Source organism: Mobula birostris, chromosome 13, assembly GCF_030028105.1.
Source record: "Mobula birostris isolate sMobBir1 chromosome 13, sMobBir1.hap1, whole genome shotgun sequence".
Lineage (NCBI taxonomy): Eukaryota > Metazoa > Chordata > Chondrichthyes > Myliobatiformes > Myliobatidae > Mobula > Mobula birostris.
In genome coordinates, this window is record NC_092382.1 from 34,598,213 (window position 1) to 34,659,891 (window position 61,679).

Below are 61,679 nucleotides of genomic sequence, written 5' to 3' on the forward strand. Positions count from 1 at the left end.
CAATATTTAACACTATACTCGTCTTCGTAGTGTTTGTTCGAGACTTGGACATAGCTACGCTTTGATATCTGTATTCCACCTTGGCTGAAACATTGGACTGTGGATTCAGCTGACTCTGAAGACTGGTGGTGTTCGTTTTATTCTCGGTTGTTCTTTTCAGCCGCAGTATTGGCTTCGTTTTCCATTTGAGCATTTTGGTCAACGGCCCTGTCTGGCCGAGCGGTTATTGTTTTCTTTTTCCCTTTAACACTGTTCGCATTAAGGTCTGTGAAATATCGACCCGCTCCAGTGTCTCTCACTCCGCACTTGGGTCATATCCGAACCGGGTGACGCTCTGCCCCTTCCGCGTCCCTCCTTCTCCTGCGCCCCTGCCTGTCTCAGTGACTCTCCCTCTTCCACACCGCTCTACGTCTCCGCTGACCTTTCGATGTGTCATTCACTCCTTCTCTGCCGCTCACTTTAACCAAGGCGTCACTAACTCCTCGGTGCCTCTGTCAACACAGCCGACGGGTTCTCTTTCAGCCAGCACACCTCTCCCTTTGCCTCGACAAAACTAACAGCAGTGACGGTCGTTTTCAATCGACGTCTTACTCCTTTCCTTCCAGGCGCTCTCTTTAACCAAGTGATCACTAACCCAAACAGCCCATCAGACACTTTACGTCGCTCCCTGTCGACCATTTTACATCGACCCATTAGCCCCTCTTCTCAATGTGGCATTTCATCTCGTTAAGCCATTTTTTTTTTTTTCTGCTGGGCCTCTCCTCTTTTTGCCCGTCACTCCCTCCTTGTCGGTCATAATAACAAAGGCGTCAGTGAACATTTCATGTAGACCCGCCACTCCCTTTGGATTTCAGTGTGTCCCCGCTTTCCTGACATCCATTTTCTGTCTGTGTATTTTCCCTCCCTGGAGACCATTGTCATCCTGCTTCCTAGTGACGATACTAAGTCGACGCTTCACTCTCTCCCTGGTGACAATTTTAAATTCTGACTTTATAACTCCGTCCCTAGCTCCTACTTTTAATCAGCACAAAACTTCCTCCCTGGTGTTAGCCAGAAGAAATTGCAGTCTAATCAAGGACAGGAAACGCAGGCAAACCAGTTGTCTTTGTTTCCCCCTATTTTGTAGACATGGAATTGATTCTTGCTTTTGGATAATCTAATCAGAGCAACTGAATGTGGATACAAGCAACAAGGTAATGACCTGATAAAACTGAGGTCGTTCGCATGGGATTAGCTACTTGTTATGCAAAATGCCGGACCTACCAAAGAAGCAATCTGTAAATTCTTGAGACTCTGTCTGGGTTGGCTCATTTTACTGGTTTGGACCAGTCAGAGTGTAAAGGCAGAAAGACACAAGGCTGGGGTGGGCAGAAGCACGGAACAATGTTGGTCGTAGCCCTCTACAATGACCAGTAAAGATCTGGGATTGGGTGGTTACCGGTTGCTCCCAGGATGAAGAATTCAGGAAATTCAGCAAGTCCAAAAGACTTGAATTGTTTTGAATGGAGGATGACTGGCAGAAAATTTAAACAATTACAAAAATCAGTACTAGTTGTTTGTTTAACGGAGGATTTGATTAAATTACGAGAAAGTGTTAAGGCAGAATGGCACAGATTAGAAGGGGAAAACGAATGTTAACATAAATCAGAAGCCGAGCGAGATAAGTTACAACAGGAAGTCCTGGAATATCTGCAAAGAGCTGACGCCGAGCGAGAGAGGTTGGAGGGAGAACACAAAAGGCTCCAAAAGGACATAGAAACGTACTATTTGAGATTACCTTGGAGCCCTTGGCAATCGCTCTTCGTGATTCACCCGATATATTTGGCATTATTGGTGGGAATGGGAAGCATAAGGTATCATTATATGCAGATGACCTGTTACTATATATCTCTAATCCAGAGAAATCCATCCCTGCAGTAATATTACTACTTGCTCAGTTTAGTAGTTTTTTTCTGGTTATAAATTGAATCTTAATAAGAGTGAACTTTTTCCATTAAATATGCAAGTTCCAATCTATCACCATTTGGACTGGTTACAGATTATTTTACTTATTTGGGTGTTAAAATTACTAAGAATCATAAGGATCTATTTAAAGTTAACTTTTTACCCCTCATTGATCATGTTAAGCAATTGCTTACTAAATGGTCCCCATTGTCCTGATCATTGATTGGTCAAATCAATGCTATTAAGACGACCATTATACCTAAATTTCTGTATCTATTTCAGGTGGTACCAATCCTCATCTCTAAATCCTTTTGATATTATTGATTCTAAAATTTCTTCATATATATGGCAGAATAAAACTCCTAGATTAAGTAAGAAATATTTACAGAAATCAAAAAAGGATGGCGGTTTGGCATTACCGAACTTTAGATTCTATTACTGGGCAATTAATATTCAATGTCTGTTGTTCTGGACACAAGATTTGGATGAAATTCAATGTCCACGATGGGTGAACCTCGAGTGTGAGTCTGTACAGGGGTTCTCATTGGCTTCTATTTTAGGGGCATGTCTTCCATTTGTACTTAATAAACTGAATAAATAAACGATTAATCCAATAATTAAACATACAATACGAATATGATTTCGATTTGGTAATTTTTTTAGATTGAATAAATTTGTCCTATCAAGTCCTATTATATCAAATTTTGTTTTCTTGCAACCATCCAGAAATGATCAAGATTTTCTTTTCTGGAAAACGAAAGGAATAATATGTTTTCGTGATTTATTCATGGATAATTGTCTCATGTCCTTTAAACAGTTGTCTAATAAATACAATTTGCCTAGATCACATTTTTTCAGATATTTACAGATTAGAAACTTTTTGAAGGTTATTTTACCTACTTTTGCGATATCACCTCAAACTGAAATTTCAGCAAATATTTCAGATTTAAACCTCTATCAGAAGAGTTTAATAGCAATTGTTTATGATTTAATTACGAAAATACCTTTAGGTATGACTGATAAAATTAAGAATGAATGGGAAAGAGAACTTCAGGCATCTTTACCGATTGAGAAATGGAAGAAAATTATCCAACTAGTTAACACTTCTTCAATGTGTGCCAGACACGCTTTGATGCAATTTAAGGTGATTCATAGAGCATATAAATCCTGTCTGTGACAGATGTAATTCTGAGGTAGCTCCCTTGACACATATCATATGGTTTTCCACGCTTTTGAAAAAATATTGGAAAGACATAGAAACCATAGAAACTACAGAACAGAAACAGGCCTTTTGGCCCTTCTTGGCTGTGCTGAACCATTTTCTGCCTAGTCCCACTGACCTGCGCATGGACCATATCCCTCCATACACCTCCCATCCATGTATCTGTCCAATTTATTCTTAAATGTTAATAAAGAACCCGCATGTACCACCTCATCTGGCAGCTCATTCCATACTCCCACCACTCTCTGTGTGAAGAAGCCCCTCCTAATGTTCCCTTTAAACTTTCCCCCCTCACCCTTCACACATGTCCTCTGTTTTTTCTCTCCCCTTGCCTCAGTGCAAAAAGCCTGCTTGCATTCACTCTATCTATACCCATCATAATGTTATATACCTCTATCAAATCTCCCCTCATTCTTCTACGCTCCAGGGAATAAAGTCCTAACCTATTCAACCTTTCTCTGTAACTGGGTTTCTCAAATCCCGGCAACATCCTTGTAAACCTTCTCTGCACTCTTTCAACCTTATTTATATCCTTCCTGTAATTTGGTGACCAAAACTGAACACAATACTCCAGATTCGGCCTCACCAATGCCTTATACAACCTCATCATAACATTCCAGCTCTTATACCCAATACTTTGATTAATAAAGTCCAATGTATCAAAAGCTCTCTTTACGACCCTATCTACTTGTGACGCCACTTTCAGGCAATTTTGTATCAGTATCCCAGATCCCTCTGTTCTACTGCACTCCTCAGTGCCTTACCATTAACCCTGTATGTTCTACCTTGATTTGTCCCTCCAACGTGCAATACCTCACGCTTGTCTGTATTAAACTCCATCTGCCATTTTTCAGCCCATTTTTGCAGCTGGTCCAAGTCCCTCTGCAGGCTCTGAAAACCTTCCTCACTGTCTACTACACCTCCAATCTTTGTATCATCAGCAAATTTGCTGATCCTATTTACCACATTATCATCCAGATCATTGATATAGATGACAAATAACAATGGACCCAGCACTGATCCCTGTGGCACACCACTAGTCACAGGCCTCCACTCAGAGAAGCAATTCTCTACCACCACTCTTTGGCTTCTTCCATTGAGCCAATGTCTAATCCAATTTACCACCTCTCCATGTATACCTAGCGACTGAATTTTCCTAACTAACCTCCCATGCGGGACCTTGTCAAAGGCCTTACTGAAATCCATGTAGACAATATCCACTGCCTTCCCTTCATCCACTTTCCTGGTAACCTCCTCGAAAAACTCCAATAGATTGGTCAAACATGACCTACCACGCACAAAGCCATGTTGACTCTCCCTAATAAGCCCCTGTCTATCCAAATGCTTGTAGATTCTGTCACTTAGTACTCCCTCCAATAATTTACCTACTACCGACGTTAAACTCACCGGCCTATAATTTCCCGGATTACTTTTCCATCCATTTTTAAACAACGGAACAACATGAGCCACTCTCCAATCCTCCGGCACCTCACCCGTAGACAGCAACATTTTAAATGTTTCTGCCAGGGCCCCCGCAATTTCAACACTAGTCTCCTTCAAGATCCGAGGGAACACCCTGTCAGGTCCCGGAGATTTATCCAGTTTAATTTTCCTCAGGAGAGCAAACACCTCCTCCTTTTCAATCTGTACAATTTCCGTGATCTCACTACTTGATTCCCTCAATTCCATAGACCTCATGCCAGTTTCCTTAGTAAATACAGACGCAAAAAACCTATTTAAGATCTCCCCCATTTCCTTTGGTTCCGCACATAGCCGACCACTCTGATCTTCAAGAGGACCATTTGTATCCCTTACAATCCTTTTGCTCTTAATATACCTGTGAAAGCTCTTTGGATTATCCTTCTCTTTGACTGCCAAGGCAACCTCATGTCTTCTTTTAGCCCTCCTGATTACTTTCTTAAGTATTTTCTTGCACTTCTTATACTCCTCAAGCACCTGATTTACTCCCTGTTTCCTATACATTTCATTTAACTCCCTCTTCTTCATCAGAGTTGCAATATCCCTTGAGAACCAAGGTTCCTTATTCCTATTCAATTTGCCTTTAATCCTGACAGGAACATACAAACTCTGCACTCTCAAAATTTCCCCTTTGAAGGCTTCCCACCTACCAATCACATCTTTGCCAGAGAACAACCTGTCCCAATCCAAGCTTCTTAGATCCTTTCTCATTTCTTCAAATTTTGCCTTCTTCCAGTTCAGAACCTCAACCCTGGGACCAGATCTATCCTTGTCCATGATGAAAATGAAACTAATGAAACATTTTTGATATTATTTCAGTATTTTTGCGGATTAATTTGCAACCTCATCGTATTACTGCAATTTTTTGTACTACCAGTGATGGACTCTAGTCATTTATCCCCTTCAGCTTGTCGTTTGATTGCATTTGTTACATTAATATCCAGAAGATCCGTTTTTTTCAATGGAAAGATTCTAATCCCCCTACTACATTTCAATGGTTTTCCCCTAACTATAACATGTTTAAATTTGTAAAAAAAAATAGGAGTGGTACTATCGATCCTCGGTTAAATCTGAAAACAAAAAAACTGGAGGGTATTTATTCAACATCTTCATATGATGTAAGCTTACCTTTTCCAAATCTTTTAAAATAACTTTTTGTTTGTGTATAGCAAAACGGAGTTAATGACAAATAATGATTTTAACCGATGAAATATGGCAGCCCACTCTTTTTTTTTGTTCAGTGTAGGGGGTAAAAACTTGTTTGAATTTTTTTTCATGTTCAGTTATTAAGAGATTGGGAGGTTTAAATTAAACATGTTACTCGGAGTCTGTGTCTGTATACGTTAACCGTTATCAATGTAATCCCGATCTATTTGTATTATTATCATTGTTATGTTTATCAATTTGAAAGTCAATATAAAAGATTGAAACAGAAAGAAAGGAGGTAGAAACCTTCAGAGAAAGGGTTACTGAGTTACAGTATCAGAGAGGTACGGGTTTGATGCATGTGAAACAGTTTCAGTTGAAGTGTGAGAAATTACTTGAAGAAAATAAAAGTAAACTGGATATCAGTGATGCGTCACCAGCAGTCTGATCGTTCCGTTTACTGTATGTTGAAGTGATGGGTCACTTTGAAGGAGGAAGTCCTGCCAGTGATCTCACTCACGTTCGAGAAGTGTAAAGAAATTAATTGCTAATCTTCACGCTCGATGGTGAAACTTTGCTTTCATTCATGAAATACCTGAATCTATAGCATATTGTTTGCGCGAATTCACAGTAACCTGTCCAGTTCAGGAAACTGTCAATATGACCAATTGGAGATGACGGGAATTCCCCAGCTGACGTCATTAGGATTAATGCAAAGGTCTTTTTTCAGCATAACATGGACATGCAAACGCTGATGGAAAGTGCTGGTACTGCAGGAGTACAATATATGCAATCTAAACGGAGAGCAGAAGCTCTAAACGTAGAGACAGGACACAAATATAATACTTCCTGTCGATATCCGTCAGAAAATCCGTCTTTACAGTTGTAGTGTTCACTAAAAGAAAGAGGAAATTCTGCCGCTGTTCTCCATAAATAATTATCGATATTCTCATGTCCGTAAAAAAAGAACAAATTCCCAGGGCTGAGAGAGATCTTATCTCGTGGCGTGTGTGGTAGTCTAGGTGGAAATTTCTAAAGACATAGAGAAACACAGCACAGAAACAGGCCACTCGGCTCGTGTAGTCATGCTGAACTATTCTGCCGAGTCCCATTGACCTGCACCATGACCATAGCCCTGCACTCCATTCCCAAACTTCTGTTGCATCTGTACTTATCCAAACTTCAGTTGCATATGTAGCCGACTAGGCTTGCCCGCACGTTCGTCTAGGGAAATCAGCTTTCGGCCCCGCCAAAATAGAGCATTCAAGCTTGGGTGGATGTTGTGTAAGTACCGCAGTAAAAACTCACAACGCGTATTTCAGACAGTACGCAATAACCGAGTCAATGATGACACTTTATAACTCTTATTTTGTTGTGTGGTTAGTAGAGAAACAAAATATAAATGACAAAAGCGCCACTCTTATTAAAGTTAACATTTCGTGCACAAAATTCGTTGGAGCTCACGCCTCTGGGGTCCCTCCTTTAACGACCTCCGCCGAAACGCCGCTATTCTCTGGACGCTGAATTCCCATATTCTCCGTCCGCTGAACACCGAACGCTCCCCGCACTCGTTCTTCCTCTTTCCTCGCCTCGACCGAAAGCCCGCGAGCAAACTCGGTTCCCAGACATAGAAGATAGAATAACATGTCTCCCATTGGTTAGTTTCCCGTTATCTGTAAGTATAACCCAAACATCGCAGCTACAGAGAAACCAATACATCAGCAGTTAGCATTACAAGGAAGCCACTACAGCAGTCTTAGCAGCTAACATTACTGAGAACCCCACACATGTTGTAATCAATCCTCCGCTCGTTACTCCCGAAGCCAGCCTGTTCCACTCTCACCACCCGCTTGTTCCCCTTAAGAATTTCACCTTGCACCCTTAACCTCTGACCATTAGTCCCACCCAGCCTCAGTGGGAAAGAGCCTGCTTACAATTACCTGATCCAATCCCTAAAAATCTCTATGAACTCGTTCAATTTCATTGCTATCTTTCCTTCCGAAAGGTGACCAGGACTGCACACAATACGCCTAATCGGCCTCACTGACGTCTTATTCAACTCAACATAACATCTCATCTCCGATACTCAATACCTTGACCTATTAAGGTCAATGTACCAAAAGTTCTCTTTACCACCCTGTCGACCTGTGATGACACCTTCGAGAGATTATGGATCTTTATTCCCGGATCACTCTGTTCCACCACACTCTTCAGTGCCCCAACATTAAACATGTAAGCCTCTCAAAGTGCAACAGCTCGCAGTTACCTGCATGAAATTCCATCTACCACTTTTCAGCCCAATTTTCCGGCTGATCCAAAGACAGTAAGTGACTCTAACAGATTTTCGGGAAGTCTGATAAATTTAGAACTCACGCCAATGACATTAAATCTGTGATAAGTCTGAAGGAACGAGCCGTTCCAGAGTTTTAAGTCTACAGATCCCCATAGGTAAAACACCAAAGAATGTGCGCTGTATTTCCCCCGCGTTTCTTTACCCAGACCGGGTTGAGAACAGAACGGCTTCCTGGATGCAACAGATTCCCGGAGCCAGTGAACGATGAATCCCCAGCCCAACATTTCCATCTAAACTGGAATGCATGCTTCCTTTAATTACACGAGACACGGTGCACAAGAACAGAGACATGATATTGCTGTACATTGTTCTACTCAATACACTGTGTAATCATTGGAGTTTCATGGAACAAAACGCCAGACATAGTTCCACTGTATCTCGGTACACGTGAGAGGACTAATCCGAAACCAGCACGAAACCGATGAGCCGGATAGGTTTGTGACTGCTGTAGCGAAACACCCTGAGGCTGAGAGGATCGCGATTATTGGCAGACGATAACCAGTTTGTAATGTATCCCACGCAAGGAGGCGTCAGCAGCCAGGCACCATAGCTGGTTCTGAAGTACAGCGAACACAGAGAATATCGGATCGCTTTGTTCCTCACCGGGTGAGTTGCTGAAGATCTGAAACCGATTGCGTGAGCGCCCGGCGGCGGCAGACAGTCTGACAGATCAGAAGGATCTGGGTGAGGATTTGGATAGAAGGGGCATAAGGGTTTCGCCATCCAGTTGCAGTTAGGGAGAATACTTTTCCCGGAAATGACGTGCCGCCGTTTCGTACTCTGAAAACTTGCGAACCTGTGATATCTAAGTAGCCGCTCACTTCTCACTGTGGTCCGGACAAGGGAACTCTATGTGAGCGGCCTGATCTGTCCACGGACTGTGACTCCCCCATGGTGGGGAGACTGATTCAGATATGATCTCCAGGTGGATGGAATTGGAATCGGTTTAATATTGTCACATGTACTGAGATGCTGTGAAATTCCAGTCTTGTGTACAGTTCAAATCATTGTATAGAGCCGTGAAGTAGAATAAACAGAACAAGGTCAAACAGTTACAATTCTGAATAAAATGTAACAACTACAGATACACTGAATAACAAGGAGACAAAAAAGGAGGAAAATCACAACGGAATAAACTGGGAGGTGAAGAGTCCATATTATCGTGGTCGGGATCATTTCAACAATATTTTATCAGCAGAGCAGAAGACCTGCCCGAGCCTGTAGTTATGTGTTTGCTGTACTCTGTAGCTTTACTCGCGCGTTCCTGATCTTTTCCAGAAATCAGATCCTTGGTCAGCTCTCCTTCCTCTCTACTCAGTGAGACACATTCAGTGATACAGTTTCGGTCTAATCCGGCCTCTGCGATGGAGACAACCCGTAGAGTTTCGGCTGTCTTCAACCAGCCGCGTTCGATAAAACCTGATAGCGGCCGTGCTCTAAAAATATTGTTAAGTTTGTCACCACACAGTACCGTACCCAGGCCCTGCCATAGCCCTGTCGGGAGAGACTGCAAATGCAATGCAAATCCCTCGACATGTCTGTCCTCGGATGCCGCTGCGGCCAAGGTAATACTAAAAAAAACGAGAGCAACTGCACCCCAAGTTGCGGATTGGCATTCGCATTCCCTCAACACTAACATCGATTTTTCAAACTTCCCTTAACATTGTGATTGCATGATGTTTCTGGAATGCTAGAATTTATCAGAGCGGTACCCGGGACAAGAGCTAATTTCCAGTATGACCTGCGAGCTGGGTGAACCGGACCGTCCGCAGTCACCGTTAAACGGGAGGGGTTTCGGGAACACAGGAGAGGTTTCACGCTGGAGCGGAGCAGGGCGGCTGGAACGGGCGAACAGTGGGATTTTGACGTCAGAGCTGTGGGTCACAACGATGGCGCTGGTCTACACTAACAAATATAGGTCGTTCCACTGGGGAAGAGAGGGGGGATATAAACTGGTGAATGCAGGAAAAACGATTAAAATGATCTTCAGTGAGCCAGTGCGAGGAATCATGCTGGCGAGGAATGAAATGAAGAAGGAGAACGCCTGGATCCATTGGTGTAGAGATTGCCTGCAATGGGTGGTGAATTATTTGGACCAGGCAGGGAAACATCACGAACTAATGACGTCCTTGCAGCAATGAGAGCGAAGGGATGGTTTATCGCGTCCTTCAGTTGCTCCCTGAACTTGGTCTGGGTGACGGCGTAAAGAGCCGTGTTTGTGCAGCAGCTCAGAACCTGCAGCATCGAGCCCAGTCCTCGCAGAGAATCAGCAGGAAGTGTCACGGCAGACAAAGCAGACAGTCGGTTCCAAGCAGAATACACAGTGAACGGTGCCCACAGCAGGACGAAATTGGCAGAGATGATCAGCAGTAAAATAAGTGATTTCCTGCGGCTCTCCATCTCCGGGTCCCTGGCACTCCGTCCCTTGTCAGCACGCCGGAGTCTCTTGCGCCCTCTGCTGGTGACTAAAACGTACCGGATGGTTAATGCATTCGTCAGGAGGACCAGCAGGAATGGGATTACAGGAGTGAGAAGGTAATTAAATAAGTCAATTGACATTCCGACAAATAAAGGCACATAACCTGCGGTATCTACACAAATAAATGGAGAATCAGCGCTGCATAATACCCCGAGAGTCGAAAATACCAGTAAATGTTCCTTAAACAGCTGATCGCAGTCACTGTTCCCAGAATCACAGCCGCAGTTTTCCCGGTGCAATATTTTGTTTTCAGCTTCTGGCAACAAATGGCCACAAACCGGTCAAATGTGAAAGTGACGGTGAACCAGACCGAACAATCGGTGGCGGCGTAAAGCAGGACGGCGTGGATTTGACACACTGGTGTGTCCGCAGCCCAGATGAGAAGTTCAATTGGCACGTAAATATTCGGAATCTTGCTCAATATCAGGTCCAGGACAACAACCATAAGATCTGCCGCTACCATGGCAACTAGGTAGCGAGTGACAACTCTGGAGAGACCGCACTTTCCTCTGGACAAGATTAAAATCGTCACCCGGTTCACTGCAAGAAGCATAAAACACAATCAGTGGAGACACACCCGGAAGCGTTTTCTATTATCATACAATTTATCGGATTTGTTCTCTGTGTCTAGTCACATGAGTGAATAAATGCTTCTCAGGTAGTCTATCAAGAAAACCAATTATTAGAATCAAATCGTAATTGAAATCAGTGAAAAATGAACCGCAATATTTTCGGGCCGATGTCACACAAGAAACATCAGTGAAAAACACAGATAACGATCACTGATAATTGGTAACGTTGCATATGTTGAGGGGAAAGATGCAAATGGAACTTCAAATACGAAATCTACAGAAACTTAAATTCCATTAGATAAATTTCCTCAACAGTGACTGTTTAGATCAAGGGCAGGCTCCCTCCCCTGATCATTATACGCTACTCTGCAAGAGTCTTTGGCAAACATATATATTGTTAGGTAGACCAAGCGTTTTGCACAATACCGTATTGTCAACGTAGAGCGGAGAAGCAGGTTGCAAACATGGCGGAAGAAAATGATGTTGAAAATCATTGTCAATTACAGAATGTCTCCCCGGTGCTTCCCGCTCCCTCCCCTCTCCCTCCCACTTTTCCCAACTACGATTCTCTCACCCTGACCCCTTCCCACTCTCAGTCGACAACCGACACCCATATCAGAATCAGATTGAACGTCACTATCTTAAGTCAAGAGATCAGTTCCTTTGTGTGCCGCAGCAGTACAGTGGAATACACACAATTACTACGGTACGGAGGAAAGGTCTCGGGCATCCTCGCTATATATAAAATACTGTCACTGGTCATCCTGTCAGCAGTAGTTCCGATGAATTCACTCAATGTGCGAGTAATTCCGAGCAGCGGAATCCATCCAAGTTTCACACAACCCATTAACCGTTTTGAATCCGCTGACCTGAATCTCAGAGAAGCTGGTCGACTCTCTGACACGTTCAGCGGGAGACCAGGTTTTGGTGCAGCCGATGCTATGTTCACAAGCCGAAAGTTAACTGGGCAAATGGTATTCCTTTGTTTTTTTTTCACCACGGTCCGTCAGATACTCCTGCCCTTATTAAAGATATTTTCCTCCATTCCTTTGCATTTTATTTCATTCGTGGTAAAAATAAAATGCTTCCCCGCAATAAAGACCCTCTTTTATCCCCAAAGCAATGCGTCGCTGTCAGAATTTCATGGCCTGTTCGTAATCTTTCAGTGCGCAGATTTTTTTTGTTTAGTTTTTGTCGCTTCAGAATACCGACCGAGTTGACAGTCAAATGTAAACGCTGACGGTAACAAAATGATCACTTGAGGACGTTTTTGAATTTCAATAGGAGAATGGAATCAGTTTTGTACCAGGACAACTCTAATTAACTGAGATCACAGTCAATTTTCGCGGGTCAAAAATAAAAGACACAGAAAGGACAGTGGCACTTTATAATTGTTGAGTTCCAATCGTAGAATCAAATCCGATACTGATATCGATTGGAGGTGGATCGTCAGAGGAGAGCGAATGATTGTGAGGATAGTTTAACTATAATATAGTAAAAATGAGATCTCTTTCCTTTTTTTTGAATAAAATGCCAATGTAATTCAAGGAAGAATTCTGAACTTCGAACGGTATTGCAGAATTCAGTCCATACAGACAACTACATTTTCTGCTGCACAGTGTTATTCAGATGAATATTGTTTGAAGTGACTAGAGAATATTAGAGGCGGGAATATTTACCATATTGTAACTCCTTACAGAAGAAGACAGATAATAAGCAATCTCTGTTTATCATCATTATAACCCAATTCTGCGAAAGAGAATCACATTTGAAAAGCGAATCAAGGATTGTTTTAAATCACGTGACTTACCACAGGAAAGGGCAGAGGTGAAACAATTCAGACATTTGCTGACAAATTCCGATAATGCGGAGATGGAGCTGCAGCGGGACGAATGCCAGTGGTGAACCGTCCGGAAAGGGCCACGGATTCCCTGGACAGCCCGAGAGTTTTAGAATAGACAGTCGGTTCTGGAGAAGTGGGAAGGCGGGATGTTCTGTTCGGTGACGTGGCAGGCACGTACGAAGCTTGGCGGCGCTGGGTGTGCAGTGACTTTCGCGGGTAGTTGATAGTCAGACGGGTTGTCTGCGAGAATAATCCGCACTTGGAAGTCAGATTAAATTCCGTTGCAAACACAAGGAGTTTGAAGCAACTTGATTCAAAAGTCGATATTTTCGAGCGGACGATCGAGCGACTGAAAGGAAGCAACGCTTCCAGAGGCAAAATATCAGAACCTCGTTCATGAACTGATGTGAGCAACGATTGAACGGGGTTTACCAATTGGATCCTTGGCCATTACACACGCACAATTTCAAGAACCACAGTGAACAGCATCGTTGCAGAATTTGAACGTTTGGAGATTTCTTACCTGGAGTGTGCAACAGTAGCAATAATTTCAAATGGGTGATAAACATTAGAATTGTAAATTTAACATTGTATAGTTGAGCTTTGAAGAGACACTCACCGGGAAGAGCAATGATAGCGAGACCAGGGTAGTAAATCACTTGAATGACTTTAATGCGTGAGCGATTCGAAGATCTAAGGTCATCCATTCATACTTCGCAAAGACATATTCTGCAGCCCAGAAGACATTCTTAGGATTTTCTGCCACATTCCACGCTGCTGTTCCCGGACTCTGATCCATTACGGAACGAGCAAACCTTCCTTCCGCAGAGTGTGCTCTCCCTGTCCCGCTGTGTGGATCAGCGAACCGCTGTGAGTGCCGGAGCGGCTGATCAGTGAGAACTCAATGATACCGATGCTTATTAGTAGGAGAGGGGAACTCCCTTCTGACGCCTGAACCCTCCGTGGAAATGACGATGTTGGCATTAATGAAATGACAGATGCAGTTAACCCTTTTTGCATTACAGCTGAGCAGCAGGTGTGGGGAGGTGTTGTCAAATAATTTCGAGCATTAAAGTTTTATATATTCATAATTTGCTTCGACACTTTTCAGCAGATTTAGCAAAAAATGAGGCAAAGTACATTTCGAAGATGAAGTAAAATTTGTAGTTCCTCTTATTAATCACGTTTAAAAAGTAAACGATATTTGTTTCAAGAGATTACTTTAGAATAGTATGATTGTAAAGCAGATTGGCTTGAGTATTTGGCTTAGAGAGAGAGAGAGAGAGGAATGAGAGAGAGAGAGGGGAGAGAGAGACTGAGAGGAGAAGAGAGAGGAATGAGAGAGAGAGAAGTGGGAGAGAGGGAAGAATGAAAGAGAGAGAGAGAGAGAGAGAGAGAGAGAAGAATGAGAGAGAGAGAAGTGGGAGAGAGAGAAGAATGAGAGAGAGAGAGAGAGAAGGGGGAGAGAGAGAAGAATGAGAGAGAGAGAGAAAGAGGGAGACAGAGTTTTAAATTGCAAAATTTGTTGCATTGAGACAGTTCCACTCTTTTGACCTCAGAAGTCTGTGTCCAGTGGTACAAACAACCGTCACAAACTGACCTCTTTCTTGTTTCCAGTGAAGAACCGTGAGGTCATCTGTGCCTTGACATGTCCTTCGCTCTCACAGAATCTTACAGAATCGAAACCAGGTTTATTATCACCGGCATGTGTGGTGAAATGCGTTAACTTAACAGCAGCGGTTCAATGCAATACATATAATAGAATAAAACATTAAGTAAATCAATTTCAGTATATGTGACATGTAGGAATCGGATAGCAGAGGGGATGAAGCTGTTCCTGAATCGCTGACTGTGTGCCTTCAGGCTTCTGCATGGTAACAATGAGAAAAGGCCATGCCCGGGGTTCTGGGGGTCCTTAGAAATGGACGCTGACGCCGCTCCTTGGAGATGTCCTGGGTACTTAGTAGACTGGTACCCAAGATGGAACTGCCTAAATTTACGACTGTATGCAGATTCTTTCGGTCCTGTGCAGTAGCAACCCCCACCCCAACCCCCAACCCTCCATATCAGACAGTGATACAGCCTGTGAGAATGCTCGCCCATCTATAGAAGTTTTTGAGTGTATTTGTTGACATACCAAATCTCTTCAAACTAAAGTATATTCACTGTCTTGCCTTCTTTATAACTGCATCGATATGTTGGGACCAGGTTAGGTCCTCAGAGATCTTGACACGCAGGAACTTGGAACTGCCCACTCTCTCCACTTCTGATCTCTCTATGAGGATCGGTACCTGATCCCTTGTCTTGCCGTTCCTGAAGTTCACAATCAGCCCTTTCGTCTTACTGACGTTGAATGCAATGTTGTTGCTGAGACACCACTCCACTAGCTGGTATATCTCGTTCCTGTGCGCCCTCTCGTCTCCATATCATATTCTACCAACAATGGTTGTATCATCAGTAACTTTATAGATGGTATATGAGCTAGTCATGGGTGTACAGAGAGTAGAACAGTGGGCTAAGCGCACAGCCCTGAGGTGCACCAGTGTTGATCGTCAGCGTGGAGGAGATATTATCACCAATCCGCACAGATTGTGGTCTTCCAGTTAGGAAGTCGAGGATCCAATTGCAGAGGGAGGCACAGAGGCCCAGGTTCCGTAACTTCTCAATCTGGATTGCGGGATGATGGTGTTAAATGCTGAGCCATTGTCACCAAACAGCATCCTGCATAGGTATTTATATTATCCAGGTGGTCTAAAGCCATATGAAGAATCACTAAGATTGCTTCTGCCGTTGACCTGTTGTGGTGATAGGCAAATTGCACTGGGTCCGGGTGCTTGCTGAGGCAGGAGTTTTTCCCTAGTCATGACCAACCTCTCAAAGCATTTCATCACTGTCGATGTGAGTGCTACCGGGCGATAGTCATTAAGGCAGCTCACATCAATCTTCTTAGCCACTGGTATAACTGTTGCCTTTTTCTGAAGCAGTGGGAAATTCTGCCCGTAGCAGTAAGAGGTTGAAAATGTCCAGCCAGTTGGTTGGCACAGGTTTTCAGAGTCTTTCCAGGAATTTTATCGAACCTCTCGCCTTGCGAGGATTCACACACTTTAAGGGCAACCTGACATCGGCCTCTGAGACGAAGATCAGAGCGTCACCGCGTTCAGCAGGGGTCTGCACAGCTGTAGTTATACTCCCGCATAGCTGGGTATATCTGGTAGTGAAGCACCGCTGCCATTCATGCTATTGGGTTTTGCTTTATAGCGAGTAATGTCTTGCAAACCCTGCCAGAGTTGTCGTACATCCGATGTCGCCTCCAACCTCGTTGGAAATTGTCGCTTCACCCTCCACAAATCATACCTGATTTTCTGGTACAGACCAGATCGCCAGATTTAAATGCCGCAGATCTAGTCTTCAGCAGACGACGTATCCTCCGGTTCATCCACGGCCTTTGGTTTGGGAATGTGCAGTAATTCTTTGTAGACACACACTCAGCCACACAGTTTTAATGAAGTTGGTAACAACCACACTATACTCATCCAGATTCGAAAATGAATTCCTGAATGCAGTCCAGTCCACCGATTCAAAGCAGACCTGTAGGCGCTCCTGCGCTTCCCTTCACCGTACCTTCTTGGTCCTCACTGCTGGTGCTGCAGTCTTCGGGCTCTGCTGTACTCAGGGAGCAGAAGTACAGCCAGGTGATCAGACTTCCCGAAGTGAAGGCGTGGAATAGCACAGTAGGCACTCTTGATGGTGGTGTGACTGTGTTTCAGTGTGTTGTTTCCTCTGCTATTGCAAGTAATCTGTTGATAGTAATTGCTTAGAGTTTTTTTTTCAGACTGGCCTGGTTAGCATCCCCCAAAACGCTGATGAAGGCGTAAGACTGCGCTGCTTCGTGCATGTTCCTTCCTTATGCCACCGAATGTAGGGTTCACACCTTTTAGATTTTTGACTGAAGTGTATGTTCTCGCTCTTCTCTCTAAGTTCAAGTATTACTATTATTATTATTATGATTATTATTATTATCATTATTATCATAACTCTTACTATCCGTATACCTATCTTTGAAATCCACACGTATTATCACCTTTACTTTCTGCTTACGACTGGGTGTCCTGGTGTGCTATTCCAAGTATTATGAATTGCCCTGCACATAATACTGGATCGGTCGTCATGTTATTGTCCGACTCTGACTCTGAAACATGACGAGGATTTATAGTAATGTATGGCACCTTTTAAAGCAAGATTTTGGTGAATGAAGTTTGCCGCGTGATTGTGTCTGTGTAAGTAACCAGATGACAAGCTCCCGCGTGGGAGGTTGGTCACGAAGGTTCAGTCGCTCGGCATTCACGATGACGGAGTAACTAGGATAAGACATCGGCTTTGTAGCAGAAGCCAGAGAGTGGAGGTAGGTTGTTGCAGCTCTGACTGGAGACCTGTGTCTCCTACAGTCCCTCAGGGATCAGTGCTGGACACATTTTTGTTTCTCGTCTATATCAACCATCTGAATGATAATGTTGTTTCCTGGATATTTGCGGATGACAGTATGTTTGGAGCTGTCGTGGACAGCGAGGATCTGCACCAGCTGGAAAAATGAGCTGAAAGATATCTGATGGAATTTAGAGCAGAGAAGTGCGTGGTGATGCCCTTCGGTAGAAATAACCGGGGAGATTGAACGGTAGGGCACTGGGGAATGCGGTAGAAGAAAGGGAGCTGGGAGCTGGGAGTGCAAGTCCATAATTTATTGAAAGTGGCGTCACAGGTAGTATCTACTGTAGTGATACTTCCTTCATTTTCATCTTTGTGCTTCAGTTAATTTCAGTTTCGTGTACTTCTTATCACAAAGTACATGTTCGTTGGAGTTGTTAGTCATGTTTCCGTTAAGGAAAGTATATCCTTAGAAGTTTTATCTGACTGTTCTGTAAAGTATTTATGTTTTATTCTGTTCATCCTTCTTTGCTCGTTGGAGTTAATGAAAGTGCGTTTGAGTGTACATGGTGTTTTCTAAAATTTCAGTCCTTAATTTCCATTGTAAGTTTTCCAGATCGGTTTCAGACCAAGATATTATGCGATATATGTATTATTCACGTCAATTTGTATTATTTTGTTTTTCTCGGCTGAAAGTGATAAAACTAGAAGTACGAGCAGACTCATTTCTCAATTGCTGAGAACTTTTCGACTATTCTAATCGTGTTTAGTATTGTGCTTTTCTGGAGATTACTGACATACTGCTGTGTGAGGATTGTGATGGGTGAGGAGTATGGGGGAGATGGAGGAGGTGAGGCGTGTGGACAGAGGAGAGAAGAGGCTGAAGGAGTTACACACACTCAGACAGGGAGTGAGAATTTCTATTCTCTCTGACCCAAACACAGTAACCAAGGTAGCACAAGGGGAGGGGTCTGAGGTTTCCCATTGTCGCACCGTTCGCTAGTTCCTCCTGTTCCCGAGTTACGGTGTGAGTTTCGCTTCTCTGAATGGAACCTTTCACGTGTCGCTGTTCCGTCCACATCTCATCTTTGATTGACACTGATCCTGACATTTACTGTCTTTCTCTGTCTCTATCCCTCTCTCTCTCTTTAACTGTCACTCTCTTTTTTACTCTTACACTCTGCCTCTCTCTCTCTCTCTCTCTCTCTCTCTCTCTCTCTCTCTCTCTCAATCTCCTACTCTCTCGGTTTTACTCATTGCTCTCTCTGACTTGTTGTTGTTCGTCCATCGTACGTCGATGAGGACCTCGACACCATTATGATGGTGTCGAGACTAGCGCGTGATTTGGATTTAAGTGAGGGAGAGTTGCGCAGCGTCAGCCTCACTCTCTCTTCCCAATTCCCATCTGGGTCCAGTGGCAAGACAGAGTCTAGACGGCTGGAGATGGGACTAGGCGCAGTGGATGACCAGGACGTTGTCTGTGTCTTGTCCTGCTCTACACGTTCCACGACGCTTGCAGAGACAGCCTTCCTGACCGTTGGACTTTCCATTGGTCTCGTCCACTCAATCCGCCGGAGTCTGTCTTCACATGCTGGGATAGACAACTCCTTATCTCACCAAGGGTTTGAGACCCGGCGGCTACCCTCACCTGGTTTAGCCGGCTTGTCGAAGCCGTTGCCCGGGGTATGGCCGCTGTTGCATGCAAACAGCTACAGGGAGCCACAGGTGAGAGCTGAGTGCCAGGTGGGGACCAAAGGTGGACTAACCGCCCTGAAAAGGACGCGACATGTTCCCCCACCAGAGGTGCTACCCCTCCCTGACACCCCATATACCCCTAGGACTTACTCTCTCACTCTCTCCCTTGCGTTTACTTTCTTTTTTTTTCTGTCTCTCACCCATATGTGTCTGCCTGTCTGACTGCCCGTCTCTTTTCTTTCTCACTGCCTGTAAATCTTTCTCTATAACAATCCTTTTCTCTCTCCTCGCACTTGCTCCCGTGGGAGAGTCTGGGGTTTGGGATTGTGAGAAAGGGACTGCAACATCAGGGAGAAAGGGGGGCGGGGGAGAGAGAGTGTGTGAGAGAGAGATAGAGAGACATTTACCCCCAACACACCTCACACTCAACGTCACCGTTGAGGTCATTGGGGGGGGGGGAGAGGGAGACGGCAGAGGAGAAACGAGAAAGAGAGAAGGAAGAGAGAAGGAATAGAGAGTTTGCAGAGGGACTGAGAGTCTGAGGCAGACAGACGAGGGAGAGGAGAGAGTGGAGCCCCAGACTGGAGGAAGAAAACCCTGCCTAATTACCATCAGCATACATATTTCATTGATTCTGTTATGGTTATTATACTATGTTGTTTTTTGTGTATGCCTGCAAGAAAATGACATGTTCGGCACAGCTTTGTGGGCTTAAGGGTCTGTATTGTGCTGTAGGTTTTGTATGTTTCTATATTCTATGTTTCTAAAATGAATCTCAGAGCTGCAACTGGTGACATATATGTACATACAGAATCAATTTGCTTTTAACTTTGAAAGAGACTGTTGGAGAGAGGGAATCTGGGAGAGAGGGAATCTGGAAGGGCGGAGAGAGGACGACTGGGGAAGGAGGAGAGTGATACAGGGAGAAAGGCCAATGAGGGAGAGGGAGAGACCAAGATAGGAGATGGATCAGGACGAGAGGGAGAGAAAGCGTAGATGAGAGAGTAGTCGGGGTGAGGGAGAGATTTGGGATGAGACCGGGGATATAGAGATGCGGCGTGGGGGGGGGGGGGGTAGAGAGACTGGGGTCCTTGAGAGTAAAAGAGGATAGGAAGAGACGAGTAGGAGCAAGAGCGCGTGTCGGGTAGAGAAAGAGATGGTGACAGCGGGAGAAAATAAATAAAGGGTAGTGAGAGGGGCTGGAGGACAGCGTGGAGGAAGAGCTGAAGAGAGAAAAGGGGACAGAGGGGGAAGTGAGGGGAGTGAGAAAGAGAGAGGCTGAGGGAGTGGGTAATGGACGACACAGAGGCGATGATGGTTTTACTCATCTAGTCTCCTCTCCGCACCTTTTCTTTCTCCCATTCCCCGTCAATCTGATCCCTCCCTCTCACCCCGCTCCCCGATAACTAGCCCGCACCGACAGACCTTGTCTCCATCTTTTCCAGCAAGCCTGCGCCCACTCCTGCCTTTGACGGGCCCCAGTCACGTCACGTTCCCCGCTCCGCGGGACAACCTGAAGGATTCGTGCCGGGCGACCTGAGGAGCGGAGGGAGAATAAATAATGCGGTATTTTGGAGATGGGAAGAGGTGGTAACGGTGCCAAACTCTACCCGTAGCTACATTCCTCCCCATGGGTACCCCTCAGTGTTCCAGCTCCCTTGTTACAAGTTGCCCTGTCCCATCCTCGGCATCCTGTCACTCCTGAAGCATTATGCTCTCTGTTACATCGCTCTCCCCTCTATCACCGCACATTTCACCCTGGCCGGCGGCCATCTTGTGATGGTTACCATTGAGAACTGCTCTCCAAACATCATAGAATGAGGCACATCCTTTTCTTCACCTATTACTCACTTCCCTCCCTGTTTCTTCAATCTCAACTCCTCACCACTCTTTTCCTTACCCTCGGTGCCCGCTCTCCTGACTCTCCATTTAACCTTCTGTCGACAGCCATTTTGTGACAGTGTGTGACCCTCCCTTCCATTTCCTCCACCACGAAGTGTGTCACTCCCTCACACTCACCATCTTGTCAACCCGTTTCCCATCGCATCACTCGCAAACCCCTTCCCTCCCTACCCTCGCTTTCCTCTCCCCACCACCTCGATGCTCTGCATGTTATGCTGGTTGGCTGCCGTTTTGCGATGCCAATATTCGCCTCTCCTCATCGCGCTCTTTCTCTCTGTTACGCAGTGTGTCACTTTCCTATCCACCCCATCACTCCTGACACCCTCCTTTCGCCGCCCCCTTGCCCTTTCTCCCGCCATCCACCATATCCTCGGTGCTGAACATTTTCTGATGGGAATTTCTCTCCCCACCCGATCCCTTCCCTCGCTTCCCTCTCCCTCCGTTGAGAGACTCAACTCTCCGTCGTATCAGCCCTGACGGCGTCCCAAACCCTTGCTCCCCCTTTACCCCGTCCACGCCCCCTTTCTTGCAGCTAGTCTTATTTGCGAAGGAAATGACACCACCCATCCTTCCTCCACCATTGAAAGAGGCACTCCCCCCACACTCCCCATCCTGTAATCATACCACTCCCTCCCATCCTATTACATCCTCTCACTTCCCATCCCATTGCTTCCCCTCCCTCCCCATCCCATCAGCCCCGCTCCCTTCCTGCCCTTTCACTCCTCCTCAGCCCGTCTTTATCTTATCCATTTCGGCCACCAGTTTGTGACAGGAACCTTCGCCCCTCCACTTTTCGTCCCCTATTGAGTCAGTGACTTCGCCACGCTCACCGTCTCATCAGTCCACTCCTCGTCCCGTCTCTCCTCTTCCTCCCAAACCCTCACCCCTCCTCCCCAAAACCCGCATATAAAGGTGTATGTGTGACTATCTGAGATATATACATTGGTTTATTCAATGACAACAATATTAAATTAAAACGTATATACAATACGAAAGACTATATAAAACACACATTAAAATACTGTTATTACAATCAATAACACACTCGATCCCGGCATTGTATCCATGGGCACCGCATGTTCCTTCTCCATAGATTCCGTGTGCGACAGTGGTCATTATAAGTCAGTGTCTCACTCCATCCCTGGCGGCCATAGTAACCAAGGATTCGCCAATTTTAAATCAGCGCGTCCCTCCCTCTCTTGTGCTCACTTCTACCAATCTGTCATTCCCTCCCCAGTAGACATTTCCAGTGAAGCGTCGGCCATTTGAAGTCAACGTGTTCTTCACTCCTTCTCTGCCGCTCACTTTAACCAAGGCTTCGCTCCGTCCTTGGTCCCGTTTCAACCCGGCCGAACGGGGTCTCCTTCACTCACCACATCTCTCCCTTTTTCTCAACAACATTAAAGACGGTGAGGGCCGTTATCAATCGGCGACTCACTCCCTTCCTTCCCGATGCTCACTTTATACAAGGTATCACTAACATCAGACATTTTAAGGGAAGCAGCGGCCAGTTTATGTCAGAACGTCACTCTCTCCCATTATGTCAGTTTACATCTCAGTATGCTGTACGTTATTACTCCAAGCGTCGAGGAGAGAGGAGGATACAGAAACCAGGAAACGTGTGCGGTAAAACTGCCGGTGTCCATACGAAAATAGAAACCGTGCGCAGTATAACTCTCGGTGTGGAGAGATCGGGAAACGTGACTGGGAAAATTCCAGCTTTGGGATATGGAGTGCGGGAACCGTGGTTTGTATAAATTCCGGCGTGCTATGTGGACACCGGGAACGTGGAGCAAAGAATCTCCTGGCGTGGGGACACGGAAACCATCAACCTATCTCAGGACACCCCCAACCATCTTCAAGAAAGCTTACAGAAGTTCCTGAGGTCCGATCGTATCTGCCAGGAGATAGAGCTTCGTCAGTTTTACGAAGTCAACATCCACACGACCCTGGACGTTCCTTGTAACGAATAAACCCACCGACGGTCTGGTCAAACTTCCTAAACACAGCCCGGCGTTCTTTCAAAGACGGAATTCAGACATCCCCGCCAATTTCCAGGATCTCAGTCCCGTTGGAAATGAACTGGAGAGATTCCATTGGGAGTGCGGAATATGGGAGTGAATGGGAAAGGGCGGAGTTTGATTGGGAGCGCGGCCCGTGTGCGTGGACGGGAAGGGACGGCGTCCTGTCGGGCGTGCCGACGTTAGGAAAGGACGGGGAGAGGTGAGGTCCCGTTTTGGCAAAACTATCCTCATCTTCGATTTCATCCTTGGCTACTTATCGACCCTGAAAATAAATGTGATTATTAAACGCCAGGATTCTAATATCCACTTGTACTCCCCTGTCTGTTGTGCCTCTCCCAGTCCCTGCTGCTCCGGGCACCCTGTATCACTCCCCGTCGTCCCACTACTTTTCTTCTGGTCTCTCTGACCACCTCCAGAGAATAAACCGGTGTGGAGGGCAGGTCCTTGTGCTACAGCTTCAAGCTGAGAATGTCCTCTATGATCCGTTTCAACGCGAGAATTTATCTCACTCTGCAGAGAACTTGTCTCCGTGTCTAGGAACAAGAGGGCGAGATTGGACAGCACAGAGGGTGATTCATTCTGTGCCTGACCCCGAGGGTGTGTGATGGGAAGGTACAGAGGGAGCTTCACTCTGTCACTAATCCCAGGAGTGTGTGATGGTTCAGTGTTTAAGAAGCTTCACACAGTGCCTGACAACAGGAGTATGTGATGGGACGGTGTGGACAGATATTCACTCTGTGTTTGACCCCTCGTGTGTGTGATGGGAGGATGTGGAGGGAGCTTCACGCTATGTCCGACCCCGAGCATGTTTTATGGGATGGAGTGGAGGGAGCTGCAAACTGTTTCCGACGACGGGAGTGCGTGACGCTACGGTATAGTCGGAACTTCAATCTGTGTCTGACCGCGGGATGTGCAATGGACGATGAGGGGAAGATTCACACTTTTTTCTGAACCCGGGAACGTGTGATGGGATAGTTAGAAAGAGATTCACGCTCTGTCTGACCACGGGATTGTGTGATGGGACGGTGTAGAGGGAGTTTCACTCTGTGTCTGACCCCTCTCGTACTCGGGATCTCAGTGGACTTACCTCTGATATTATAGTCGATTTAAACTGTGTGCGGAGGCCAGGACAGCGCGGGGGCAGAATCAATGAGCCAGGATAGGGGTTGGGTGGAGACGAGATCCTAGGCACCCAAACTCTGCAAGTTCGCCCTCCCTCACCCTGGAGCTGTGACGCTGTTTCATCAGTGACCCGCTGCTGCAGTGCACAGGGTGCGGGGCCAGCAGAAAACTCAAGTCTGACACCAAAACAGGAAGTTGCAGCGGTTTACTGATTTTATCATGACCAATGTAAATTAAACAATGTGTAAGCTGCTAACCGGCAGGAATAAATAAGCTGCACCCAATTCACTCACAGTCACACACATTTAACAGACCGGCGACAACGGGTGACCAGTTGAATAATCAATCCCGTTTCTCACCGTCACTCTGCATCGGGGAACCGATTATTATGATTATGAAGACACGTAGTCCTCTTTTGTTGTCATTTAGTAATGCATGCATTAAGAAATGATACATTAGTTCCTCCGATGTGATATCAAAAAACACAGGACAAACCAAGACTGAAAAAACGGACAAAACCACATAATTATAACACATAATTACAAACAGTGTAACAATACCATAAGTTGATGAAGAAGTCCGTGAGCACAGTAAAGTTCAAAGCTTCTCAAATGTCCCAAATCTCACGCAGATGGGAGAAGGAAGAAAAGCTCTCCGTGCCATGCCGACCACAATCTGAGTCTGAGTCATCCGAAAACTTCGAGCTCTGATCAGCTCTGCGACACCGAGAACTGAGCGCCATCTTTGTCCGAAAGATTCCACCTCCTTCTCGGTCGCCAAAAGCAGGCAAGGCCGTGGATTTTGAGGCCTACTCTCGGAAAGATTCCCGACGACACAGTAATGACAACAGCAGATGGGCGTTTCAGAAATGTAGCCAAATGTTCCTTTGTGCTTTCACGTCCATTCTCCATCAAATCAGAATTGTCCACGGCCCCTATTTAACAGATACGACATCATTTTTCACCGGAGAACTGCGCACGCACAGGCGCGCTGCTATCTTCTCCTCCCGTATGATTATAAAATCACAGTTCGGGGCCGAGTCAGAGATCCCTGCAAATCCAGGTTTACTGCCGAGGGATTTGTCTATTTAACATTATTATATCAACCAGACTGCTGAATTCACCTTACTCTGCAAAGGGAGCAAAACGATTCTCTCCCAGGATAATCCCATCCCGGGTCAACAGTGTCCTTGACTGAGCCCCTGAATCCGGGCTCTTCCTGTCTGTGTAAATCTCCGTCGCCCCACTTGGGGGAGCTCTCGAACCCGGACACGCGCCGGAAGCAGCAGCGCTCTGCAGGAGGCGGAATTATGTCACTACGGGACCTCTTCGGACAAAACAGATCACGAAACTGGAGCGAGTTCCGGTAGAACCGTTGGGAATTACACCTGGAGTGTGGCCATTAAAGGAGAGGGCAAGGAAATAGGCCAAAATGTCCCCATTCAGCGGGCGGGGTTTTTCGGACATTCAGATGTTCAAGGATCAACTCTCAGTCCGGGTCTGGTTTCCTGCAGAGACTCCAGTTCCATTCTCCCGTTCTCACTGAAGGGATTCCAGTCCAGCCTGAAACAGATGGAAGAATAAAGATGGAATAAACAGATTACACAACAGTGTCAGTAACAGTAGACTGGGGTTAATGTTTCAACAACACTCACAGACAAATATCACCAGAAAACCCACGGATCCACTGATATTTTATCACATTGCACATTAATATAAACACTCACCCGATCTGCTCCAGAGTCGGGTGGGTCAGTATGAGGCGGTGAAGAGCGGGGACAGATCGGTCTGTGAGCAAGTTTGATCCCAGGTACAGCTCCGTCAGTGATGGGTTCGCACTGAGAGCGAAGAAGAGATCCTCGGCATCAGAATCTGTGAGACCTACATCCCACAGCCTGGAGAGGAGAGAGAGTGAGGGGGAAGGACACAGAGAGAAAGGAGACAGTAAAAATCCCCAGTGTTTATCAGTAAGGCAATTACTGATCACATTTTTCCCCTTCGGCAGTTGAAATGGGCACGACTGCGCAAGCGTGTGTAAGTCGGACCGTGAGGCAGCTTAAGTGTTTAAAAGCGAGAAGATTAACGAAGCGGGCGACGTTGTAGAGGGTGACGGAGTAGAAGGAGACTTCATTCCAAGTGAGGTAAGGCCGGGTAAGTTCCTTAAATTAATTTAATTACCTTAAGAGTAGGTAATAGAGGCAGCAGTTAGGACAGTTGAGTGCTCCATTTTCAGTACGTGGGAAGTCAGGGCGAGCACAATTGTCGCTGATGACGACACCTATGAAAGGTGCATCAAGCTGCAGCTCCTGACAAACAGAGTTAGGCAGCTGGAGCTGGATGAACTTCGGATCATTCGGAAGGCAGAGGCAGAAATAGAGAGGAGTTACAGGGAGATAGTCACCCCTAAGAGTCAGGAGACAGGTAGCTGGGTGACTGTCAGGAGAGGGAAGGGGAAGAGACAGAAAGAGCAGAGCACCTCTGTGGCCGTTCCCATCAATAATAAGTACATCATTTTGGATACTGTTGATGGGGACGGCCTACCAGGGACAAGTTGCAGTGGTTGCGTCTCTGGCACCGAGACGGGACCCTCAGCTCAGAAGGGAAGAAGGGAAAAGAGGAGAGCAGTTGTGATAGGGGATTCGATAGTTGGGGGACAGATAGGAGCTTCTGTGGGAGAGGTCTAGAATCTCGGATGGTCTGTTGTCTCCCTGGTGCCAGGGTCCGCGATATCTCGGATCGAGTTCTCAGTATTCTCAAGAGGGAGGGCGAGCAGCCGGATGTTGTGGTCCATATAGGGACCTATAACGTGGGTAGGAAGAGTCAGGAGCTCCTGAAAGGCGAGTTTAGGAAGTTAGGTGCCAAGTTGAAGGACAGGAGCTCCAGGATAGCCATCTCAGGATTGCTACCAGTGCCAAGTGCAGGCCAGTTTAGAAATAGTAAGATAGCGCAGATCAACACTTTGGTTCAAGACATGGTGCAGGAGGAAGGCTTCAGATTTGTAGATAATTGAGCAGTTTTCCAGGGAAGGTGGGACCACTTCCGGCGGGACGGTTTACATCTGAACTGGAGGGGGACAAATATTCTCGCAGGTAGGTTTGCTAGAGAGGCTCCAGTGGATTTAAACTAGATACGGGGGCGGGGTGGGGGCGGAAGACGAGGGGAACCAGAATGTGGGAACAGACGTAGGGGAGAAGGAAGAAAAAAAAGAGATAATAAAGTTGTTTGCACCGTTAGTGATAAACAGAGAGTTAGAGGCGGAAAGTTCCTTAAATGCATTTATTTTAATGCTAGGAGCATTGTAAGAAAGGTGGATGAGCTTAGAGCATGGATTGATTCCTGGAAGTATGATGTTGTAGCTATTAGTGAAACATGGTTGCAGGAGGGGTGTGATTGGCAACTAAATATTCCTGGATTCCTTTGCTTCAGATGTGATAGGATCGGATGGACAAGAGGAGGAGGTGTTGCATTGCTTGTCAGAGAAAATATTACAGCGGTGCTCTGGCAGGATAGATTGAAGGGCTCGTTTAGGGAGGCTATTTGGGTGGAATTGAAGAACGGGAAAGGTGTAGTAACACTTATAGGGATGTATCGTAGACCACCAAATGGGGAGCGAGAATTGGAGGAACAAATTTGTAAGGAGATAGTAGATATTTGTAATAAGCACAAGGTTGTGATTGTGGGAGCTTTTAATTTTCCACACATAGACTGGGAAGCCTATACTGCAAAAGGGCTGGATGGTTTGGAGTTTGTAAAATGTGTGCAGGATAATTTTTTTTTTGCGGCGATACATGGAGGTACCAACTAGAGCAGGGGCAGTGTTGGATTTCCTATTAGGGAATGAGATAGGTCAGGTGACGGAGGTTTGTTTTGGGAAGCACTTCGGGTCCAATGATCACAATGCCATTAGTTTCAATATAATTATGGAAAAGGATCGGCCTGGACCCAGGGTTGAGATTTTTGATTGGAGAAAGGCTAACTGCAAGGAGATGCGAAAGGATTTAGAAGGAGTGGATTGGGACAATTTGTTTTTATGGCAAGATGTAATAGAGAAATGGAGGTCATTTAAAGGGGAAATTTGGAGAGTACAGGATCTTCATGTTCCTGTTGGGTTGAGAGGAAAGGTTAAAAGTTTGAGAGAGCCATGGTTTTCAAGGGATATTGGAAACTTGGTTCGGAATAAGAGAGATATCTGCAAGAAATATAGGCAGCATGGAGTAAATGAGGTGCTCGAGGAATATAAGGAATGTAAAAAGAATCTTAAGAAAGAAATTAGAAAAGCTAAAAGTATATACGAGGTTGCTTTGGCAAGTAATGTGAAAATAAATCCAAAGGGTTTCTACAGTTATATTAATAGCAAACGGATAGTGAGGGATAAAATTGGTCCCTGAGAGAACCACAGTGGACAGCTATGTGTGGAGCCAGAAGAGATTGGGGAGATTTTAAACAATTTCTTTTCTTCGGTATTCACTAAGGAGAAGACTATTGAATTATGTAAGGGAATCAGATGGGGAAGTTATGGAAACTATGATGATTAAAGAAGAGCTAGTACTGCCGATTTTGAGTAATATAAAAGTGGATAAGTCTCCAGGTCCTGACAGGATATTCCCCAGAACCTTGCGGGAAGTTCGTGTGAAATAACAGGGGCTCTGACAGAAATATTTCAAATGTCATTAGAAATGGGGAGGGTGCCGGAGGATTGGCGTATTACTCATGTTGTTCCGTTGTTTAAAAAGGGTTCTAAGAGGAAATCTAGCAATTATCAGCCTGTGACTTTGCCGTCAGTGGTGGGTAAATTGATGGAAAGTATTCTTAGAGATGGTATGTATAATTATCTGAATAGACCAAGTCTGATTAGGTACAGTTAACATGGATTTGTACGTGGAATGCCAAGTTTAACAAATCTTATTGAATTTTTTGAAGAGGTTACTAGGAAAGCTGACGAGGTTAAAGCGGTGGATGCTATCTATATGGACTTCAGTAAGGCCTTTGACACGGTTCCACACGGAAGGTTAGTTAGGAATTTTCAATCGTTAGGTATTAATATTGAAATAGTTAAATGGATTCAGCGTTGGCTGGATGGGAGACACCAGAGAGTAGTGGTGGATGACTTTTTCTCAGATTGGAGGCCGGTGACTAGTGGTGTGCCTCAGGGATCTGTACTGGGTCCAATGCTGTTTGTCATATACATTAATGATCTGGATGATGGGGTGGTAAATTGGATTGGTAAGTATGCAGATGATACTAAGATAGGTGGAGTTGTGGATAATGAAATAGGTTTTCAAAGTTGCAGAGAGATTTAGGCCAGTTAGTAGAGTGGCCTGAAAGATGGCAGATGGAGTTTAATGCTGATACATGTGAGGTGCTACATTTTGGTAGGACTAATCAAAATAGGACGTACATGAAAAATGTTAGGGCATTGAAGAATGCAGTAGAACAGAGGGATCAAGGAATAATGGTGCATAGTTCCCTGAGGGTGGAATCTCATGTGGATAGGGTGGTGAAGAAAGCTTTTGGTATGCTGCCTTTATAAATCAGAGCATTGAGTATAGGAGTTGTGATGTAATGCAAAATTGTACAACGCATTGGTAAGGCCAAATATGGAGGATTGTGTACAGTTCTGGTCACCGAATTATAGGAAATATGTCAACAAAATAGAAAGAGTACAGAGAAGATTTATAAGAATATTACCTGGGTTTCATCATCTAAGTTACAGAGAAAGGTTGAACAAGTTGAGTCTTTATTCTTTGGAGCGTAGGAGGTTGCGGGGGGAGGGCGGGACTTGACAGAGGTATTTTAAATTATGAGAGGGATAGATGAAGTTCACGTGGATAGGCTTTTTCCATTGAGAGTAGGGGAGATTCAAACAAAAGGACATGAGTTAAGATTTAAAGGGCAAAAATTCAGGGGTTACATGAGGAGCAACTTCTTTACTCAGATAGTGGTAGCTGTGTGGAACGAGCTTCCAGCAGAAGTGGTTGAGGCAGGTTCAATATTGTCATTTAAAGTTAAATTGGATAGCTATATGTAGAGCAAAGGAATGGAGGGGTATGGGCAGAGTGGAGGTTGGTGGAACTAGGTGAGAGTAAGCGTTCGGCACAGACTAGAAGGGCGAGATGGCCTGTTTCCGTGCTGTAATTGTTATATGGATATATTAATGTTCAGTGTCAGACACCCAGTGACTGTAAACACAATCTCCCACAGTCTGGTACTTACCACAGTTTCTGTATTTTACACTCCGGGTTCCTCAGAGCCGCAGACACCAGTTTCACTCCTGAATCTCCCAGTTTATTCTCCCCAAGTCTAAACACAACCAGACAAATTGACGAACAAAGTGATTCAAACCGTGGGTCTGAAGGAATTTCTCTCACTTGGATATTTCAGGAATGATTAAACCCTTCAGTGTAGCACTGATTGGAGTTCCCATCACTGTCAATGTCCCTCACTGCCCAGCTCCACGGTAGTCACTGAATGCCAGTAATTTTGTCTGTCGGTGAGACCCTGTAAACTCCACATATTCTGTCCCATTCCCCGATGGTCAGAAAATTGTTACTGACGAGTGAGTGTCGGAAGAGGCAGGGTTGGATGGCAGAAAGTCCTACAGTGAGGAGAGTTGTGGGTGGAGATTGTCCATGGGAGTTTGTGGAAGTCAGATCCCAGGAGGACGAGGTGGGGAGAGAGATCCCACAGGGGGAAAGGGATGAGAAAGAGAGATCCCCAAAGGAGGAAGGGAGATGGGGAAGAGAGACCCTACAGGACGAAGTGTATGTGGAAGAGAGATCCCACAGGAGGATACAGATGGGAAAATAAAATCCCACAAGACAGGAGGCAGAAATAGATTGCACAAGAGGGGTGGGTCTGAACAGAGTCCCACAATCGGGAGAGGAGAGGAGCCGACTGTGCTGAGCAAAGCCACAGATTTCGACTGATGGTGATAGTCACACACGGGGAATGTCAGGGGAGGACAATCTCACAATGGTATTCTTCCCTTCTCATTGGGGCAGTCTGCTGACGGTCTCTTGTCCCTCACTGGGAAGTGGGTGTGAATCTCCGACCCACCTGCTGCAGTCAGTGTCGGTCTGGGTGTCAGTAACAGTGAGAAGGAATATTGTCAATGGATGTGTCACAGGCAGCGAGAAACACGGCCATTCCTGTAATTTACTACCATTAAACCAGTGGCCGTTGTTCACTGATCTGATGAACTCTCCAACATCCCTTCACAAGGAACCACAGAACCCTCCTGGCCTTGGGGAATTGCTGACCGATTCCCCCCGCCCCCCCGCCCCATCATTTCACACTGTTCTTCACGATCTGATTTACTACAGTTTTACCAAAATCCCTTGACATTGAAACAACACAATTGGACAGTTTCACAGATCTGAGTGAGAGTTAAATTAAGTTACCTCAAATCCTGGCACTTGTGCAGCCCGGGTCCCAGCCGCTGGATTCCTTCACACTGAATGTGGCAGCACTCCAGGTCGAGCTGTTTTATTGTATCACAGAGTCCGATGGCACGAGACAGGACTGCACAGTCAATCGGGGTCAGTGTCATTCCACGGAATGAAAGTCTTTCTACAGATCCCAGTGAAGCCTGAGCCAGCCCACGATTCTGAGACTCAAACAGGTAACTCAATGTGTTCAGGAGGCTCCTTTTACCAGCATCACTCCTCATGTCTCCACTCTGGCGTTTAACCTCCTCCTTCACCCAGTCAATCACCCGGCAGGTTGTTTCATGAGGAAATGGACCCACAAACTCCTCCAGGCCCCGAGCTGTCATTGGGGAGGAGAGACCAGCAACAAAACGGAGAAATACCTCAAATCGCCCATCTGTCGTGTTGTGGGCTTCAGTGAGGAATTTCAGGATATCCTCGGGATGTGGATTCAGGAATTGTGCGACTGCAGCTATAAACTCTTGGATGGTGAGGTGTGGGAATGTGTACACCACACACCGGGCAGAATCCTCTCTCTCCAAAAGCTCCATCAGGAACCCGGACAGGAACTGGGAAGGATGCAGATTGTACTTGATCAAATCTCCATCTGTGAACACAATCTTCTTCTCGGACACTCCTGTGAAGGCCATCTGACCAACCCTGAGTAACACATCACGGGGGTTCTCAATCTCACGGTTGTGGTTTTTCAGGATGTTGTAAATATAGTAGGAATATAGTTGGGTGGTGGTCTTGGGAACTCGCTGCGGGTCCCTGACTCTTTGTGTGAAGAAGGGGCCCAGTGCCAGAGCGAGGATCCAGCAGTAGGAGGGGTTGTAGCTCATGGTGTACAGGATCTCGTTCTCCTCCACGTGTTTGAAAACAGCTGCTGCCACCGTCTGATCTTCAAAATGCCGGATAAAATATTCCTTCCGTTCCTCACCAACAAATCCCAGGATTTCAGCCCAGACACTGATCTCCGCATTTTCCAATAATTGTAAAGCAGTGGGTCGGGTTGTCACCAGCACTGAACACCCTGGGAGCAGCTTGTGCTGGATTAAATTGTACACAATGTCAGACACTTCACACCACCACTCGGGATCTGGGCACTGGTGCTTGGGTTCTGTATCTCTCCGACTGTCAGCAAAATCGATTCTGTGTTTGAATTCATCTAGACCATCGAATATAAACAGTAATCCCTTTGGGTTCTTCCAGACCTCTCTCAGGAATTCCCCAAAGTAAGGATACTGATCCAGAATCAGTTCCCTCAGGTTTATTCTGCAATTAATCGTGTTTAACTCCCTGAATTTGAAACTGAAGACAAACTGGAATTGTCGATATATTTCCCCCGTGCTCCAGTCATAAACGATCTTTTGTACCATTGTCGTTTTCCCAATTCCCGGGATTCCGGCCACTGCTGCTGAACTCCCAGATTTCGATTTCCTCCGGGAAAAGCTGCTCTGAAACAACTGATCAGTCCGGATTTTTTCCAGCTCTCCGCGAAGGTGTTTCTTTCTCCATTTTTCATGGGTTCGGCCTGTCGCCAGCAGTTCATGTTCCACCAGTCTCCGATCTCGAACAGTAGAAATGACCGTGAGCTCAGCGTATCGATCAACCAGCTGGTAAATCTTCACCTTCTCCCTAATCAGGATCGTGTTCACTCTCAGTGTTTCTGTTTGTGCCCGCAGAGTCTCTTTGTGTTTCGCTTGAACGTCTTCCAAGGGGAAAGAGATATGAACCAGAAAATATCAGACTTCCACCATCTAATATTCAGCGAACAGTGAAGGTGGAAGTTCCTACCGCTATTTCGTTATAATCTTCCTGCCCACATAAAGACACATGTGATTTTCCTGTCCAGAGACTCTTCCTGACACCCAATGATTTTTGACAGATCATCAATAATGACTCCACAATCTCTTTCATAACAGCCCCTTACTGATGGGCCACTCTGGCGTCCTGGTGGCCTCATCCTTTGTTTTTCACTGCCCTGAACTTGTTTGAAAATTTCACACCAGTTCCTCAGCTCTCAGCAATGTCCTCTGACCCAACACCAGTCATCCTTCTGCATTGGAATCACACAGTAATATTTTGAATTAACAACTTTAATTCCCATTCATAGACAATTTCTGCTCATCACTACCTCTCAGTCAACCTGCTTCATCGCAAAAGTCCACATGAAACCTTTACTCCTTCAGCTCAGCCATTCTGCCTCTTCACCCTTCCAAATATCCAATGATAGCCCTTGATCTGAACTATAATATCCATTTCCTAAAGCTCTTCAACCTTTTTCCAGAATCGTCTTTATTGTTGTATTTGTTATCCGGGGTATTGTACAGATAAATTAGGGATAAAACGTGAACAAAATATGCATAGATTCCTTGAGAAAATCCATGTTGAATATGCCGGGCAACTGTTGTCACTAGTTCACTGGGAAAGTTTCCTGTTCCACTGCAAAAAGAGATGGAATCAAACGAGTTTGTGAGTTGTGAGGAATTTTGGCTGCAGAGTGTGTTCAATTTATTTCTTTGGCCAATAAGCTGGTCTACCGTTGGGATATATTGCAATGTTACAAATAATAATGAATAAACAGGAAAAGAAGCCGTCTTACATGTAAGGGGGTTTCGACTTTTATGTTACTGCGGAGGCTAATTAAAACTGCGTCTTTGTTATCTTAATCTGGGGAATGCGGCTTTGTTGTGTTAAACGCTGAGAAAGTTTGCGTTAGCAGCTTGTTTTGGTTTAGAGGGTGCTATTAACCAATTGGGATAGTTGTTATGGTTTTGGTTTATTTGAAGATACTGTATGCGGGGGTTTTGGGGCAGAAGGCGGGAGAGCGAGACAGAGGATGGACCAGGTGCTGTGAGTCCGCTAACGGGGTCGGACCCGGAGACGGAGACGGACTCGTGTGGAGCGTCTGGTCGACCACCGTTGTTGGTCCCAGGTGGCCGGTCGAGGTGGTCCGAGGGGGTCGCAGGGTGAAGGGTGAAGAAGAAGGTCCTTGAGCTCCAACTGTTTGTGCACCAAGAGATTGAACTTTGATAAGTGTGGCGCCTTTTATTTTCCTTTTATATTTTAGTCTCTTTTAATTATATAGTTCCAGTAATAAACTGTATAACATTTAATTGCATCTGGTGTATTGTCTGTTATTTGGGCGGGGTGGGGTAAATCACACAGCATCCACACAAACAAATAACTCAGTTTGCCAAAGCAGAGGCTGTTTCCCTAAACGACAGCGAACGAGCGACCCTGAGGGTGGCCGGGGGGCTACATACAGATTGGAAAAAAAAAATAGTGACAGTTGAAACTATGAAGCAAGTGCAGATTATAAGCGTCTATTTTACCCCGTCAATCAGCTTAACAGGACTGTGGTCAACCATGATACGGTTGATAAAGGGATGTGAAAAATTGAAGACGTTAGGAAGTGAATGTATTTATATGGACACTGGGAATCTGAGAGGTGGCGAATATTGAATTGGATTACTTCACTTGGGCACTGATTTAATTGGATCACGGCGCTTTTTTATTCCCCTTTTGATTTCTATCTTTGAAACTGTGCCTGGATCGATAATATTAGTTTTAACATGTTTACCAACAAGTTAGATTTCCAACTCTTGTCCATTAACGTAATAAGCAATACATGTAAGTTCAAGTAACAAATCTGAGCCAACATCTCAATCAAAACACTTACATTTTGAAGAGAATGTTCAGCTATTTAACCATGAAGTGAAAGCCAACTTACACATGAACTTTGTGCCTTCCTTGCAGAAAGAGTGCAACCACTTTGATTCAGATATAGCACACACCTTATCAGGAGATACAGGAGTAGATAAGCTACACAGAGCTGTTACAAATGAGAGTGCCGTCGTAGAAGTGGATTCCAACTTTCCTAAAAATGAATCTGAATTGCCTTACATTAACAGATTGAAGAGGATATAACGTTTAAAGTGTGTCAAGGAGATATCCTGCAGTTAAAGTATTTTAAATATGGATAATGTAGCTAAGCTTCATAGCAGTTATGGAAAGGAGAACAGATGGATTGGACATAGATATCCTGAAGTTGAAGGATTATTTTGATTGTATACCACAGCGCTGATTGAAGGTAATTCTTCACCCATTAAACCGGAGTCATTCAAAAGTGAGTAGTGGGACTTTGGGGCCAATGTGCCCCCTTAGGTGCCAAAGGAATAAATTGTAAGGAAAATTTAACATCAAGGTTTATCAGTGGTTTAACTGATAAAAGGTGGTATTCTCAGATACTGAGAGTAAAAAACAAAGAAAATGTTCTGACAAGAGTAGAGTATAAATACTGGAAATGAGTTCTAAGACCAGTCTGGGAGTGAATGACAATCGTTAAGAAAAAAGCAAAAGGCTTTTGTGAATACATCAAAGGCAAGAGAGGTTCAGTGTATCAAGACACTGCCAAGGGTATGTGGGTCATCAGTGTATGAGGAAACCTCCAGGGCTGTTTGGAGGCGTTCGACCAAGTACCGGGTCACTTTCAGAATTGCATGGTGCTTCACAGTGTATTATGATCTAGCCAGGTGTTTCTTCAGATTTCCCCATCATCAACACCCTGCCAGAGGTATATGCAATCAATGGTTCTAATGTGGATTAAATGAAGTATATTTTAATACTCGTGCTTATTGTGCTGCGTGGGAGTTGGGCTGAAGGAACGGATTCATTATTTTTTAGAGATACAGTACAGTAGCAACCACTTCCAGCCATGCGCTCACACTGCCCAACTAAACCGATGTGACCAAATAACCTATTGATCTGTACATCTGGACTTGGACTGATTGAAGACAGTCAGCATGGCTTCGTGGGTAATAGGCCATGTCTAGCCAATCTTATAGAGTTCTTTGAGGAAGTTACCCGGAACGTTGATAAAGACCAGATAGTGGATGTTGTCTATATAGTCTTTAGTAAGGTATATGACAAGATCCCACATGGGAGTTTTGTCAAGAAGGTTTAGTGCTCGGCATTCAAGATGAGGTTGTAAATTGGACTCAACACTGGCTGACTGATGGTTGCCTGTTTGACTGGAGACAAGTGACACGTACTGCAGGGTCGGGGTTGGGTCCATTGTTGTTTGTCATTATATCAAAGATCTCGATTATAATGTAGCTCACTGGATCAGCACATTTGAGATGATATCAATATTGTGGGTGTACTCGACAACGAGGAATCCTATCGTGACTCGCAGCTGGATCTGGAACTTCAGGAAAAATGGCTGAAAATCACAAATACAAATTAATGCAGACAAGCGCGAGGGTCCGACACAGTGAATGGTAGGACACTGAGGAATGTGGTAGAATAAAAAGATCTGGGAATACAGGTCCATAATTCATTGAAAATGGCGTCACAGGTAGACAGGGTAATAAAGAAAGCTTTTGGCATATTATTCTTCATAAATCAAAGTACTGAGTACAGGAGATGGGATGTTTTGTTGAAGTTGTGTGAGACATTGTTGAGGTCTAGTTATGATGACCTACAGGAAAGATGGAAATAAGGTTGAAAGAGTACAGAGAACATTTTGCACGGACGTTGCCATATCTGGAAGACCTGAATTATAACGAAAGTTTGAATGGATTGGGATTGTGATCCTTGGAACGCGGAAAATTGAGAGGAGCTTTGATAGAGGTATATAAATTTATGGGGGGTATAAATCGGCAAAATGTAAGCTAGCATGTTCGACTGACAATATGTGGGACTACAACGAGAGGCCATGGTGAACTTTTTAAAGGGAATATATTGGGAAAATCCTTCACTCAGATGTTTGTCATTGTGTGAAACAAGCTGCCAGCACAAGTGACGCATGTAAGCTCGACTTCAACGTTTAAGAGAAGTTTGGATAAGTACATCGATGGAGGTCAGTGGGAGTAGGCCTGATGCTGTGCAGTACTTTTCTATGACTCCAGCTTCAGAATGTGGGAAGAAACTGGAGCATCCAGAAGAAACCCGCACGGCCACAAGAGACAGTACAATCTCCTTACGGACTGGAAGCGGGAATTGAACCTAGATCACTGATGCTGAAAAACTGTACGCTCACCGCAACTCTAGCATGTCGTCCTAACCGTGGAAGAACTTCTCGACTCTTCCACTCTCAGACAATCTGGGGCTATCTGCTGTGTCAGCAGCCAGCATTGTTGGAATTCACAACACATCAGCAGACTGCCAGCAATGTCTGTGTTTCTTGGGCAGCAGGACCTTGCTGGATGTAAATGCCTAGGTGACTCTTACGCATACTGAACTGAGTTATTTGCACAACATGTCAGGAATGGTCTGAAGTGTAGCTTCAACTCAGAATACCAATTGACTGATAGTGATTTCCAGTCATGACCACCCCTTTCCACAAACACTGACAGCTGGGCTCCTAGTTTCAGCAATCTGTGAACAATTGCTGTTCAGCTTCATTTCTGTCAAGTAATCAGTTTCAATCATTTATTTCATCACTCACCCCTCAGCTGCGATGGTAACTCACAAAAGCCTCGGCTGACATTCATGTGTTCATATGGATCAGGACCTGTTGACATCGAAAAACTTTCATGGAATTGGGTGCCAAGTGCATTGTTAAATATGGAAAGTTTCAATCTGATTTAGGGCAGAGTGTGTTATTTCACTGTACCGAGTTCCTGGATTTCCATCAGTATTTTGTCCAACTTTGGTAACTCCTTCCTCATTTCCACAAAGGATTCCCACATCACCCTCTGGGCCTGGGCGCCTTTTTCCATCACCAGACTGAGGAAGAGTTTGGAACTCTCTTCCTGGTTTCTCCTCTCAACGAGCTTCGTGACTTCCTGTGAATAACAACAGTGAAGATCAGACGGAGAGACACAGAACGATGAGGAAAATATCTGCTCATTGATCGGACATTCAAATAGTCTCTTTGCCCAAGGACACCGGGGCAACCACTGGTCTGTCTCCTGATCCATTCTGCAAATCTATGGGTTCATACAATGGAACCAAAACACGAACTAAAGGTAATAACAAGTTAATATTATTGTTGCAGAGTGAAGTAATCTCCTTTGCACATTCCTTTATAATGCCTGTGGACCTGTGACATGTTTTTTTTTGGTGATGGCAATGTGAGATAGACGTTTGCCATTAACCCGTAGACTATGCCTCGTAACAACTCTACTGCTGCTGCACAATGCATTGTCTCATGGACAAAGAGCTTCGCGGCGCTCTCCGGTCTGGTTCTGTCTCTTTCAGTATGATGAAAGTGACATGACATGGATGTGATCAGTGAGAACATTTCTTACCCACAAGCACTCGGGGTGATGACCTCTATTGGCAGATACCACAGTTGAAAAGTTGACTATGTTTGATTATATTGGATTGTGTCTTGACTAGTCTCTGGGACAACTCGGCAAATTCCTACTGTTCTAAAGGATCCTCCCAGGTGACCAGGCTGATGTGTCCTGATCTAAAGTGAATCCTTTGAGTTAGTTATCAGGTTCTATATGATGAGTACATTCGTACTGTCCTGGAAAAATGGAGCTGGTGAGACAGCAAAGAAAACTTCAGCAACTCTACAGTTCACACTTTTCTATATTACGAATATTGCAAAGCCTTTCACTTGCAAGTTGTTATTTTTGAACCGACCTGGTGTATGTGTGGTGCTGTGGGGGAATTCGGCAAACTGGAGTCTCTAGTGTACACATCCGCCACGGTCATTGCTAATTCGAACTTGGGGCCAGATTGAAGTGGCAGGGAATGGGCCCGAAAGCGAAGAATTAGCCAATGTTTTGTCGATTTCAGTGCCAGACCAGATCGAAAACTTTCTGATGTTGCAGCTGCGAGGGGCAAGCCGGTGTTTAGTTCACTGATTCTCGAAATTTACTCACATCTGCGGGTCTGGTCTGGGATCAAGGACCGGCTGCAACAGTGAATCTGGCTTGGGTGACTGTGAACTCACTTTCCACTTTGGTGTTCTCTGCAGTTCATATTCTGGGTAATAATTGTTTACTTTTAATGTTCGGATGATCTATTTTGTTTTTCAAACATTGGGTGTTTGGCAGTCTCTGTTATGTGAGTTTTTTTAAAGAATACGTCCTATCGTGTTTCTTCAATGTCTGTAAGAAAGCGAATCTCAAGGTGGTATACTGTATACATACTTTGATAATGAGCGTTGTTTGAAGCTATGAAATGTTGAAGATAATTTGAGCAACACATGATAGGAAAGATTTAGGGCGACTTGGCCAATTTTCCTGCTGTGTGATTCTAATGCGAGGACCACGACACATTACCGAAATTCCAGGCACCTGGCTTCGTACGGGAGTGATGTGACCATATCGATGTCGTGGCCAGGTGTCTTTCCACACATGGCAGCAGGGAACTGGACATCTACATCGTCCATGAGGAGAAATGAAATTAATCCGAATGTGACCAAAGATCTTCATGGGTATTTTAATCGGGTTTTTATTTCTGCTGCTGATTCACTGAATCGCATTTCTCTCACCAGTGTGTTAAGTTCAGCATGTTTGTACTGATGAATTAAGTTTGAAACTGCAGTTAGCCCTGATGCAAATGTTTTGGACCCAATTTGTTCAGTGATCAATATCATCACTGCAGTGTAGAGAAACAAGAGGATGAGCTAGACTGACTGTTGTCTCTCATCCCTCTTTTCACCAAAATGAACTGTATCCCAACCATTTTTCCCACTCACCTCGTGTTCCCGTTTGCTGAATTGTCCTTCCTGTCTCAAAGTCAAGCTGAGTCCTTCTACCCGCTCCTCAATCGCAGGTTTCAGTCTCTCTCGGTAGAAAATGGTCATGTTGCGCAGTTGATAATCTTCACACTGTGTCAGGAGATCTGAGATCGTAGAATTGGGATCTGGGAATCGAAATATAAAAACACTGTACAGTACTCTGCAACGTGGAGTGGAGTGCGAGTTGGTAAATCTGACGGAGAGAAAAGTATATTGGAAAAGAGCGTGCACCGCAGGAGGGGCGTGGGATCCATGGCAGAGATGGCGGGAGGGAAGTGAGACAGGTAGCAGAATAGAAGTGCCTGGGGTCGGCTGTAGTAAGGGTACGGATACATCCAGCCCTAAGAACCGAGGCAAGGTAATTTGGTTCCAAACAATTGGCTTATTGATCATTACTAATGTCTCTCTGGTGTTCTTTCCCTACACTTTTCCAAACAATTCCCCTCTCTCTGCCCCCTTCGCCCTTTCAGTCCACAATAAAGACGCGTATCAGAATCAGATTTATTATCACTCACACATTTAACTTTTTTTTTTTGTTTTGCAGCTGCAGTACCATTCATTACATAACATTACTACAGTATTGCGCAAAAGCATTAGGGACATATATATAGGTAGGGTGCCAAGAGTTTTGCGCAGTTCCGTATGTAGGCCCCACATTCGCCCAATCCACCATGAGCTGCACGGAACAGCATTGCCGTTCGCCCCACACGCATCATCGCTTCAGTTATACTTTTTCCTTCCTTCTACTAAAGCTGTCATTGCCACCACAATGATGAGGAAGCGGGTGTAAAATATTGCAATCCCCCCTCCTCTCCAAAATGTAACAATGTTCAGTGTTAGTAATTACAGTGGGATTGCAATATTGTCAACTTTCCTGTCGAGTATGTGCTCTTGGATTATTTATTTATATAGCATCCAGCCAGACCTCTAATCTGCTCATTCCTGGGATGTGAACGCCATTTACAAAACTGCCAGCTGTGGTGTACCTCATTGCAGAGGGAGGGGATGCCTTCATTTTAGAGAGCAGGTAAAAATCGACTGGATTAGGTCTGGTGTCATGCTCAGACACAGAGTGACAAGTTGGGGTGCTGATCCTTGAGTGGGCTATATGAACAAATTTGGTTCTCGAGATTACGGACACTGTCCTATCAGCATTTTGTTTTATCACAGCACATCACTATTCCAGAATCTCTGGTAAGATTCGAACCTACATTACGCTCAATGTCTATGGGGCTGCACAGACAAGCAATGCCATCATACCTGGTATTTAAAACTCTGCATATTTTTCTCCTCCTTTCAGCTGTCAGTTTTCTCCTTTGGCCTGTGTGTCTCCCTGGTCCTAATGTGCCTCGATATCAAAATGGTCACCAGTCTTCTCATGAATATTGCCTGATGTATTTCAACATAAGAAGAGAAGGCAGGTGTATTGGGTGGAGTGGGATCCTGGATCAGCCATAATGGAATGGCCTAATTCTGCTCTTATGTTTCATGGTCTCATGACCTACCCAGGAATTTTAATCTTGAGTTGCAGGTGGTGGAAAGCACTTTACTAGGCAGATAGTGGAGTGGTTGTGCAAAAAAATATTGCAAGGCCTACATAGAAAGTCAGGGACAGTAAGATTAGGCAAAATGGGAATACTGTTCAGAGTTGCGTGTATATTAGTGCAGGGAATATTGTTCGTAAGGCGTTTAAGCTCAGTGCGTGGATCATAATGTGGAATTATGAAATTGCAGCCATTAATGAGAATTGTATGCAGGAGAGGCAGGACTGGAAACTTAATGTCCCAGATTTCCATTGTTTTAGACTTGGCAGAGTAGGAGGGAATAAAGAGTGAGGTGTGGTATCACTAAACAGGGAAGGTGTCGTGCAAAAGTTCAGACAGGGCAGACTGGACAGCTGGCCTACTGAGGCATGGACTATATTCGCCAAAGTGCTGTAGTGCTCCATGATTAACTACATTTTTGACCTGTACCCTGGAGAATACTCGAGTTATTCCGATGATTACGGATTCCAAATCCTTATTTGTCTCCTTTAGCACTGCCTGACCTGCACATCATCATCACTCCAGTCTGGGTGACCGCCTATTGCTAGGCGAATTTCACAGGAAACCTCTCTTCCCAGTCAGTACATTAATGCACACCAGAGTCCTCAGTGAATCCATTCCCTCTCCAGATTTCCTTAGAATCATTCAGCGCTACAGCCCAGAAACAGACACTTCGGCCGAAATCTTAATCTGTCTAGTTCCATCGACCTGCAGCTAGAACAACGCCCTCCATGTCCTTCCCAGTCATGTACATATACTGAATTTGTCATGGCTCGGTCCATGAAGTCCATATTCCGATTCACGGTCCGGTCCATCGACCCTTGCTCCAGGTTTTCCTGTCTACCCTGTTTCTGTTCTTGTTGAGCTCTAATTGAGGCAGCTGATGCTCGTTGGGGCTGGCTGCATGAATATCTTCAGAGACCAGGGTGTGTCTGCTGGATTGTTCTTGTCCTTACTCCTTGTATCCCTTTCTCTGCCTGTTTCCTCGCCTGAAGCCTTGCCGGTAACTCTCACCTCGTCTCGCCTTCAGTCTTGTCCTGGAGCCACCCCGTACCTAGCTCCATTCCTGTCCCTTGCCTCCGTCGGGTAAGCCAGGCCGTCTCGCCATTACCTGTGGTTAGTTCTGTCCCTTGCCTCCGTCGGGTGGTGATCCGCGTCCTGCCCAGGAATACCGTGCCCTGCCCAGGAGTAGCCTCCTGCCAAGCCTCACCTCAAGTCTCTAGCCTGAAGACTCCAGCCTCGTCTTGCCTGCCAGCCAGGACTCGTCCTTGCCTAGTTCTGGGATCCAAGCCAGAGGCAAGACCCAGGTACTGGGGCTTTGTCCTGTCTTGGCTCGGAGTCCAAGCCCGGGCTCCTAACTCTCTTGACCAGTCCTATTCTGGGTTCCCGGTTTTTGTGTCCATGTCCTTGCCCTCACCCTGCATTCTAGTCCTGTCCCTAGTACTTCAGTGCCTCTGTCTTGCACTTGGGTCCGTTCCCAGCCATCGCCTTATGACAGAATTCCCTTAAATGCTGAAATTGTGTCGGCATCCACCACATCCGCAGGCACCATTTTCCACACTCTAGCCACAGTTTGATTGAAGATAATCCGCTTATTCCTCTTCAACATTGCACCATTCACCCTTAACTCATGATCTCTTCTTCCAGTCAAGGCATAATTTTATATAGCTCTATCAAATCTCCTTTTGTTTTCCTGCACTCTAGGAAATGAAGACCACCCTCACACCAACCTCTGAGTGAAGATGATCCTCTTCTTGTTCCCTTTAAACATTTCTTTACTACTTTACTGTCACCAAACAATTGATATTAGAGCGCACAATCATCACAGCGATATTTGATCCTGCGCTTCACGCTCTCTGGAGTACAAATTGATAGTAAATAGTAAAAATTTTAATTATATATCATAAATAAAAATTTTAATTATATATCATAAATAGAAAAGGGAAAGTAAGGTAGTGCGCAAAAAAAAAAAAAAAACAAGAGGCAGGGCCGGATATTTGGATGGTACGGCCCAGATCCGGATCAGGATCTGTTCAGCAGTCTTATCACAGTTGGAACGAAGCTATTCACAAATCTGGCCATACAAGTCTTCAAGCTCCTGAGCCTTCTCCCGGAGGGAAGAGGGACAAAAAGTGTGTTGGTTGGGTGGGTCGTGTCCTTGATTATCCTGGCAGCACTGCTCCGACAGCGTGCGGTGTAAAGTGAGTCCAAGGACGGAAGATTGGTTTGTGTGATGTGCTGCGCCGTGTTCACGATCTTCTGCAGCTTCTTCCGGTCCTGAACAGGGCAACTTCCATACCAGGTTGTGACGCACCCTAGAAGAATGCTTTCTACGGTGCATCTATAAAAGTTAGTGAGGGTTTTCACCATTAATTCTTAATTCATGAACTAATTCCAGTATATACTCCTCATAATTTTCTATAGCTCTGTCTAGTCTTCTCATTCTATTTTGGTTTGGGTAATAAAGTCCGAACCTATTCAACCTTTCCCAACAATTCAGGTCCTCAAATCTCGGCAATATCCTTGTATTTTTTTTCTGCACTTTTGCAATCTTGTTGATGTATTTCCTGTACGTCAGTGAAGAGAATTGCACACAGCGCTCCAAATTAGTCCGCAATGAATAGAATTTCATCTTAATATCTGAACTCATGTAACACAATACCTTGATTTCTGGTGGCCAATGTGAAAAAGTTTTCATTATGACCTTTTCTACTTGTGATAGCACTTACAAGGTTCTGTTTATCTGTATTCTCATATTCCCCTGTTCTATAGCATTCTGCAGTACCCCAAAATTTCGCTGTGTAATCCTATACTGGCTTGCCTTTGCAAAATACAACACCTCACACATCTCTGCATGAAATTCCACCTGCGATTTTAAAACAAATGTCTTATGGTCCAAATCCCGCTGGAAAAATTGACGTTTTTTTTTTTTTTCCCCTGCTTATGTACCACCAGCCTCGGCGTCGTCTGTAAGCTTATTGATCCACTTGACCACGTCATCATCCAGATTGTTAATATAGATGCAAACAACAACAGACCCTAGACCAGTCCTTGAGGCAGACAACAAGTTACCGGCCACCAGTCCGAGAGCCAACTCTCTACCACCAGTCTTTGGCTCCTGCCACAAATCCAATGTCTAATCCAATTTATTATCACATTCTGAACGCCAAATGACTGAAACTTCTCGACTAAACTCCCATGCAGGATCTTCTCAAAGGGCTTGCCAAGATTTACTGCCTTTCCTCTATCAACCTTCATAGTATATTCCTTGATTACTCTATAAGACTGGATAGACATAACATACTACCACACAACCATGTTGAATATCCTTAAGCAGTCCCTGTCTATAAAAATTCTAACACTTAAAGTACTTCCAATAACTTTCCCAGTATTGATGGCACGTCCATCATAGTTACTCAGATTATCTTTAGAGCCTTTCTCAAACAACAGAACAGCAGGGGCGCCGCTGTAGCACAGCCGTTAGTTCGACACTATTGCTGCTCAGGGCATCTTAATTTGGAGTTCAATTCTGGTGTCCTCGCTGAGCACATTTGTATGTTCCAACTCATGTGGCGACTGTTTTCTCCGGATGTTCCGGTTTCCTCTCACAATCCAAAAACGTACCGGTGGTTAGTTTGATTAGTCGTTGCAATTTTACCCCCGAATTACATTAGGTTAAATCGGTGGGCTGCTCCATGGCACCGCTCGGTTGATTAAGGAAAGTTATTTGAACACATTTGACAATCTCTATCTCATTCATCACATTTACAAGCATGGCAGTCCCAGTTACTGTCCATAAAATCTCTCAAGCAGTGATTATAATAAACATGTATATGTTATCCCTATATTTCTCAGCCCTTACGTCTTCCCTGTATTCCTATGAATTACGGGCCCAGGCATTAAATCTGGAACTGATGTTAAGGCAACATTTAACTTTGTTAGTATTCTGTAACGCACCTGTGTCCTGTCCCGCTTTGGAGCTCACTGGATCCTCATGCATATTCATACCTCCAGCCATGGTGGGGTTGGGGTTTTCAACATCCTGGCTCTCTGCAATAAACAGAATGAGGATTAGGTGATTTCCAATGACAGTAAGACACTGCTTTCTGTTCTGCTCTTTCCTCATCTGCAAACTGCTCTCTGTCTGTGAGGTAAATCATCACGTACATACTGACAATCTATCCAAACCCATTTACTTACCGCTTGTACAATTCCTGCAATGCCTTGGCGATTTTATTCATATCCGAAACAGAATCAGAGGAGAGGTTTAATAACACTGGCATATGTCGTGAACTGGTTAACTTTGTGGTATCGGTGTAATGCATAATATAGATAGAAAAACAACATTGAACTATAGTCTATATATCTGAGATTTATAGTAATTCCAGTCGGATTTCAATATTGCCAACGTTCCCGTCGAGTATGTGCTCTTGGGTTATTTACTATTATAGCATCCAGCCAGACCTCTAATCTGCTCATTCCTAGGATGTGAACACCATTTACAAAACTTCCAGCTGTTGTGTCCTTCATTCTAGAGGGATGGAATGCCGTCATTTTAAAGAACGGGTAAAAATCGGGTGGATTAAGGTAGGCGTCGTGCTTAGACACAGAGTAACAAGTTCAGGTCGTGATACTTCAGTGGGTTATATGAACAAATTTTGTTGTCAGGATTACGGACATTGGCTGTTCACCAATTTATGTTATCACTTCACATCACTATTCCAGAATCTCTGGTGAGATTTGAACCTGCATTCTGCTCAATGTCTATGGGACTGCACAGACAAGCAATGCCACCAAATGTGGTATATAAAACCCTGCATGTTCTTCTTCTTTCAACTGCCAGTTTACTCCTTTGGCCTGTGTGTCTCTCTGGTCCTGATGTGCCTTGATCCCAAAATGGTCACCAATCTTCGCATGGAAATTGCCTGATGTATCTCAACACAAGAGAGAAGGCAGGTGTATTGGGGTGAGTGGGATCCTGGGTCAGCCAAATGGAATGGCGGAGTAGTCTCGATGGGCTAAATGGCCTAAATCTGCTCCTATGATTTATGGTCTCACAACCTACCCAGGCATTTTAATCTAGAGTTGCAGGTGATGGAAAGCATTTTACTATGCAGATAGTGGAGAGGTTGCACGAAAAATAAATGTTGCAAGGCCTACATATTAAGTCAGGAACGGTAAGATTAAGCAAGATGGGAATACTGTTTGGAATTACGTGCATATTAGTGAAGGGAATTTATTAACGACGTGGATGTGGGGTAGATGGGTGGGTTGGCAAGTTTGCAGATGACAAAGGTTGGTCGTGTTGTGGATAGTGTAGAGAATTGTCGAAGATCGCAGAGAGGCATTGATAGGTTGCAGACATGGGCTAAGAAGTGGCAGATGGAGTTCAACCCGGAGAAGTGTGAGGCGGTACACTTTGGAACGACAAACTCCAAGGTAGAGTACAAAGTAAATGGTAGGATACTTGGTTATGTGGAGGAGCAGAGGAATCTGGGAGTACGTGTACACAGATCCCAGATAGTTGCCTCCACGTAGATAAGGTAGTTAAGAAAGCTTATGGGGTGTTAGCCTTCATAAATCGAGGGATAGAGTTTAAAAGTCGCGAGGTAATGATGCAACTCTATAAAACTCTGGTTAGGCCACACTTCGAGTACTGTGTCCAGTTCTGTTCGCCTCACTAAAGGAAGGATGTGGAAGTATTGGAAAGGATACAGTGGAGATTTACCATGGTGCTGCCTCGTTTACAGAGTATGCATTATAATCAGAGATTAAGGAAGCTAGGGCTTTACTCTTTGGAGAGAAGGAGGATGAGAGGAGACATGATAGAGGTGTACAAGATAATAAGAGGAGTAATCGAGTGGATAGCCAGCGCATCTTCTCCAGGGCAGCACTGCTCAGTACAAGATGAGATGGTTTTAAGCTGGGAAGTTCAAGCTGGATATTAGAGGAAGATATTTTACTCAGAGTGTGGTTGGTGAGTGGAATGCGAGGAGTCAGTGGTGGAGGCAGATGTACTAGTGAACGTTAGGAGACTACTAGACAGGTACATGGAGGAATTTAAAGTGGGGGTTATATGGGAGGCAGGGTTTAAGGGTCAGCACAACATTGTGGGCCGAAGGACCTGTACTGAGATGTACTATTCTATGTTCTATGGTCTATGGAATACTGCTCGTAAGGTGGATAAGCTCAGAGCATGGATCATCATGTGGAATTATGAATCTGCAGCCATTAGTGACATTTGATGTCCCAGATTTCCATTGTTTTCAACATGGCAGAGTAAGGGAATAAAGAATAAAGGTGTGGTATTCCTAAACAGGAACGTTGCCGTGCAAAATCTCAGACATGGCAGACTGGACTTCTTCTCCTTTAGCACTGTCTGGACTGCACATCACCATCACTCCAGACTGGGTGAACTCTTGTTGCTGGGTTGATTTGTCAGGAAATCTCTCTTCCCAGTCACTACGTTAATGAACACCAGAGTCTTCAGTGAATCTATTCCCTCGCCAGGCATTTCTTAGAATCATTGAACACCACAGAACAGAAACAGACTCTTCGGCCGAAATATTAATCTGTCTAGTCCCATCGACCTGCAATCAGAACATAGCCCTCCATGTCCTTCCCATTCATGTACCTATATTTTCTTAAAAGTTGAAATCGTACCGGCCACCACCACTTCCGCAGGCACCGTGTTCCACACTCTCGCCAAAGTCTGAGTGAAGATAATCTCCTTGTTGTTCCTCTTAAACATTTTACCATTCATCCTTAAATCATCATCTCTTCTTCCAGTGTAGGCGCAATTTTATATAGCTCTATCAAATCTCCTTTCATTCTCCTGTACTCTAGGAAATAAAGACTATATTCACACCAACCTCTGAGTGAAGTTGATCCTCTTTTTCTTCCCTTTAAACATTTCACCATCAATCGTTAATTCATGAACTAATTCCAGTCTACACTCCTCAGTATCTTCTATAGCCCTATCTAATCTCCTGGCATTCTTTCACTCTGCAGAATAAAACCCGAATCTATTCAATCTTTCCTGACAAATCGGGTCCTCACATCCCGGCCATACCTTTGCATTTTTTCTGCCCTCTTTTAATCTTGTTGATGTATTTCCTGTGGGTAGGTGACGAGAATTGCACGCAGTACTGCAAATTAGTCCTCAATTAAGAGAACTTCAACTTAACATCTGAACTCCTGTAACACAGTACTTTGATTTCTGAAGGCCGATGTGCCAAAAGCTTTCTTGACGACCTTATCTACCTGTGATACCACTTACAAGGTTCTGTGTATCTGTATTCTCAGATCCCTCTGTTCAATAGCATTCTTCAGTTCCCCGAACATTCGCTGTGTAATCCTACTCTGACTTGTCCTCGCAAAATGCAACACCTCACACATCTCTGCATGAAATTCCATCTGCGATATTCAGCCAAATTTCATCGGGTCCAGATCCTGCTGGAAAATTTGACGGCCTATTACCCTGCCTATGTACCACCTACCACAGTGTCATCTGCAAGTTTTTAATCCACTTTATCGCATCATCATCCAGATCGTTTATATAGATGCAATCAACAACAGACCCTGGACCAGTCCTTGCAGCAAACAACAGGAATTCTGCAGATGCTGGAAATTCAAGCAACACACATCAAAGTTGCTGGTGAATGCAGCAGTCTAGGCAGCATCTCTAGGAAGAGGTACAGTCGACGTTTCAGGGGTCTCGGCCTGAAAAGTCGACTGTACCTCTTCCTAGAGATGCTGCCTGGACTGCTGCGTTCACCAGCAACTTTGAATTAGGTACCGGCCCCCAGTGCAAGAGCCAATTATCTACTACCACCCTATGGCTTCTGCCACAGCTCCAATGTCTAATCGAATTAATTATCACATTCTGAAAGCCAAGTGAGTGAACCTTCTTGACTGAACTCCCATGCAGGACCTTATAAACGCACCTGTGTCCTTTCCCTCTTTGGAGTTCGCTGGATCCCTATTCATATTCACATCTTCAGCCATGGTGGGGATGGCGTTTTCAACTTTCGGGCTCTCTGAAATAAACATACATATATATATATATATATATATATATATATATATATATATTTGAAATAGTTCAATTAAATAGGTAGTGCAATAAAGAAATTTTAAAGGAAGTAGTGAAGTAGTGATCATGGGTTCAGTATCCATTCAGAAATCAGATGGCAGAGGGTGGGAAGCTATTGTTGAATCAGGCTTCTGTTCCTCCTTTCTGATGGTACTGGAAGCCCTGAATGATGGACGCCATCTCTTTGAAGCACTTCTCCTTGAAAATGTCCCCGATACTATGAAAGCTCGTACCCACCATGGTGCTGAATAATTTTACAACTCTCTGCAGCTACCCTTGATCCTGTGTAGTAACAACCTCCGCTATGCCAGACAGTGATGCAATCGGTTAGAATGCTTTTAGTGACATACCAAATCTCCATAAGACAATAAGACCAAAAGACAAAGGAGCAGAAGTTGACCATTCGGCCCTTCGAGTCTGCTCCACTATTTTATCATGAGCTCATTCTTCTATTTAGTCCCACTACCCCACCTCTTCAAACTCTTGATGAAATATAGCCACTGTCTTGCCTTCTTAATGGCTGCATTGATATGTTGGGTCCAGGTGAGACCCTCAGACATAGTGACAACCAGGAACTTGAAATTTCTCACTCTCTCCACTTCTGATTCCTCTACGAGGACTTGTGTGTCTTCCCTCGTTTTACCCCTTCTGAAGTCCAGAGTGAGTTATTTGGTCTTACTGAAATTCAGTGAAAAATTGTTCATGGAAAGCTGTGACACCGGCTGATACATCTCGCTCCTGAATGGCCCCTCATCTCCATCTGAAATTCTGACAACAATGATGATATCATCAGCAAATTTAAAGATGGCATTTCAGATGTGCCTAGCCACACAGTCATGGATGCAGAGAGCGTAGAGCAATGGTTAAGGCCACACCCCTGTGGTGCACCAATGTTGATTGTCAGTGAGGTGGAGATGTTACACCGCCTTTAGAATGCATTCATCTCTCTTTGAAGTTTTCATGCTTTCTTGCTTTACAACATTGAATTACAATGGATCTATTTTGGCTTTTTGACACTAATCAACTGAAGAGACTATTTCGTGACACAGTGAAACACATTTCTAAAGAAATGGTCTAAAGATACAAACGTATTACAATTATTAATCACAAAACAATTGATTGCATAATTACTCACCCTTTCAAGAAGTATTTAGTAGATGCACCTTTCACAGTAATTACAGCCTTGAATCTGCATGGATCAGTCTCTATCAGCTTTGCACATCTGAACACTGAAATTTTTCCACATTATTCTTTACGTTACTGCTGAAACTCTGTCAGATTTTATGGGGTCCATGAGTGAACAGCTCTTTTCAAGTCGAACCGCAGATTCTCAATTGCAGTGAGGTCCACACTCTGACTTGGGCACTTCAGGGCATTAACGTTGTTTTTGAACAACTTCTGAGCAATTTTAGCTTTATGCTTTGAGTCATTTTCTTGCTGGAAAACAAATCTTCTCCCAGGTCGCAGTACTCTTGCAGACTGCATCAGGTTTTCATCCAGGATTACCCTGTATTTTGCTGCATTCATTGTAACCTCTATCTTCACAAGCTTTCCAGGATCTGATGTAGTAAAGCATCCCTATAGCATGATTAACTCACCACCATGCATCACGGTAGGGATGGACTGTTTTTGATGATGTGCGGTGTGCGCCAAACACAAGATTTAGTCTGATGGCCAGAAAGTTCAATTTTCTTTTCACCAGACCATAGAACCTTCTTCCAGCTGACTTCAGTGTCTCCTACCCCACGCGCCTTCTGGCAAACTGTAGCCAAGATTTCATGCCAGTTTCTTTCAACAGCAACGTTCACTTTGCCACTCTCCCATAAAGCTGTGACTGGTAAAGCACCCAGGAAATAGTTGTTGTATGCGCTGTCCCTCCCATCTCAGCCACTGAAGCTAGTAACTCCTCCAGAGTTATCATAGGACCATTGGTGCCCCCCCCCCACCTCAGTGATTCACTTCTTGCACAGTCACTGTTATTGAGGACAGCCTGTTCTAGGCAGATTTACAGCTGTGCCATATTCTTTCCATTTCTTGACAATTGACTTAACTGTACTCCAGGGGATATTCAGTGACCTGGAAAAGTCCTCGTATCCATCTTCTGACTTGTGCTTTTCTACCAACTTTTCCCGGAGATCCTTGTTGTATTTATTTGTCTTCACGGTGTAGTTTTTGCCAAGATACGGACTCACCAGCAGTTGGACCTTCTATATACAGGTGTAGTTTTACTACAAGCAATTGAAATACTTTGACTGTGTGACTTCTAAAATCAATTGGCTGCACGAGTGATGATTTGGTGTGTCCTATTACAGGGGATGAACACCCATGCAATCAATTATTTTGTGCTTTATATTTCTAATTAATACAGATTACTTTGTGGAGATCTGTTTTGGCTTTCACGAGAAAGTCATTTTCATGTTGATCAGTGTCAAAAAAAGCCAAATTAAATCCATTGTAAAACAATAAAACATGAAAACTTCCAAGGTGAGGGGAGTGAATATTTCATAGGCACTGCATTTCAAATCCGCACAGATTTTGGTTTTCCGGTTTGGAAATTGAGAGTACAGTTGCAGAGAGAGATACAAATGCCTAGGTTCTCGACGTTTTCGATCAGAATTGTAGGAATGATAGTGTTAAATGCTGAGTTGTAGTTAAATAACAGAATCCTGGCATAGGTATTTGTATTGTCGAGATGATCCTTGGCCACGTGGAGATGCAATTTGATCATATCCACTGTAGGCCTATTGTGGAGATTGGCCAATTACAGAGGATCCAGGTTCTTGCTGAAGTGGGAATTGATTCCAGCCATAACTGACCTCTAAAATAATTCCCACACCATAGATATGAGCGCTCAAGGATGATAGTCGTTAAGACATCTTATCCTGCTTTTCTTGTGCACTTGAAACAGGTGGAAACTTGCAAATGTAGCAATGAGAAATTGAAAATAAACTTGAACAGTTGGTTGACACAGGTTTTCTGAGCCCTACCAAGTATTCCATTAGGCCCTGCCGCCCATGTACTTGTTTCTCAAATGTGGTGTTCATAACAACCCACACACTTCATCCCCTCTGGCGTTCCTGATTCCAAAAACCCTCTGCCTGAGGATTTCTTCAAGTCCTCTCGAAACATCTTCCCGATTGCACTAAATGAGGGGTTCAGAACCTTTATTATGCAATGGACCACTAACATTAACCGAGGCATCTATGGACTCCCAGTTGGGACCCTTACCCACGTACTCAACTCGGTCCTTCTACTCTTCCCAAGTTGGCTGTCGCAACGTATACATTTGTGTCTGATAGCAACTTTGAATCTTGAAAGGGGTGAGACTGCATGATCCCAGTGACCGTACACAAACTGAGATATGGGTATTCAGGAGAATGATTACAGCATAGGAGATGGAAGTACAGGAGTTATATTTTAACTTTAGTAATACTCTGGAGGCAATTAATGAGATTGGATTTACAGAAAGGTCCAAGTATGTTGGTAATTTAGTTACTGTTGGGATTTCACGATTTAAACTTGTCTAATGTTATTTTCTTTTGCATGGTGAATAACTTCGAATATTTATTTGTTTTAAAGTCTCGGAGTTTTTTCAATGTTCTCGAATTGTAACTGAAACTGTTTAACCCTTAGGAACAAGAGGTCTCTGACATGGTTTAAATTGTGAATATCTTGCATGCTTCAAATGTGTAAAATATGGCAACACTGAGTTTATTTGAGAGAAGAGAGTGTGAGTCTGCATTTATGTCTGTGAGAGACAGGGTCCAGAGACCATTTTCAAGAGGCTGTGCTTTTAAGACATTGCATGATGTGTTAAATTGCCGGGGGTCCCCATCCATCAGCTTTCTGTCGCTTCCTTGGTTCTCCGAAAAATGTGTGAAAGCTTGTCATGGTGGGACATGAATGTTCATTTTAAGGTTTGCAGTTACCTGCAAGGAAGAACAGTGCAAATACAGATTTTTTTTTCCTTCTTGTGATTTTTCTGGTATATTTTTCTTTTTTACACGGAAATAAGTTTAGATTAACTCTGGTCCCACAATGGCCAGGTATAATCTCAGTCGACGTGGACATTTGTGCATCTTTATTTAAGATACGGGAAGCCCACATTTCTGAGGAAAATGTGCATCTGGGGCAAATTAATCATTGCCGATAATTAAACTGGAAATTTGAAACTAACAGCTAACATTCCAACCCCTCTGTTTTTCCTTTCTCCAGCAAACCTCTTCCTGAAAATTTCTTTTTCAAGTCCTCTCGAAAGAAAATTCTCCATTACTGTAAACGGTCTGTTCACAACCTTTATTATATAATGAGCCCCTAACATTAACCGAGGAGTCTATGGATTTCAAGTTGTGGACCATGTACCCATGTACTCTGCTCACTCTTATTCCTATTCTCAAATCGGCCACCAGCAGGTATTCTGCAAATTCACCGGTAGCAGCTTGTATTTCGAGAGATTTCATTTGCCTGAGAAACAGGCTGCTCTACCAGCATCTCCCCGGGGTGGCACGCTGAGAGAGGTCTGCCCCCATCTCACGGCCCCTTTCACCCACCTTCCATTAGCCTTTCCGAGTCTAGTTTGATAATCCCATCTTCTAGGACACTATCCTACATGGGTCGCATAACGTCTCGTTGGTAGACAGCACATGCTCACAGGGTCTTACGATGTTTCATTCCAGGCACCCTGCCTTCACCGTTTCACATATTGCCCCATCCTTCTGGACGCAGACCCTACCCAGCCATGTGCTACCATAATCCCGGGACCTGACATTCAACCTACCTCCCTTTTCGGAGGATGCAACTGATCTGGACATGGTGCAGGAGGGATTTACCAGGAAAGGGACTGTAAAGTGGCATGGGTTTTAATGCAGACAAATGTGTACTTTGGAAGGATAAATATGTTGAAGTGTATGAAGAAATTGGTGAGGCCTAATCTGGATCAGAGTGTGTTGTTCTGGTCACCTAACGACAGAGAAGAAATCAACATGATTGAAAGGGTGCACAGAAAAGTTACAATGATGTTGCCAGGATTTGAAGACTTGAGTTGGAAGTTAAGGTGAATTGGTTAGGAATTTAGTTTAGGGTGGTATGGTGACATAGTAGTTAGCAGAATGCTTTACAGCCACAGTGACCTGCGTTCAACTGCTGCTGTTGTCTAAAGACTTTATACGTTTCTCTCCGTGACCACATGTTTCCGGTTTGCTCCAACATTATAAAGATGTTTGGGCTAGTAGTTTAATTAGTCACTAGCGTATAATTTGCGGCACGCACTTGTTGGGACATGCCGTAAACGAAGGGAGGAAGAAATAAATTCTATGCTATGTCCACCGGCTCCCACTCATCTATTTCAACAGCTATAATTTCTAAAAAGGTCCCACAGAGTACTGAATCATGCCTGCCCTTCGAGGAATATGATTTCACGGTCTGTTGTGCATTCCCCAATTTCAGAATTATTATTGTAAGGGGTTTCTTCTTTTATGTTACCGCTTAGGCTAATCAAAATGGCTTCTTTGTTATTTAACTGCTGAGAAAGTTCTCTAGCAGTTTGGGTTATAAAGAGTTGTATTCAGTTGCTAACCAACTGCGATAGATGTTATTCTTTCTTGTGTGTCTGTAAGCTATTGTGATGTGTGGGCTCTGGCGGAGAAGGTGAGATGGGGACCGAGACAGTGGACGCAATGCTGTGAGCTGGCCGATGAGACGGACCCCCAGCCGAAGTCCAAGGTCCAGGGTCTTTGCCAAGGAGAGGAGACGAAGATAGACTTGTGTGGAGTGTCTGGTCGACCACCGTGGTTGGTCCCAGGTGGCGGATCGAGGTGGTCAGAGGTGATTGAATGGTGGAAAGAGGACTCCGTTACTGTTGTGCACGAAGTGGTTGAACTTTGATAAGTTTGGCACCTTTTACTTTCCTTTTATATTTTATCTCTATTAATTACATAGTTCTAGTAATAGCTATAAATTATAATAATTTAATCGCATATGGTGCATTGTCTGTTATTTGGAGGGGTGGGCTGCATCACACAGCATCCACACAAACTTGACTACCCATTTGGCAGGGCCGAAGGCTGCTTCCTCTAGAGGAAAGCGAGCTGAGCGAGCCTGAAGCTTACCAGGGGGCTACATTATGAGTTCATAAGTAATACTTGAGTGACTACCAGATGCTTAATTTTAAACAATTTGAAGTCTACTAACCTGCTCCATGTTCAAAGCTTCCAGGGGGTTTCAATTTTGTGGCATCATCAACTTCCCCTTGCGGTAAGTTTTCAGGCTGAGTTTTAGTGAATATACTTCCCATTTCAGTTGTTTTGCTGCCTTCAAAATGAAAATGCAGGTTAAGGAGCAACACAACACATCACTGAAGCTCATAGAAATATTTAAACCATAAGATCTTAAGACATAGGTGTAGAATTAGGCCATTCAGCCCATCGTGCCAATCCACCCTTCTACCCCGACATCCAGGTCGTTAATAAAAATCACAAAAAGTAGAGGTCCCAGAACCAATCCTTTTTAGCCACCACTAGTCTCAACCCTCCAGTCCAAATGTACTCCGTCCACCACCACCCTCTGCTTTCTGCAGACAAGCCAATTCTGAATCCACCTGGCCAAACTTCCCTGGATCCCATGCCTTCTAATTTTCCAAATAAGCCTACCGTGTGGAACCGTTTTAAATGCCTCGCTAAAATCCATGTAGATCACATCCACGGCACCACCCTCATGTATATGTCTGGTCACCTCCTCAAAGAACTCTATCAGGCTTGTTAGACACGATCTTCCCTTCACAAAGCCATGCTGACTGTCCCTGATCAGACCATGATTCTCTAAATGCCTATAGATCCTATCCCCAAGAATCTTTTCCAACAGATTTCCCACCACAGACGTAAGGTTTACTGGTCTATAATTACCCGGACTATCCCTACTACCTTTTCTGAACAAGGGAACAACATTCGCCTCCCTCCAATCCTCTGGTACCATTCCCGTGGACAACGAGGACATAAAGATCCTAGCCAGAGGCTCGGCAATCTCTTCCGTCGCCTCATGGAGCAGCCTGGGGAATATTCCATCAGGCCCCGGGGACTTATCCATCCTAATGTATTTTAACAACTCCAACAGCTCCTCTTCCTTAATATCAACATGCTCCAGAACATCAACCTCACTCATATTGTCCTCACCATCATCAAGTTCCCTCTCATTGGTGAATACCAAAAAGAAGTATTCATTGAGGACCTCGCTCACTTCCACAGCCTCCAGGCACATCTTCCCACCTTTATCTCTAATCTGTTGTACCTGCACTATCAGCTCTAACTGGCCTATAATTTTCTTTCTTTTGCCTTCCTCCTTTCTTAAATAGGATTGACATTTACAATCTTCCAGTCCTCTGGGACCATGTTGTAATCAAGTGATTCTTGAAAGATCATGACTAATGGCATCCGTCATCTCTTCTGCAACCTCTCTCAGGACTCTGGAATGTATCTATCTGGTCCAAGTGACTTATACAACTTAAGATCTTTAAGCTTGCCGAGATTTATTTTATTTTATTTATTTTTTTTTTTTTAAAATTTGTAATAGCAATGGCACTACTTCCTGCCCCATGATGCTCTCAGACCTCTGACACACTGCTAGTGTTGTCAGCAGTAAAGGCAGATGCAAAGTAACCATTAAGTTCATCTGCCATTTATTTGTCCTCCATTACTACCTCACCAGCATCATTTTCCAGTGGTCCAATATTAACTTTCTGCAACAGTGTCCTGTCCAAATAAACAAAGGAAATATTTATTATTTTCTCAGTGTTACTCTTTAAGATATGCCCCAAGTAAGTGCTCTGCTCTGTTATTCAATGCCTCTACTGAATGGATTTGACTTCTTAAAAAAGGCATATCCTCGCCCATATGACATTGTGCAGCGTCACTTAGGGGATACTGCAAAGATTGCGTATGTCTAAACTGGAAATGTTGGCCTCAACACTAAGCAGTGTGTGTATGTAAGTGTAATGCTGTGCATCAGCCAGTGAGCACCATCCTTACTATAAAGAATGGTGAATGTGACATCATACTACAGGGATGCTTTTCATCAGCACGACTTACCATCTGGTATGGTTTGATGTGAGGATGAAAGCTGCTAAATACAGAGATTTTGTATAAAACATTAGCAAACAAATACCCTCGACACAGCCAGAAATCTGAAAGTGGGGAGGAAGATCATTTTTAAGCAGAACAACGACCCAAAGCACACTGCGGGAGCAAACATGAAGTAGCTTCAAATGTAGAAAATTGATGACTCTGAGTAGCCCTATCAGTGATCTGATCTTAACCCTATCGAACATCTCTAGCAAAATCAAAACTGCTGTCCACCGCCGCTCCCCAACTAACCTGGCACAGCTTGAGCAATTTTGCAAGGAGGAATAAAGAAATCTCACTCCATCATGTTGTGGAAAACTAATAGAGACTGTCCCAAAATATTACTATCCATAATAGCTGCAAGAGGTGTTTCACCCAAGTACTGAAGAACAGCAAGTACGTGAAGTACTGAAGGACTGAATGAATACATTTGAACGGCTAATATTACCGCTTTATTTATTTTTCATGCTTTACAATTCTCCCATGGATTTGGGTTCTGCTGTGGCAGAGAAAGAGGATGGGGTTCACAGAAAAAAAAACAACAAAACTTCAGCTAAATTGATTAAAATCCCTGGTTGCAATACTCATTTATGTGAATAAAGATTTTTTTTTTGGTGGGTGGTGAATACCATTTCAAGTACTGTATATGCATTGCCATATATGGACCACATATATACTTTATATGCTGTATATACGATATTACTATACATATACATACTGTACATATATACATTATACTGTATATACAGTGTGCATTGATATGCAAAATAACACCCTTTTTGTAGATGTATTCATCTGAAATAAGAAATTTTGAAAATGGAACAGGTGTTTGCTACACAGATCTCGCACCCTTGCCTTGGAACAGTTGGCCATTGTTGTAGAGCTATTCTTAATCTTAACTTAACCTGTGGAAACAGTAGGATCACAAGAGGCACCACAGCCAGAAGTGGCTGAAAACAGAGCAAATATCTCCTTGATGGCTGAACCAATGCACAGACAACTGGTTGTTGGGAAATAAAGTTCCGAAATAAATATCAGAAGCTGAAATATTCTCACCTTAATTCCCCAAGAATACTCTGATAGTGCGGATACTGTGTATCATTTTGTTACAAATAGCCCCGCCCACCGCCCCACACGGAAAACCCATAACCATGGCAACACACAATGCTGGAGGAGCTCAGGTCAGGCAGCTCTACGGATTAGTGTAAACAGTCGACTTTGCGGACAGAATCCCTTCATCAGGAGTGGAATGGAAAGGGCAAGAGGGCAGATGATTGACTGATTTGGAAGGTGGGGGTTGTTGTTCTGTGAGACTCGGTGCTCAGGGTCTGCGAGCAAGCAGCTGCCTGTCCTGTCCGTGCACATTCCTCAGAACAGGGAGCGGCCTTTCTGCTGAAATCAAATCGAACCCGTTCGACAAAACACCGTCATTCATGCGTGAAGGAAGTTTAATATTGTAATTAACACTTTCTGCTACAGGGAAGAGCGATAGAACCAGTGACGCGATGTAAGGACATTACCCGGGGTATCGAACCCGCAAAGTTACCAGTTACTTTGCTCCCCTGTTTGCTGCGAGTTTCCAGCATTTTGTTTTTATCTCAGGCTCCTATCATCTATAGATGTGCTCAAAATAATTTTCAAGCTTCCTTCAAACAAATCAAACCAAAGCATTCCCATAAGCGACGTTTCGTAATATAACCGGGTTTCGACCTGTTATTCTGAGTACTTGCGTTTTAATGAGAGACAGACCGGTTACGGATCACAGCCCTGTGGGATATTTCGCATGTTACTATCGGGGTAAAAGAAGCCTTCAGCTCTCACTCAGTAGAAACCGCCCTGGAGAGTATTTCTGGTTCAAGGTAACGACATCGTTTCTCTTAATCCATTTGGACAATAATTGGCTCTTCAATATGAACATGCCAGGACTCCCTTCTCGCACTAAATTCACTCCCGATCCCGAGCAAAGCCGAGCCGTGGTGTAAACGCTGAATAATTATCCAGAATCATAGACAACACTTACCTCTGATGTCGTAACAGAACAGCGTTCAGTGTGGTCCCGGGAAATCACAGACTGACTTCCCGGGTGACCGACAATGGTCCTGCACCGGTGGGCTCACCCTGTACGGAGAGTTGAGTCTGAGCTGCTGCTCCCGAGTCCGTCGGTCATTACAGATGGACAGGGCCGGGTGAGCCAGGGTAGAGCGGGACTGCCGCAGTCCGGGTCACACTAACTCTCACCGGCTCAGGACGGATCTGATAGCGGGAGGAGACGGGAGTGGGATCAATGTAGCAACCCTAAAGAGGAAAAAAATCAAACAGGCTGCGTTAACCTTTTTGTCTGGATTTCCGTGTAGTGCTCTTCTTTTGTTTGCATCGCTACCAGTGGGGCGGAGTTTCTCTGTTTAACCCAGCGAATCCCAGGCTGCGAATTTGATCCATCCCAGGTCCCGAGAGGATCTGAGCTCGGCCCCGTGTGTAAACAGGACTGTCCTGCATAGGTATAGTTCCAGCTCAAACGTCCTTCTGCTGTTCAGGTACAGAGAGACGCATTTCTGCTGAAATTAAACCAAACACATTCGACTATATATTTCCACTAACTGGGGGGAAAAAAAAACTTAGAGAGATTATCGCATTTCCATCCGAACAACTATTATCACAAGAAACCCCCTCGCCCACGGTTAACAGCGCGTTTCATTTCAGGAGCAGAGGTTGTTGACCGACCCCCGCCGGAAATACTTGTTGAATTTATTTCTCTTAAAAGTCATGTATTCCAAATGGCCAGAAGTGTGACCGAAGGAGGGAGTGATGCACTCTCTGAAAATAGTCACGCACGTTAAAATGGCCGACAGGGAGGGAATGACGCACTGATTGAAAATGAGCACGGGGTGGGGGGGGGGGGGGATGGAGGGGGAAGTTGCGTGCTGATTAAAAAATGGGAGTCTCACTCCCCTGTTATAAGTGCGGAGCAAGAGGGGACACAAACACGTTTTCTAGGTTTAACTACATTGAGTTTATTACTCGTTACAAGAAGAGCAAAGCGGAAGCGGGAATAAGCGTAATGGACAAGGACTTGGAGCCAGGACTGGACACTGGGAACCCCGGAGCCAGGACTGGACACGGGGAACACCGGAGCCAGGACTGGACACTGGAAATTCAAATACTGGACAAAGAACACTGAGCCGGGACTCCTCTTTTGACGCAGGATATGGAGCCAGGAGTCTTCTTATTCTCTGGACAGACTCAGATACAGGACATAAAACACTGAGCCGGGAATCTTCCTTATACACAGGACGGAATCGGGATTCTTCTTGACACGGTCAGGACCCCTCTAGGGTTCAGGGCCGGTCACCCGTTTTAGACGTAGGACATGGATACGGAGACAGCACAACGATGGACAGTACTATAACTGGGCACAAGTACGTTCCAAGCAGCGGCGAGCTCTTGACTCACCCCGGCCGGTTAACTTTGACGGACCCGCTCTGGCAAGGGAAGGCGGCTTGCTGGCTCTTGCTTCGGGAGATAGATAGATATACTTTATTAATCCCGAGGGAAATTTGGTTTCTTTACAGCCGCACCAACCAGGAATAGAGCGT

General features: G+C 44.5%; 1 protein-coding gene across 3 annotated transcripts; it reads right to left on the bottom strand.

Moving 5' to 3' along the window:
* Window positions 1-24,388: 24,388 nt before the first annotated feature.
* Window positions 24,389-60,672, bottom strand: LOC140207522 (NACHT, LRR and PYD domains-containing protein 3-like). Of its 3 annotated transcripts, XM_072276058.1 has the most exons (11): window positions 60,107-60,672; window positions 56,165-56,284; window positions 49,827-49,919; window positions 45,838-45,930; window positions 40,295-40,461; window positions 38,252-38,423; window positions 38,084-38,149; window positions 31,603-33,340; window positions 30,416-30,502; window positions 25,930-26,097; window positions 24,389-25,765 (listed from the first exon to the last, which is right to left on the bottom strand). In XM_072276058.1, exons 2-11 carry the CDS (start codon window positions 56,265-56,267, stop codon window positions 25,678-25,680), a joined length of 2,775 nt encoding a protein of 924 aa, XP_072132159.1. In that variant the 5' UTR covers window positions 56,268-56,284; window positions 60,107-60,672; the 3' UTR covers window positions 24,389-25,677. The 3 variants fall into 3 exon arrangements, with proteins under 3 accessions (XP_072132159.1, XP_072132160.1, XP_072132158.1); XM_072276059.1 differs by lacking the exon at window positions 49,827-49,919; XM_072276057.1 differs by lacking the exon at window positions 45,838-45,930.
* Window positions 60,673-61,679: the final 1,007 nt, after the last annotated feature.

Bases quoted from the DNA above. Each gene is read 5' to 3' on its own strand.
- LOC140207522 (XM_072276058.1), bottom strand. From the start codon at position 56,267: ATGGGAAGTATATTCACTAAAACTCAGCCTGAAAACTTACCGCAAGGG. The intron at 38,424-40,294 runs GTGAGTGGGAAA...TGTTATTCACAG, and splicing joins TCAGCAAACGGGAACACGAG to GAAGTCACGAAGCTCGTTGA. The intron at 26,098-30,415 runs GTAAGTACCAGA...TCTCCTCTCCAG, and splicing joins TGTAAAATACAGAAACTGTG to GCTGTGGGATGTAGGTCTCA.